Below are 72,089 nucleotides of genomic sequence, written 5' to 3'. Positions count from 1 at the left end.
AGCTTCTTTCTGTTACCCCCTTTGGAGTGGTCAAACATGCACAAAATCTATCTTGGTTTCAAGTAGGTGAAATTTATAGAAATATGTAGAAAGTTTTATAGTATATAAACATATAAATCCACATATATGTTGATATATAAGCAAATAAACCAGACAAGCAAGAAGAGAGCTATTGTGTGATAGCGCAATACTTTTGTCATTGTAACAACAGCAGAAACTCACATGTTATCAGAATATCTCCTAGGTATCTCAAGTATAGATTTCAAGTGTAAAAGGGATCTACTTCATTAAACTCAATAGATAGTGTAGTTCTGTCATTGCCTGAACTCTCATATTCTCTATTCTCTAATACAGAATGGTGCTCTGCAAACAAGACATCTTGTAACAATCACCAGTCAGCAGAGACAGGTATCACATACAAACTAGGCTGAGTAGATTTACAGTAGGCTTAGAGAAAACAAAATTATGCAGAATTTTGTGCCTCTTGGAAATGCCCAGCACAGGCAAGAAAGAGAAGTACCAACTAAGGAGAATGTTTTTTACAGTATATCTTCTGGAGTGTACAAAGGAAACAGCATCTGCAGTGGGGTAAGTGGACACAGCACCATTACAACGGTGACTGGAGCCAAACAGTGCCAGCTGCTCTCTCCAGTCATCCTTTTTGCACCTTCTGAGTGTTAGTAGTCTTCTAGCAGGCATATACCATCAGCAAATACCTATAGCCTCCTAACATGGTTCAGTGACATGAAGATCTAACCAGGTACCCTTACAGCAAAGGATCCACATAGAAAACTAAAGAGGAACTGACCATGCCTTTGCAAGGTCCATCCCTGAAATACTGTCTATCTGGAACTACAAGTGGTGGGTAGATGGAAATACCAATGTGCTGAAAAGGAGTGGAAACAAGTCTAGAGGAAGGAGGAGACAGTATGTCTCCTCCTGTATGGAGTGAATATTGCAGCATGCTATGAGACAGTCTATAACCCTGCAATACAGGTAGTTCTTATTTGGTTTGTGTTTTTGGCTTGTGCAGGTGCAAGAGTATATGCAGCTCAATCTAAGCTGTACAATGCATGAAGATAAAACCAGTCTCTATTTAAATCAAGTCATTAACCAAAATTCACCAACTGTGGTAAGGATTTGGTATTTGAGATGTTTTAGTATTACAACAAAAAAGGCCTTCGGCCAGCAAGCCATGTAAGAAATTCAATTTTTCACAGAGTTACTCAAACAACTTCCCACAAAATCATCAACAGCAAGTTTCTCATCATGGATGGACCAGGGGGACAACTGGAGCTCAGACTGGGCCACCACCCCTCCTCCTGCTTCAGATTGTCATACCTTGAGGAGGTACTTCAGCTGGGAAGCTATTCTCCCTGGTCTCTGTATGTAGCTAGGAGCCAACAATAACACAGTGACATCAGAGTAATCCTGCCTTGCTTTCCTCACTGCTTTTATGAAGAGCCTGCATAAATGAGCTCTCCATGAGAATCCTTCCTTTTCTTCCTTCAAGCCCAAAGAGGCTCTTCATTTGCTCCTGTGGTTCCTCAACATCCATGACTCACAGGGATGCTTCAGTGGGTCTCAACAAATGAGTTGTCTAGCTGCAGAAATAAGGGAGAATGTGCTGTACTTGTTTCAGCTTGAAAATGGGATATGCTGTATGACTAGATTAAAGTGTCTCTAACCAAATGGACTAGTTGGATGGCATCTATAGCACCACTCTAGTCCAGACAGGCTCCTTTAGCCTAATGCTGGCACTACCAAAATCAGTCTGTGTTTTACACCCATCTTCTGCAAGCCCACTCTTTGACCCCATCTGAATAGTGCACACTGGGAGACATTAACATTTTCTAGTTATGTGAACTTTCTATGTAGGCTGTAATTTTCTTCTCAATGCCTAAAGCCTATGACAAAATGCAATTTGCTGGAAACAATTGTAAAAGCCTGAGGAGGTGAGGACTGTAATGCAAATAGCATGTGTTTAGTGAGAGATGTAGCATGGTCTCCAGCAGAAGGATTACAAGAGAAGGGAAGTGTCTTAGAAGGCCATACTTTATGCAGAGTTGCCGTCTAAATGACAAACAGCATAGTGAGATAGAGCAATAAAAGAACAGCAAATTATAACAAAAGTTGTATTCACAGAAATACAAGACAGAAGGGGACCTCAAGAAATTATCTAATCCGTGTACACCAATTAACCTCACCAAGCTCATTCTTCACTGACATTTCTCTAACCTATACTTTAAAACCCTCTTGAAAGACAGCACCACCTCCTTAGTAGGCCTTTCCAGAGTTACAATACCCTTAGGCTTATAATTTATTTTCTTAAAAATCTCCCAATTTCTCTGCTGCAAATTGAACTTCTCCCCCCAACACCCCTTTCCTGTGGTGCATATCATGAATAATTGAGCAAGGTGGTGTAACTAGCATGTCTCACACAGAAATAATGTATTTTGCTAAAAGAAGAATTATAGTCTTCTCTAGGTGACTAGAAAGCCACCATGATATTCTGAAACATGACAACTTTTGAAGAACACAGTTGACCATTTTCTTAATAAAGAAATAAATTTGAGTGGCTTAAAATAAATATTTGTCTAGCCCCCCAAACACCCTGCTCTTCAAAGGTTTTTTACTAAGTTTTGTCACCTCATAAAGTTAGGTTTAGTTAATGTATTTAATAATCCATTGGTCTTCCCGATTGTCTGGAGAGTTGTGACAAAGCCAGATAAGATATCCTTCTATTTTCATATCTATGACTTCTTTAATCTTACAAATCAGATCTATTTTTGTAGTAAATACATTCCTGTCATCTAGACACAGATTTATCATCCTCTCTCTCTGAGGACATCTGTCACGTTCACTTTGATTTGTTCCTTTAAGCTATATTCACCATTGCTAGGGCAATGGTGAGTCTGAGATTCAGCAGCTGACTCCAAAGGGATAAGAAGTGTGTGGAGATGATGTGTAGTCACAGTGGAAAGACCCATCTTCCCCCCTAAAAAAAATATGTATATATATACATATGTGTATATATATATATATACATATATATATATATATAAAATTTATTCAAGAGTAACCACAGCAATGTATATTCAGATTGGATTGGCTAATGAATACTTCAAGCAGGATAAAAGCTAAAACTTGGCACATGAAAAACAGAGTGGTTTGATCTGTCCCCATTCAAGTAACAGCAAATGCTGCTGCTCCTGACAGTGAGCACAAGCCCTGTGAGTGCTGGGTCTCTTCTGCCACAGAAGTAGGACTTCATCTCTGCTGCCACTGGGGGACTTGGAGGGACTGGGGCAGCAATTGCTGCTTCTGGGAGGAACTGAAACTCTCTAACAATGACTGCTTGGCAAAGCAAACACCTGAAACTGAGCTCTGGCAAAGAGCTCTGTAGCTACTGCTGTGATACAGGCTTCCTTCCTCCCCGGCAGTCTGCTTTTCTACAAAACTCTTGTCTTGCCTAAACCTAGAGTTGGCTGTGAGAAGGAGCCAAGTCATGACTTGGGGTTGAGAAAATCATATATCCGACACATAGTTTAACCGAATGGATTCCTTCTACTGTGATTAGAATGAGCAGCTCCATCACAGCTGCATTTTGTTCCTCAGTTCGTTGTAGATCTGGATTTTGCTGAGAGATTTAACTAAGCACTGTGTATGTCTGCTTTAAACAGCCTTCAGGAAATAAATAATATACAATTTGTGCTATTCCACTACTATTTTCCTTACCCATAATTTGTCTTTGAGTCGCTAATGCCTGTAGTCACAGTTCAGAAGTCCCAGTGTGGCAGGCAATGAAGAAATAATCCCTGACAAAGAATATACCATCTAAATATTTTCTCATTGAGATCAGTAGCAAAAGCTGCTGGGAGAAGGGTCTTAATGCTCCATGAAATAAAACAGAGAGAGCATGAGGAAAGCCATTACCTTTAGCAGGACAGCAGGGCAGGCCTGCTGTGTCTTGCTATTTTTATAGCTCACAGACACAATACACAAATGCTTCCTGAATTTCAGCAAGGTATAACCACACTGCATTTCTTCCTTAGGTGACCATGTGCCATTTCCTCCCCCACCTTTCCAAGCCTTCATTCACACTGCCACTGCTCTTTTGGGATTACTTTTTACATTTAATCCTTTATGCAAATTTTCTGTTTCAATTGCTCCTCCATACACAAAGATCCTACCACGTGAGATTCAGGACACGAACTTTTGGTGATAAGATGGGGCAAAAAATTAAATCAGGCTAAAGGCAAGTGGCATAAATAGCAGAGAGAGCTATTTCTTCCAGCACATAGCTGTTCTGGCTACAGCACATGGAGGGGCACCCTAATTGCAGGCAGGGCAATCTCTTTCAAGTCTTGTTCTCTGCCATACATCAACTTCTGCTTTATAGCAGAGGTTGGCAGCTGTGACATGGGTGCCAGACAGTATATCTAAAAAGAGGCTACAAAGGGAGAGGCATCATTAGGAGGCAGCCATCATCATCTTCTGGCTCCTAAAAAAGAGGCTGTTGATGTGCTGTGCAGCATTTAAGTTTCATGAGTTTCCACTAACTCATATGCAATCTAACCTGGAAAACAAAAATAGAAGCCAGACCATTCTCTGTCTGATCTATGTCTTAGAAGTCACTAAATAAGGCTAAAAAATATTGGGAGGGATCCTGAAATACACATTCAAGTAAACTGGAGATGTGCAGCTCCTAGGATCTGGATAAGATGGAGAGACAATCCATGAAATAGAGAAAGCAGAACTGCTCCCATCTGAAATATTTTTAGCATAAGGCTTCTGTAGGGAGTACATACATACACAGAAATGCACACACAGAGAGAAAAGTATGTAAAACAAATTTAGGCGATAAGGTTAACACTGTTTCTCCTTCCCGCACAGTTTGTTCATCTCCAGTGGATGTAACCCTGCTATGAAATGGTGAAATAGCTGCCCTGGTACACATGGACTTCTAAAGCTGCAGAATTGTGTTTTTTGTTCAGCTAGCTTAGGCAAAAAAGTACTCTTCTCTAGTCATTTGCTGGCAAAGTGCAGTATATCTAATTTTGTTAAATTCCAAAATACACTGTGCACCAAAGTACTTGTAGGTGTAAAGTAGAATGTCAAGGATGAGTCAAAGATTAATACCTAAATTACAGAATGTGAAATGGGAATTACAGTCTTAAATATCACGGTAAGAACTAGGAAGTATTTACCTAGTCTAAAGCACTACTTGTACTGTAACAGGCAAAAAATGCTATTTCTTTTAGTCAAAGAGATTCTTTAACAGTCCCAGGCTTGAGCAAGAGGACTGCAGAGGGTGGACTGGCAATTCGATGACAGACTTCTACAAACTTCAGCAGAACTCTTACTCAGTAAAGCACTCAATTATAAAGCTATGCTTCAGTCCTGCCTACTTCCACTGTTCTGCAGAGCAAGGATAAATTTAAGACTGTATTTAGGTACTTAGAATAACAGATGCTTTACCAGTTTCCTTTAAACATAGTGCTACTTCCATTACTGTCAGGCAAGAAGTTTTCCACTTTCAATCACCTCATTGTCCTGTTTTCCACCCATCCTTACAGAGCTTTCTTTTGCTCTTGTGAAAGAGAAAGCAAGCAAGAAGGAAAAATAGCTTGGCTACCTTCACAGTAGTCTTACACCAAAAAACCCTTAAACTTATGTGATGCTGCCAGTGCTGTCTGCTTTCTTATTTTCACCTTTTGCTTCTTGTATTTGTGAACTCTTTATGGCAGGACCACTTTTTCCCCTGTGCACATGCAGTCCTATAAATGTACCTGGAGCTTTTAGATGCTCTGTTAAAAAGAAGAAAGAAAATAAATAGAACATAAAAGATCAGAGTTTTAATCAGCTTGTTAATTTCTTACTGTCACTAAGCACAACACCTGGTAAAGTTCCTAGGATATTTTTTAAATAAGCACAGCTGAAGAGATCATGATGATACATCGCTGGATTCACAGGCTAACACACAGAAGTGATTCCAGCAATGCTCAGAAACAAATTCCAGCTGCTTCTCAGACCTTTGCCAACTAACTTCTGGTTTGGTAATCAGTGCCCAGTGAGTCCACTGCCGCTCAAACCACATGCGTCACTGACTGATATTTTGTACTGCTCATTAGCTGCTGACAAATAGGATACAAAAATAAAACTTTGGAAAGTAGTCTTAAATAGACTTGTGAATTGGTTATAAAGAACTCTGCCAAAAATTGATTTTTATGAAAAAGGAAAGGAGGCTCATCAGTGAAATAGTTCCAGAGAGCAGACTTTTGAAAAACTAACATTTTAATCAGTTAAAAATACTAAATAGCTAGGCACAAACACAATTATTTTTAGTAGAATCTAGTAAGTATCACTTCTTGACAGCAGCCAGCTCAGACTCACTGTACTCCAAAGTATAAAATTTGTATTTTAGCATTTTCAACAAGTCTTAAGATTACTTTTGTTCTATACTTTACCTTTTAGTCCTCAATTTAGTAGAACATGTTTGCTAAAGAAGGTAACCAGAAAGAAACAGAGATGAGCAATCTACAGGTAAGTTATTGTCCTTGTGCTTTCCAAAACCTTGATCAAGTCAGGACTGTGTTTACAGCAGAAGGTCCAAGCTCTCCTTCAAGCAGGTTTTCCTCTGTAGTCTGTCATGTTTTCCTTCTAGCTGTTTCTTTCTTATGGAGACTTGGGCATTTATTTTGTTGTCTCTTAATGCAACTCAGTCTGGTACATGGATGGCTCAGAGAAATAGCTCTCTATTTCTGGGCAGAATTTGACTGCCCAGATCTCTAAAGGCTAGAAAAGTGACTAAAGTGATTTGGCACTCAATACATGCGTACAAAAAGGAGAAAGTAAAGCTAGTTGAATGCCTATAAGGATGCAGGCTGCTGCATTTTGGATATACTACAATACAGAATACTTATGAGAGCCCCAGTAAAGGAAGGTATTGCAATTCTGTACACTTCATGATAAAAAAAGCTTTTATCATTAGCCCAAATATATTTTGCTGAGCACTAGTCCATGATTTTACTAATTGACCTAGCATACATACCCAGCACTGCACTTGGTGATGTGTATAATATTCAGTCCTATAAACTCTGATAGAACAATCATATTGTAGAACAGAACCACTGTGGTTAAGTAATCTAATGGCAGCAGCAGAGATGGTCACTAATTTCATTTTTGTGATTCTGCTTTAAGCAATGCCATAGTCATCCCTGAGCATCTCACAAACAAGACAATCCACAGTATAACATATCTAGAAAATAATGAGGTAGGACCTGTATAATTATGAAAGCTCAAATTTATTTTCAATTGATTTTTTTTGTGTGTGTCATTGTGCCAACTACAAGCATGTAAATGCTGTCAAAGCCTCTCAGCATCTTATTGGCAGAGGGGGTGTGTGTGCAATCCACAGAAAAAAAAACAAAAACAAACAAATCAAGGTACACAAGTTTATTCAGGTGTTGCACCAAATGGTGGTAAAATTGCCTCACTAATATGAAGTATCATTTTGAAAGGAGGATTTTGCAAAATCTTTACAGCTAATTTCAGTTTTATTATTTTCAGATACAGGAAGAAGAAAAAAATCACTGAATAATTAAGAAAAGTATGGGCTAGAATTAATGTTAGTAGTTATATTTCAACAACAGTGTCTAGGGGAGCTTGCATCTCTGAAAGATGTCAAAGTCACCAAGATAATTTCAATCTGTGAGAAACTCTAGTCTAAAAGGTGACAGAAATTAATCCTGCTGAAATTTTCTGAATTGGAAAAGGATGCTGTGAAACAAATGGGCTGATTAAATTTATGTGAAGTGTAGCTTCTAGTAAGATTTGGAGAAAACAAAATGTACCTTTGTCAAAAAAAAGGCTATAATAAAAGACCAGAGAGAAGACATTTAGGCCTATTTTTATATCTATAAGTGGGAAAGGTGAGACATCTCCCAGGCTAGTACAGCTGCAAGGGAATTCACGCTCTCACAAATACCTAATTATCTATGTTAATGTAGGCAGCATTTTACTTCGTGTGAGCTGATTCCCCTCTTTTGGCAGACCCGTAAGAGGACTTTAGTGAAGTAACAACTCAGTTTACGTTTTGGCTTTAGCTATGACATGTAGGGAAATCTGTTGTTCATCTGCAGCAGCCATACTTGTAAATGCCTGTACCATTTCCAGTAACAGAGGAAAAAACCCCAACAAACAAATCCATACTAGGATTTTAAACCTGAGAATTGTGTGACTCTGTATGCCTCCTATCTTCCTACCCCCAAAATACAAAGGTTGGCAAACTTGGACAAAACTTCAAACAAGTATTCAAAGTCATGTGAAACCCCATTTTGGCATTAAGTGTATACCTAACAGCCATGAGCAAAAGCTTGCCTCTGCTGGTAGCTCTCAGTGTACATTTGGAGTAGTTAGTTATCCTTCAGCACGGGACTTCCAGACCCAACTTTTTAAGTACAAATCTTTAAGAAATGAATATCTTACTCTCCACCCTCTTTTTGCCCTTCTGCTTCCTTTTCAGCATGATTTCATTGAGACACCTGCTTTATGCCTGCAATAAAAGGAAAGCTCCAGCTGTGAGTCTGCTTCAGATGATTTGCCATGTTAAGAAGAAGAAGAAGGTTAATAGACTGGTGTGGAAAATTTGATTTTTAGGCACAAATTAAAAGCAAAATCATGATGAAGAATCTTAAAGAGAAACAAGATTTTCAGTATTGCCTACTCTGATGAGACCAAAACAAAATTCAGAGAATCCCAGTTATGTATAATCAGAAAGAAAGGAGCAATGAGAAGATGAAAATAAAAGTGGATAGAGTTGACATTAATTACAATAGAAACCTAAGTGCATCTCAGATTTTGCAATCAGTTACAGAAACTGATGTATTACTGGAGTAGCACTGAAGTTAACTTGCTTCGGAATAACAGAGGGGAAACAGAACTAGGAAGAATTATATGCTCTGAGTTTGGGCTACATAATGCTTAATTTCATTTTGGTCTGAAAAACATATACGTTATGGAAACGTATTGTCATTTATAAAAGCTTTCTTTGCTTCTGTCAAAGTAGACTATTCCTAACCTTTTAGCTAACAAGTAGTTTTGCTGCATAAGGGATGCTGAGACTCAATCCATATCTTGTTTTCTTTTCCACTGTATCATGCTGGTCTGCGACAGCTCTCTACTAAATATGCCTGTTTCATAGGATTCATATTGAGAGCATCAACATCCAAAGGACATATATAGCCAAGTAGATTCCTTCAAACATGTTATTAAAACAACTCATACCAAATGCTTGAAGTTTTAGGCAATTATTTCAATATTTGCTACATTATTGTTATCATAATTACTAAGAACATATTCAATCACTGCACTGTTTGACAAATACCATTTTAAAATGAATATTGTGCTTTTTTGAATGAGATGTCATAAAATGAGCATACAGTGTCTCTGTTACCAATATTAGTGCCGCACAACTCTTCTGGTTCTCCCCTTTTTATTCTAAATGCTTACTTGTTTTTGTGGAGAAGCATCAATACTCATGCAAAGGCTGATTAGCATGCACCAACTGAAATTTCCATCATACTACTAGGTTATGCATCTCTCTGTGCATGCAAGAAGGCAGACTTGTTCACATTACTGATACTTCTGTCAACATCTGTTCACAGAAGTGGCTATTGGCATGCACTTATCTGTGAATCACTATGCAAATATATGCAACTGCAGTGAAAGAAGTCCCTAGAAGATTTGAACAAACCCATTTACTTTCTGCAGCTAAGATTTTGAGGTGACTGACAGGTCCATTGTCACAGCCGTTACAGAAGCTGTTTGCCTGCTTTTTCCACTGATACAGATGAATATTATTTGAGTACAGAAAGCATTAAAATGAACACAGTAATTCCCAGTTTTGTTAACATTTTGCTTGATCCTGTTTCAATGAAGAATGGTAAGGTATCTCCTCAAAGGAATTAGACCTGGACAATGCAGAAAAAACAGATTTTCTCTTGACAGGCACTGTTCAGGACACCACAGAACAGTCCTATAAAGACACCTTTGTTAGAATCAATTCTCCATTTATACTCATGGAGACAAGCAAAAGGCAAATCAGAGTGGTCAAACTGATGTTGTCTTGGCTACTTCTTAGTGTTGCTGGTCAGATGGTCATGATGAATGCCCACTGGGATAATCCTGACCGAGGCAGATACCATGCTGCTCTTTAAATGAAAGGCAATACTCTCTACTGTCAGTCAGATCAGTCTGGGCTAGACTGTTTAGATCTGTTGTTTAGAACAAGAGGCATTACCAACGTTATTCTTTTCAACAGTGACCTTGTCAGGTATGGCCCCCTTCCTGCAGATGTTCCACAAGCCACGCAGGATAGCAGATGGGTTTGAGGCTGGAGTGAAACCTTTGTTTGTTATTCCATTCCCTCACTTGACATAGGAGGACAAAGAACTGGCACGCTATATTCTGCTGCTGCCTACCTCTGAGGTTTTGGTAGCTCATACTGGCACAGAGGCAGGAAGTAAACAGAATTTTTTGATTGTTTTTTTCACTGCTGTTTCACCCCTTCACAGTGAAATTCTACAACTTACTTTTCAAGGAGATGTGCTCAATACAGTAACATATGGAATCCTGTGCCTCAAAACACTGCATGACAATTGGAGACCAAAGAGTGAGCAATTCCTTAATCCCACCTCTGCTTTATCTTTAAAACTTCATTTTTTAATGTAACACTCACTGTATACCTGAATGTTACCTTTTTTCCCCCAGCTCAAAACTAGTAAACAATTCTAACCCCTCTCAATCTTATGAATAAATACTATTCAAAGCAAATGGCTGCTAGCCATATTTTTCCCTACTTGTTTTCCTCTCTATTGTCCATAATTGTTTAAAGACCTTTGCATGCTCAGGATAAACTGTTTGTGCCCACAATCTGAGCTTGAGGAACTCCTGAGGTTTCAAAGCCTTTAGCTCTGAGGGTATGGAAATCATACTATTCTGCAGCAAGTGAAGACATTAACCCTTACATGAAGGAGCTGAGCTCAGAGTCACCAGATGTATTCGGCTCTACTTGCTGTAAATAACAGCTTAAAGTTTCATAATAAAAATAACCTGACCCTTACATATGGAAAGTTTGAATGCATTCCTACAGCATGAGTTGATTTCCTTGCTGTTGATATGTTATGGTAGAAGAATTGCTTTTAGACCACCTAGGGAAACCTGCATGGAGGCAGGAAGGAGGAATTCATGACTCCTCCAGTTGCATCCACTCCTTTTGACTGAGAGATGACATTCTTCTAGGGTGTATCATAACATTCTGATCTCCTGGTCACCCAGACAGGGACCTATTAGGACATGAAGTTCAAAATCCCTCATAGCAGGGTTTCTATGAGAAACAAATGCCTATGCACAGGGCAAGGGAGTGCAGACAGGCAAAGAAGAATATTAAACACATGTCCAGGTAAGTTCCTATTTGGTATGCAACTGGGAGGCATGCTCAGGCTCACAAATCCAGAAGTATCCTGAGTGATATTACAAGGAGGAAGGCAGTGGAGTATATTATATGACAAAGTTCCCGTCCAGTTCAATGGGGTCATGATTTCCCCCAGGAACTCTTGGTATTTCTTCAATTGTTTCTTCTAGCTAGCTTCATCACAAGATGCTCTTGTCTGCATAGTGCTGTTCAGTCTCCCACAGCCAGTGAATGTGTAATCCTTGTGCGTATCAGAAATTCAGCCTTCATTATTTTATCTAGACTTCTGTGTTCATCATGGCATTAGTACATGACAAATAGCTCTGTTTAAGCAGTTTCTTGCTCTGCCATCGCAGACTTATAGCTTACTGTTGACACCAGCACACTACCTGTTATGCTGCCCTGCTCATGTGTGAGTTATCCATTTGCTGGAGATAACCTCACTAAGCCAGTATACACCCTGACCCTTGGAAGATTATGCACAGCAGTAGGTTATAGAGGTAAAGTGTTATTAATGTTTCCTGCAACATCCAGGTCATAGCTGGGCAAAGTTTTTGTCCAAAACATGATGTGAGAAAGATTCTATACAGAATTACAAATAATTGTTTGGTCTTTTAATTTGGGTCAATTTTACAAAGTGCTTGTACTTAGAAATATTGGTCATTGGGCTGGGGGTACCTGACAAACCAGAAAAGGTAAAAATACTGTACTTTGACATTTTTTAGATTGATATATTTTGCCTTTCAAGCACAAAACTTCTTTTCCATTTGAAATTACTTTCAAAATGTATTAAAAAAATATTCAGAAATCTCCATTTAAAAACACCACTGTGTGTCAGGCCAATCAAGACAATTCTTCACCACAAGTGATTCTTTTTAGTTCTTAATTCTGTGATTTTTTTTGTTTAAACATTCATCAACTCAAATCAAAATTACTTCTTCTAATTCCTATGGCTGCCAGCAATCATGAAACCCTTCTTCACATTCAGCTGTAATCCCGGACCCAATAATTTAAAAGAATATTTAAAGATGTTCTTAATTCTGAGAGTAAGTATCTGTTCAGGTACTGCACTGAATAACTATGACTGCCAGGTATGCTGAACTGCTAAGCTTAGCAAAGCCTATTCAGCCCTCCTTTTCCTCTACACACTTCAGTCTCCCACAGCCAGCGAATGTGTAATCCTTGTGCGTATCAGAAATTCAGCCTTCATTACTTTATCTAGACTTCTGTGTTCATCATGGCATTAGTACATGACAAATAGCTCTGTTTAAGCAGTTTCTTGCTCTGCTCTAGAGAGCTCTTGCTCTAGGATTTTTCTTCATAGCTCAGTGGAAAAATTACAGTATTTTAGAAAATGAGAAATTGCATATATTCCAAAGATCCTGTCTTGACCTTTTGATCATCAGAGAGAAAATAGAGCAAGACCTATAGAACTTCTGCACTGGAAAATAATCGAATTCTCTTGGGCAGCTGAAAGTTTTTCCCCCTCCCATCTTCCTATGATTTATTGATCTAAGGACACAAAAAACAAGGACTAAGTAACTGAATGAGCATTAAGAGAAGGGATATCTTTCTTACAGAAAAGACTGGACCAATTAATTTACTATTACTTTCCCCTCCATCCTTTCTCTATGCAGATAGAATAAGCAATCAAATTCACACTGAAGTCCAGTTCTTAACTTTTCTGTAGTTCAAACACATTTTGGAACAGACTAGGCTCCATTTGTATACACATATATTAAAACCAGAACACATTTTAATTAGAAAAAAACTCAAACACATTTCAAGCTGCTTATATTTTATACATACCCATACGTTTCACACATCAGGGGAACAAGCACACAGAACCGAGTACAAGCAGTTAACAAACTTTTAGCACCCTTCCTTTGTTCAGCTCCCACAAATTTCTGCTGCTGGTGGGTGTAAATCTTTTGAACTTCTTGAAAGCAACAAAGAGAAAACTAAAGCAGTATGCTTAACCACGTGCTTTCCTGGGCTGCAGGCAGAACAACTTTTAACTTAAGAAGGAGCAATATGCACACGTCCAAGGCCATGCTGGTGAACAACTCACAGCATTCCCTGGGGCTTGTCTGTTTATGTTTTTCAATGAGACACCTGTATCCACAGCATCTGAGTGCCTCAGACATCATTTGGTTGACTTTCCTCACAAGCAGGAAGTACCTTGAGCTTTGCTCTCTGGGTTGAAAGCAAAGATAAACTAATGTGACCAAAGGGATACTGGAGGGCTTGCCCACCCCTCCACATGCCTGTCTGTAAGACACCAATTAGTATTCCTCATACCCATCCTAGCTTTTAAACACCATTAAATATACCTCTCTTGTTAACTTGTTGTAAGGCTATACCTTCTACAGCTACTAAAAAGTTGGTTTAATGCTTTGTGACAATGCTAACAATCAGTCATAGAGCACAGTTTGGTTCAGAAGAGACCTTAAAGATCATTTAGTTCCAATCCCCTGCCATGGGCAGGGACACTTTATACTAGACCAGGTTGCTCCAAGCCCTCCAACCTGACCTTGAACACTTCCAGGGATGGGGCAGACACAGCTTGTTTGGGCAACCTGTGCCGGTGTCTCACTACCCTCACAGTGAAGAATTTCTTCCTAATATCTAATCTAAATCTACCCTTAGTCATAATGAGATATTTCCAAGCAATGACATGACCAGAAAAAAAAACTACTGTCACTGCAACTGCAGTATAGAAGTTTACCAATATTGTAGATAGCTGAAAAAAGAAGAAAATTTGAGGTTGGTGATAGGAAACTTTAAGGACATTAGAGCCAAGAATCTGAAAATAGGAAATGTTTCTTTAGAGGAGAAGACAATACAAAATTAGACTACTACCCAGAAAGATAAAAGAAAGCTTTAACTCACATTTACTGCTATTTGTAGACTTACTCACAGATACAGCAATAAATATAAATACTTACCTACCTCATTAAACTAGCTTCATGATGCACCCAAAACATTCTGCTTCTGCTTGGTCAGAAAAGAACACATGAAATCTCTGTCACATGTTTGCCTAACTCAAGATCAAGTTGCTAAATTGATTAAGCAAACCCTACCTGCCCTGTTTTTGTAACAAGCTAGCTAAGGGGAGCTCACACTGTGCAGCTAAAGACCATTGCCCCTTCCCATGGGGAATCGTCAGGGCTCTGACCTCACCTGAGTTACTTCATTCAGGCTGGGCTTATCATGCTCATTGCAGGTGAAAGTCTCTCAAAGGTTAAGGATTGCTTAGAGGTCAACTAAGAGAATAAGAAAACAAACATGTGTATGTTGCACTCGCAATAAGCATCTTCCCATATATCCCAAGGTTGCATATTTGGCTTTCTCAAGTCAGAAAGAAAAAGGAGGATTGGCCGTGCACCACTCCCTGTGGAAAAGCTGCTCTGGCAGCCTGTCTCTGACTCACTGTTGTGACATTCAGTATTAAAGCTTAGGTAGTTTGAAGATCAGTGGAATAAAGGCATTTAAAAACCCTGTTATTTCACTTGTACATTTGATTTTTAAATAACTGTGGTAATTCAAAAAGGTTCATCATTATTTACCACATCAGCCCCCTGAATATACTAAGCATTGTTCCAAGTTATTGTAACCCTCTTTTTTTTAAGTGGATTTGAGCCATTGCAGTCTATCACATAAATCCTTCTTAGTTTGTGGATTATTGACCTTATAGGCCCAAACGGCTCCATCTGTCCATTTAAATGGGCACAAATGCTGTGAGTGTTTATTGCTTTCAATCCTATTATTTGTAAACTGCTTTCTTCCTCTGTCTCTGTGTATGTATGTTTGGTACTCAGGGACAATTTATTGCTGAGTTCTTGTCTAAATTCTTTTAATTATAGGGCTTTCCAGGGCCAACTGCCCACACAGAGTAGTATAAGTAAGTGTACAGCCACCTGACTTGGGAAATGAAGCTGTTGACTTAGAGCCAGCCCTCTTAAGAGTGATGTAAAAGTGGACAGACTGAAGGAACATTTGAAAGTGAAAAGGGACTCAATTTTTAAATGTTGATATGAATCCAGTCTTAGTTAATGAAGCTTTTGTAGCCATAAAATAGCTTTCAGATACCTACTCCAAGTGGTCCTTCTGAATGAGCTAAGCTGATGCTCTAACGGAGATTTTGTTGAAGTGAAAATGGGAGTAAAATAGTTTATTACCTGTTGATATGTAATCAGAGGTTAGGGTGAGAGTATGCAGCAAAACCCAGACATTTTTCATTAGTCAGTATTTGTCGGTCAAGTCATTTACAAAAACAGAGTTAATCATCTTGACATGTTGAGTCAATTTTTGATGGAAGCATTATAAAAAGATTCCCTGTGCAAGGAAGACTGTTCTCCTGTACCACAGCTGTTCTACACACAGAGTTATTACTGTTGGGTGATAACTGAAAAGCTAAAGAACAAAGACAGAAGTCTGCAAGATTTGGCTGCCACCTCAGCCTGATGGGTTTCATTGCTGTAATTTTGTCCTCTTCCTATGAGTGAGCCACTCCACCTGCCAAAAGTGGCTGTGCAGAAGGTGTGGTTATAACTTGCCAGTATGCAAAAGGCTTTGCATTAGTGGAAAAGAGAAATTTTAGCACGTCAGTCCTGAATAATAGAATCATAGAATAGTTAGGGTTGGAAAGGACCTTAAGATCATCTAGTTCCAACCCCCCTGCCATGGGCAGGGACACCTCACACTAAACCATATCACCCAAGGCTCTGTCCAGCCTGGCCTTGAACGCTGCTGGGGATGGAGCATTCACAACTTCCTTGGCCAACCCATTCCAGTGCCTCGCTACCCTCAGAGTAAAGAATTTCTTCCTTATATCCAATCTAAACTTCCTCCCCTGTTTAAGTTTTAACCCTTTACCCCTTGTCCTATCACTACAGTCCCTAATGAATAGTCCCTCACCAGCATCCTTATAAGCCCCCTTCAGATACTGGAAGGTTGCTATGAGGTCTCCATGCAGCCTTCTCTTCTCCAGGCTTTCTCAGCCTGCCTTCATACAGGAGGTGCTCCAGCCCCTGATCATCCTCATGGCCCTCCTCTAGACTTGTTCCAACAGTTCCATGTCCTTTTTATGTTGAGGACACCAGAACTGCACACAATACTCCAAGTGAGGTCTCACAAGAGCAGAGTAGAGGGGCAGGATCACCTCCTTTGACCTGCTGGTCACACTCCTTTTGATGCAGCCCAGGATACAGTTGGCTTTCTGGGCTGTGAGTGCACACTGAAGCCGGCTCATGTTCATTTTCTCATCGACCAACACCCCCAAGTCCTTCTCCGCAGGGCTGCTCTGAATCTCTTCTCTGCCCAACCTGTAGCTGTGCCTGGGATTGCTCTGACCCAGGTGTAGGACCTTGCACTTGGCTTGGTTAAATTTCATGAGGTTGGCATCAGCCAACCTCACAAGTGTGTCAAGGTCCCTCTGGATGGCATTCCTTCCCTCCAGCGTATCAACAGAACCGCAGAGCTTGGTGTCATCAGCAAACTTGCTGAGGGCGCACTCAATCCCACTGTCCATGCCAGTGACAAAGATGTTGAACAAGGCTGATTTCAGCACTGATCCCTGAGGGACACCACTTGTTACTGATCTCCAGCAGGACATTGAGCCATTGACCACAACTCTTCGTGTGCAGCCATCCAGCCAGTTCATTATCCACCGAGTGGTTCACCTATCAAATTGATGTCTCTCAAATTTAGAGACAAGGATGTCATGTGGGACAGTGTCGAACACTTTGCACAAGTCCAGGTAGATGACATCAACTGCTCTACCCCTGTCCATCAGTTCTGTAGCCCCATCATAGAAGGCCACCAAATTGCTCAGGCAGGATTTCCCCTTAGTGAAGCCATGCTGGTTGTCACCAAACACCTTCTTGTTTTTCATGTGCCCTAGCATGCCTTCCAAGAGAATCTGCTCCAAGATTTTGCCAGGCACAGAGGTGAGACTGACTGGTCTGTAGTTCCCTGGGTTATCCATTTCCCCCTTCTTGAAAATGGGGGTTATATTTCCTTTTTTCCAGTCTTCTGGAACTTCACCTGACTGCCGTGATTTTTCAAATATGATGGACAGTGGCTTTGCAACTTCATTTGCCAGCTCAGGATATGAAGTTTATGAAGGTTATGAAGTTGATGGTTATAGTCTCAAAGTCTGTCATTAACTGGTAACAATACACAGTAAAGTCTCATTTTCACCTGGAATCCTTTTCAGCTATACAGTAGTTATGTCATTTACAGGAGAAAGAATGATGAATGCTCAATTAACTGTAAAATCGAAAACACAGGGAAGAAATATCTATTTTAACATGCTGATATAAATTATCTTTGTGTCAGCAGAATTCATTTTAACATAAAATACCCAGTTGGGCAATAAACCAGTTCTCAAGGATGGGCCAATTCTACTATGACTTTGTTAAAATTTCCATCATGAGCCCTGAGCTAGGAGAGAAGACTGAGGCAAATCAAGTCCATTGAAACTCATGGGATTTGGTCACAGTGTTTGAATCTTAAATCAAAGTAGAAGTGGCTCCAGTGAACCCTAACCTGGTGTGCTATGATGGTATATTGATGGGCTGCTGGCTGGGCAGGTTTGGCAGCCAGGAATACACACACTTTCCCAGTTAAAAGCTCTATTTCCTATTTTCTGTTGAATTTAGATGGCAGCACAGAGTAAGGCAACTCCTGGGGTGACTGAATCCTCTCAGTCCCACCTCTCAGTTCTTGATGCACCTCTGGAAAGATGCAAAAACTCTCTGGGGTTCCAGATGACCTGAAATTGCAGAGCCAAAGCCATTCTCTGGCCAGACCTCTGCTCATAGCCTGTAGACAGAATGCAATGGAGAATAAAACATGCAGAGCAGTTTTAGCAGGAGGACTTCATCTGGAACTTGTACCTTCTTTGTGCCAGGCAGCTACTGTGAGTGGTTCTAGGAATAGTGATGAGTCAATGGGAGCCAAAACAGGCTCTTTTTCTCCAGATAACTCTGGAGAAACCTCAATTATTTCTTCTTCTTCCTTTTTTTTTTTTTAATCAATAAAGGCTGTACAACTAAACCCAGCATGACAAGACAGAGCCTGGTTTTTAGGTAGCAAAGGCCAGCACACTGTTCTGAAATCACAGTGAATATCGAATACCTGACAAATTGGCTGTGTCTCCAGATGCTGAGAGCAATTGCAGAGGAGCATAGAACATTTGATAAATATCTAGACCAATCCCAAATGGTCCTAAAGGAGAAATGTGGTCTGGCTTATGAGGACTTTATTCTGTTTCCCTCTATTCTCTCAAGAGATGTCACTGCCTATGAACTGTGTAAATAGAAAGCACTGTCTGCAGAAAGGATCTTTCTCCTTTTAGCTCTGCAGCAGCTGTAAATGCTGAGAGTGATCAAGCTCTTGTTCACCTCTTAAAAAACAGAAAATCTTTGTGGCAGAGTTGCCAGAAAGCTTTATGTTCATATAGCACCTATAGGACAGCTTGTCAGAAGAGGCCTCTGTGTGATTCCCTAATAAAAATAACAACTGAATAATCATTGGCAATATACATGTAAATTGGCTTTCCAAAGCATGGAGCCACAAGACAAAGTTTATCAATCAAGGGCACTGAAGCAATTGTGAGCAGTCCCTAGGGACCGAGTCCTTCAAAAATGCATGAAATCAATCTGGCAGCCTGTGAAATATATAGCCCAGTTGCCTATGTACAAATATTCACCCTCTCACCATGGAGGCATTAAGGAATACAGATTAAAAAGGCTCTTTCAGGACTGAAATAGTCACTGTGCAGTGAGAAGCCAAGTAGAAGCTGATCATTATGTTATCTGTGCTGAACAATGTGTGTAAGCAAATTGCACATAATTATGACAAAATACCATCAACAACACCACAGTCTCCTGTTGTGTGCTGGGACATTTGGCACACAGCACTGCCGAGTCGGGTGTTTGTTCCCTTTCTGATGCTTGGTGTTTGTGTTTTGCCTATTGGTTGACTCCCACTCTTGCTTCAATAAAGACTTCTTGTACTGTCAATGTGTATAGTGTTCACAGATTTATGCCAGAGGATTGAACTCCAGTAGCCAGAGTCTCATCTTCCTTCCTTACTCAGGGGCTGTTCCCTGCAAAAGCTTTTTCCATTCCATGGGGAGAGAAATGAACCCAACCAGCAAAATCCCCAGAGGAGAAGGATATGCACACTATTTCTATGGATGGCAGGTGAAGATCCCTCCTCAGGGAAAGCCAGTTTGCTCTGAGAACTTGCTAACAACGTCATGCTATCAAACTTAACTTTTGATACTCATGGCCTGGACTTGCTGGGGAGTCTTACCTTGCTGCTAAATCGTGCATGCCTTTTGGGGGACAGATGGTCTACCATCATTTCAACCTTGCCAACAAGACCCTTCCTATTGACTTTGACAGAAGATGGCAAAACCTTCAAGAGTAAAGGCTGATCTCTCCATGTAAGGAGGTGCTGTACAGCAAATGAAATGATCTCATCCTTTTTGACTAGTCTGAATCAAATGCAGATGAGTTCCAGAGTCTTATAAAGCTTAGAAAATCAAGTGAGAATTACTAGTCAGGATAAATGGCTTCAGCTTTTAATTTCCTTGCTTTGCAAATCAATCCTAGCTGGTTATTCTGAATTAGGAGAAAGTTAAAAAAATGGCCAACACAATTGCAGATGAAATCCAATACTGAAAAATATGGTGTAGTTCACAGGGAATGTCAAAAGAATGACTATACAGCAGTAACAGTGTTGAAGCTGCATACTCAGAATTTGCATTGCAGGTGTAACCGTTGCTGCCCATAACAAGGGCTTTAAAAGTATGCTGTACATACTTAGCAACTGGTCCTAGAGAAGCAGGCCAGTCTTAAATATCTTTCAGGGTTTTGAAAGTGTTTAGAGATACAGCTCTGTCTACCTGAGGAACCCCTGAGGACGCACAGGATTAATAAGAGCAACTTCTGTCTGGCTTTCCCCTTCTGATCAGAAATGTTGTTCAGATGCAGAACCTGACTGTGGCACAGGTCTTGGATTTCTACACTCTTGGCAGCCCATCTCCAGGAGCAGGACAGATAACCATGGCACTCATAGCAGAAGTGGTGATAGGACCAGATGTGGCAAAGTTTAAGTGCAATGGAGGGCATCATTTAAGGACTTACTTAAACTTTCAGAGGGTTAAAAGATGCAAAGAGGCTGCTGAGTCACAGATGGGCAGGTAACAAATCCCCACTGCTTCCCATCAGACTCCACAGTCAGGACACACAGACCACTCGCACCCTGCATATTTGTGTTGGAGGTCAATCCGCTGGAGATTTGAGTGGAAATAAAGGGAAGATTGAAAAGCAAAGCGATGCATGAAGTGTTTTTCACGAAGCAATGCTGTGAGACAAGAACAAAAGCTGCTGCCTCGCAGACAAGGCAATGAGCCCTCTAGAGGTACCTGCAGCCACAGCATTCGCTGTCATCATGGATAGCCATGGAGAGAAAGACTAGCTTGATGCCGCAGTCCTCTGCACGCATCCTGAGCATCCGCTTGCTCTCCCACAGCCCTTCCCTGCATCCCCGTCCTCTGCATCTCCCGGTTCCTGGAAGCTACTCCCGCATTAGCCATTAGTCTGGAGATATTCTGGGGGAGAAAGAGGGTGCATCTGCAGACAGCAGCACTTTTTTTCCAGCCACTTATTTGCAAACCATCTGCTGATAGATTATGGATAGAACATTGAGCAGTCTTCATCCTACCTGGCATTTCTTTAAGGATATGGCAAGACTTGAGGAAAACATCTTATGTCAGCTACCCTGTAATCCTTTCACAGTCAGAATATAATCACAGTTAGCCTCAGTCCCAGTAAGAGTCATTAAGTGCAGCAAGCATAACCTCCCCTACCTACAGGAATGACCAGGGCATTACCTCCCCTTTGGCATTTCCCCCAAGGCAGAGAGAAGGAAGATAAGTTTGATGTAAAACTGCTGTGGAGCAGTGCAGGATGACAAGCAGGTTGAAACATAAAAGGTGATTAATTTCTTACTGTTAATGGGTTCATTAAAAACAGGTTCTTACTTTTTCTATGCTGGGAAAATGGTGACTGTTATGGGTATGCTATGTTTCTACTGGGCTGGTTTTCCAAGGGCTGTCAGAGCAGTGAGGCTGACTTGACTTTGATCCTGCTGTGTCTTGGACTAAGTGTCTGGCATGTGGCCTCTCCATGATGGGTGCCATGACCACACACTGGCTGTATTTTACCACCCTTGTTGCATTTTTCAAGGACTTGGAACTTACCAAAACCAGCATTTTACTATGTAAGAGAAGTTATTCAGGCTTTGAAAAAACCCTCCAGGCACTTCTGTACACCTGTCTTGACAAGACAATATAAAACCTTTCTGTTGTCCTCCTCAGGAATACGTTATGTGGGTTCAAATACTGTCATGTGGGTTCAGCTATGTCCGGAGAAGTGCCCTACATCTTTTCTCTGCTTTCTCTTCAAAGCTCTTGGTGATTCCCACTATCAAAAAAAACCCCAAAACCACAGTTTCTCCACAAGGAGGACCTTTCCCTTTACTCCTTGTTTCTCAAAGAAACCACCCCATAAACTCAGCATCAAATTGCTTGACACCATAAGGCACACATGACAATGTTTGTGGTATGAATTTCTGAATGATCTTAATCCAGTGGTCTGCAAAGTACAACAGCAAAATGGTTCCAGCAATTTCTCTGCTGAAATAACCAAGTCTAGCACCAGGATTTCCTATATCCTTACTTTTCTTGACCAGATATTAATTAAAAACCTATTAAAATTGCATACTTTGATTAAGAAGCAGTGACAATTTGAAACATGTATCTAAGTTTTCCACAGAGCTGCCAGGTTCACCTCTCCATCTCAGACAAAGAAAAAAGAACAAAAAGAAAAAATAAAAGCTGCAATGTTAAACAGAATAATTAAAACCCCACTTTCTAGAAGTCTGTCACAGTATATTTGTGGGATGATATGGAAAATGACATGCATAATCTCTTCACTTTAATTTATTGTGCACAGTATTTTTAACGTGTGATGGCTGATTTGACCCAATTAAGAATATATGTTAACTAGTCCTCACCTGTCGTCTGTTGGAGAGTAATCAGGGGAGGGCTTCTTGATCTTTTTTCTCCTCTCCAAATGGAGGCAAGTATTAGATTCATATGTTATCGGAAAGAATGCAAATTTATCCTTTCATTTAATCTCTTTGTAACATTTGTTTTGGTAAACTGGTAAGACCTTTTGGAATCAGCATTTTTAAGTGAGATAAGACTACAGCTTGATGCTTGGGTTGATATGTTAGCGAGGCAGGGGAGGGACTATTTATTCCTGCAAGTCTGTGACAGAATTGCTGTAAAGCCTAAAAAAGGCATGTGTCTTTTATAAAGATGTTGATGCTGTGTAAGCAACAGTCCACACATTTCATCTGCTTGTTATGTTGTTGGTCTCTCGTGAGCTACAAACCCCCACTGCTGTAAGCAGTAGTAACAGCCATCCCTAGCTTACTAGTACCAGATTTCTAAGTACTTGTAATGCAGCTTAGTCCTAAACTGGTAAACACATAACTGACAGATTTTTTAAGTTTGATTCTAAACTTCCAGGCAACAAAAAAAAACTCAAATTTCTGCATGTATTTTTTGGGGTAAAAGGTTCCAATTTGTTTAATACCATCTTAAAGGAACCAAAAATTTACTTTTTATTCTTGATTTTGTCTTTTGGACTATGGAACTCTAAAGATCAGGATTCATTTTTGTTAGAATGAAGAGTAGAGAAAAATTTCTTGGGTTTTGTCAAGTGATTCTCTTGCCTCCTTTAAGAATTCAGCCTTTGGTGGCTGCAGTAGGGTCAGACACACAGCTGTATCTGTAACCTTTTGGGCCAGCCCATTGGAAGGGGAGGAACATGGGTTGGAAGGGGCCACTATCTTCCTCTGAAAACATCCTGGTATTTTAACCTGTCTTTGGGTGCCATTTTGCAGTAGGATGAAGAGTTCTTGTTCTTCGTCTTTGCAATTAGTGAGAGATTAAGCTTGCTGTCTTTCTTTTGGCCAATATACTGGTAGCTCTTTGAGTCTCATGGGAGGAATTTTGACCGTATTGTGCCTAGTCAGTGCTAAGGTTTCATTGTGTTTTTCTGTATCCAGATACCTAGTAAATAAAATCTATAATTAGTGTTATTAAAGCTGTCTGTTACCTAGCAGAAAGGACAGATTTCCCAGTGCACAGGCTTTTAAAGGTGAAGAGTTGTACAGTCACAAAATGTTTTTTTTACTTTAAGTCAAAATTTCCCATTTTTCAGCTTGTGTCCGTAGCCTCTAGCACTTCCATCACTCAGTTCCAAGCAGAGTCTTGTTCAGTATTTACAGACAGCAGGTCCCCCCTTCAGCTTGTCTCCTTTTGCCTGAACATATCCAGCTCTCTCAGCTTCTCCTCACACATTCATCATGGTATCACACAACCTCTTGGTTGCCCTCTGCTAGACTGGGTCCAGAGTGTCAAACATCTTTCTTGTACTACAGAGGCAGAAAGTGGATATAGCATCACTCTGTTGTCTCACAACTGCAGGGCAGAGCGACATAATCACTTCTTCAGTCTTGTTAACACATCCTGGGATGATATTGGCCTTCCTTGCCACCAGGGTGCACTGCTGGCTCCTGGTCAGTGTGGTGTCCACTGGGACCTTCAGATCTCACCTGCAAAGCTGCTTTCTGGCCAGTCAGACCTCAGCTTCTCCTGTGCATGGGGTTACCTCTCACCATGGCACTTCATTGAACTTTGTGAGGTTCATCTTCACCCATTTCTCCAGCCTCCTCTCCAGCATAGACTGCTTTCTGGTTTTGACATACTTTGTAAATTTGCAGAGAGCATACTTACTCTTCTCACCCAGTCCCTTAGTAAAGACACTAAATAGTATTGGTCCTAGTATGGATTTCTGAAGGACTCTTTAGGTAAGTGGTTGCCGTTTGGACTTTGTACTCATGGTCACCACCCCTTGAAACCTGACAATTCAGATGACTTTCTACCCAGCTTCTTGTCCCCTCATTCAATGCACCTCTCACCAATTTCTTTATAACTCCCATTTCCAGAAGAAGTTATTCTATAACTTCGGACTTAACCATTTTGTTATGAATAAAACATTCTTATCAGCTTGAGCAGTAAGTAAATACATAAATTGTGGTGCCAGCTTATGCCAAAGACTTGTTTTGTGGATTGTGAAATTACTGCTGGTTTGCTCAGAGGTCTGACAAATATCCAGTGGAAAATCAAGACTACTGGCAGATGGAAAGCACCTTGAACAGGCTGGCTGTTAGAAAGAAAATTACATGATATTGATGTCAGTCTAAGGCTTGATCTAATAATTTTAAAAACATTAAGCTCATTCAAAAGATAATGAGTCCATGAGCTAATCCCTGGATGTCAAGCTATTGCTATTATTTGAGATATACCTGCCAAATATGTGTAAACAGTGTTGTTATTTTCTTTAGTAACTGTTTGTAGATAATTCCTTACAGCGTATGTGCATTATTTCTTAATTCTTGGAAACATAAGATCTTTTTCCTTTGATTTGATTTGTAGAAATTAGTTTCATTGTTCCTTTTCTAAGAGTAGGTGTTGCAATTATCTCTCTGTGATAAGCTGGGAGAACGGATGACCACAGAAATCAAGTGATATTAAGAAAGGATATAAAGGCAAGAAAAGTTCCTCATAAATAATTTCTTCCAGAATATTTCAGTATTATTTTTAACTTCCTTGGGTGTTACTCTTGCCAATGTCTCTGTATTATATATAGAACCAACACATTCAGAAAAGGGACTCGTGATTTTAGATGGGACTATTTTGGGTGCTCAAACAGAGACACTTTTCTGGAGGCTGGTCATCAGAAGGTGATACTTATCACTCTCTAGCAACTATTTGTGCTCCCAGATTCAAAGATCATTTTGAAAATAGTGGTTACATATTCCTTCTGGTTTGTGGGGTCCCAGCTACTGAGGTCATAAGTGGGGCTGTTACCTCATCTCCATATATTAAGCACCTTCGGTGGCGCTGCGGACATTCAGTAAACCCATCTGACTTTTCTCTTTGGTTGAAGTGTTGCCAGACACTGAAAAGGCCAGGCTCTGGGCTTCAGAGATGTTTAGGATGGTTTAAAGGGGAATCAGGAGCCTGTCTTTGAGTGCTTGGCCTCAGTGCAATATTAGTAAGATGAACAGCTTGAGGTCCTCTAGGGCTTACTGTGCCCACAGGGGTCCTGTGGTGGAGGTCCCCAAACTGCCCAGCTTGTAAAGACCAGTGTAGCACACTGCATCTCCACTTGCCCCAGTGCAAGGTACATGGGGAGTGTTGTCCAGCCACCTACTGACCCAGCAGCTGGGATGTGCCTGGGGACTCAGCTGGAATTTAGGATTCAAGGGAACACCATGGACAGCATCTGCTGCCCAGTGCAGGCACAGCTGAACAAAACTAATTGGTAAGTCTGGAGAAGGCTGAGAAACTCATGAGAATTTGAAATGCACTAAATATCAAACACAAAAAGGGAAGGAGCATGAGGTCAGCCAGGCAGACCTTTCCAAATTTCAAAGGTACATCCACGTCTCACTGGCAGTGGATGGGTGGATTCTTCACCCCCAAACTGGATGCACAGATACATGTTAATTTTCTGCAGTGAAAAAGATAGCAGACCCAGAACCTATATATAGCTGCTTCTACACTTAGTTACTATGTAGTGCAGCTTGATGATGGTTGCCAGAGAAACACATTTATGCTGTTGAATAAGGTTGTGCTGTCCCTGCTTTATCCTCTCCCACATAATGAACTTTTTAAAAAGTAAAGGTTTAGTACAGAATTGAACTATGGGGAATGCGCTGCATATGGAGGCAGTAAGTGCTGGGATGTCAGCTGTGTACGTGTACTTTTCCATAGTGAGGCATGGTGAGATAGCTCAAGGTATCTCTCTATGGCACTAGAGAACAGCAGCGTTATAAGCTCAGTCTGAGCTCTTCTGTCTCAGATGTGGGGGTGGGTGAGGAGAGGCACTTTGACAACACACTCACCAAAACTTCTGCCTGTCTCCTGAGTTCAGAAGGACAAAAAACTTTTTTAACAGTTACGAGGTGTTGGATTACTTCATGACTGCACAGCTTTTCATAGTCATGGGTTCCTCCCTGCATAGGACTAGAAGCAGACAAGCCAATGAACCACATGAACTGAAAGCAGCACAGCCTTGGACTGCCCCTCCTAGGAGCTGCAATCTAGAAATAGGTCTGATAGTAGATCGAGACAGCAACATCTGTATTAAACAGTGGGACCAGTGCTTTAAGATTCAGTAAGGCTGCCAAGGGCACAAGGAAAATAGGCTAGAGCTGGTCCACAGATGGGCAAGGGCTATGAAACCTGGAAGGTAGATGACTTTGGCAGCACTTTAACCAAGCCAAGTGCAGGGTCCTACACCTGGGTCAGAGCAATCCCAGGCACAGCTACAGATTGGGCAGAGATTCAGGGCAGATTCAGAGCAGCCCTGCAGAGAAGGACTTGGGGGTGTTGGTCGATGAGAAAATGTACATGAGCCAGCTTCAGTGTGTGCTCACAGCCCAGAAAGCCAACCGTATCCTGGGCTGCATCAAAAGGAACGTGACCAGCAGGTTGAAGGAGGTGATCCTGCCCCTCTACTCTGCTCCTGTGAGACCTCACTTGGAGTATTGTGTGCAGTTCTGGTGTCCTCAACATATAAAGGACATGGAACTGTTGGAACAAGTCCAGAGGAGGGCCATGAGGATGAACATGGGACTGGAGCACCTCCCATATGAAGACAGGCTGAGAAATGGGGCTGTTCAGTGTGGAGAAGAGAAGGCTGCATGGAGATCTCATAGCAACCTTCCAGTGTCTGAAGGGGGCTTATAAGGATGCTGGGGATGGACTCTTCATTATGGACTGTAGTGATAGGACAAGGGGTAATGGGTTAAAACTTAAACAGGGGGAGTTTAGATTGGATATAAGGAAGAAATTCTTTACTGTGAGGCTGGTGAGGCAATGGAATGGGTTTGTCCAAGGAAGTTGTGAATGCTTCATCCCTGGTGGTGTTCAAGACCAGGTTGGACAGAGCCTTGGGTGACATGGTTTAGTGTGAGGTGTCCCTGCCCATGGCAGGGGGTTGGAACTAGATGATCTTAAGGCCCTTTCCAACCCTAACTATTCTATGATTCTATCAAACCCCAGGGCTACAAAGTCCTGAGCTTTGCAGAGCAGTCACACAAGGGTTGAATAGTCTCCTCTGGCATGAGAAGTAGGGTCCATGAAAAATTCTGATTTCCAGGTTGCAGCTGGGTCTCCTCCCTTTCTACCATGTTTTGTCCAAAGGAGCGTAGCACCACTCAACTGAATCTTCACCTTTTCCTGGGCTTGATGTCTGCAAAGGTTGTTCTACAACTACAGTTATCTGGTCACTGGAACTGACCTCCTCTACCTCACAGTCTTGTCTGCAAGGAATGGATTTTCATGTTGGGCTGTGAGCTGAGTAACCTCTGTTATTCTAGATCAAGATGAAGAGCAAAAATGCAGTCTTCTGATACTTGCTGTCTGTAAAACCCTTTAATTACCCCTGTTATCTTTTATGACGCTGGGAACCTTTCAGACTTTTAGAAAGTATCACAGAGCATATTTCCCTTGGGATTTCCCCTTCAGCTCTGGAATTAGGTCAGTCTGATTACTTATTGATTAATCAGGGTATTAGTCTTGTGACAAAGGTTTCAGCAAGGCACTGAACAGGGAAAGAACGATAGCGAAAAGCAACAAGGCTGAAAATATGACCACAGAAAATAAAAGATATTGATCTCCAGAAATATTGTCCCTGGTTGGGGAACAGCAGAGGCATGGAATAAAAATGGCATCGCTTCAGCTCACAGCAGAAGCTTCCCTTTGATTAAGATGAGAAGGATAAGTCAGAGAGGGGAGTGATGGTGAACCAGTCAGAGCACAGGGGCAGGGGGAAATAAAGAAAATATGTACACCTGAAGCCAGGCTGCTAAACAGAGGGTGCAAAGTCCCTTAAGTGATTTGCGTGCTTCACTTAGAAACCACTCACTGGTGGTGATCTTCAGCTGGGCAGGAGATCAATATAAAGTGACAATTAGATATTACAGAGAAGGAGGATGGTGTGGAGACACCATGGCCAGATTGCTAGAAATATGTGAACATGAGGAATGGAGGTGGAAATAATATTTTGAGAGCTTGATACTGGAATTTTCTCTCTCCTTCAGTAAAACTGGCCTTATTTCTTCTGAAAGTGTCTTCAAGGGTTTTTAAAATAGATATTTCCCTTGCTGCTGGTCTAATGTTTCCTCTAATTTCCTTCCCTTTGCTTAGGATCTCCCCATGACTGCCTTTATTAGTTAAATTTATGGAAGATGACCTTTGGTTTTCACATATTTTCATTCTCACAGGGCTCATATTTTAAAGCCTGCTGACACAGTGCCAGTATGGGTGCTTGTTTCATGCTCTTTTCTGCCTGAAATGTCTAAGATAGTAAGTCACTTCTTTTTCATTCCTCCTTCACACAATGACTTCTGCAATAAGACATGGCTACTTCATTAGAATTGCTAGGCATTGCTGTAGCACTGGTAATTGTAATAGAGCACAATGCATGATCCAGAACATGTTTCAAAGTCCTTCTCACCTCAGCAAACACATGCAGACATGCAGAAATACATGGAGAGGTTTATCCCTGCCCAGTGCAGATTCCGAGTTCAGAAAATCCTACTTTCAGCCTCTTTGTATTATTTCCTTGATTACTGTGACTTTCATCATAGAATTTCTTTCTTCAAGGTTTCGTAAGTCAGTGGTTAATAGTACTTTTCTCATTACTTTCTGGCTCTCATCTTTGTGAGCAGGCAGCAGCTCTCTTTCCATTTACAAAAGAACAAAAGGTTTCCATAGGCTTGCTGTTCTACCTACACACTAGAGAAACATAGCAGGGAGCAAGATGCCACTGAAACACAAGATCCATTAGCAATCGTTTCCCTTGCAAGGGCAGGAGAAAATGTGTTTCTCTACACAATGTTGATCACAAATAAATTCCCAGGGCTTCCTTTGGCAGAGGGGAGAGGTACTCTTTCATTCTCAGCTTTGCAGCCATACTTTCTCTTGCTCTCTCTGCAACTAGATTGAGCCACTGATAAGTTTTAAACAAATCTTTCAGCTACTACCAGCAAAAAGGGTTGATCGTAACAAGGGCTCTAATTCTGTTTTCACAATGCTGAAAAAACCCAGGAGCACATCTCAGCCTGGGAAGCCTCTAAGAGTAATACCTGTGGCTTTGCTCTAAATTCCAAGGAAGAATTTCTGAGGTTTTGGGTCAGCCAGAATTTTACTGTGGCATGACAAAGGGGTCATGGCCCTTGGTTATTCAAGAAATAAATGGGGGACCCATCCTATACTGGTCAAATAACAAGCATGGCTTGCTTCCCCTCTGTGCAAGCTGAACCCCATTGACTGGCTTTTATGGACAAGGTAATGTTTGAATACATCGGTATGATCACTGGGAAGAGGCACATCCCCAGTCCAAGGGGGAGCTGGCAGTGGCCTTGCAGGAGATGTTGCAAAGGCTCAGCATCATAGTCATGTAGCCACATGGCACAAATGGTGAGCCACATACCCCCACTGCAAGAGTGGCTCACCTTCCTCTGTCTTAACCTGGAGGTGGAGCTGGTGCATGACCCTTTGTGCTGGATGCGATAGATTCAGCTGCAGGTTTTATATCCACAAGGTGTAGGCATAAGATTGTGATAGGGTAAAGGGCTGGGAAATACAACCATTCTGCACACTTAGCCCCAGGAACAGCCATGTTCCTGCAGTTCTTAGGATGCAAACAATAGAGGAGACAGAAGAAAGTGTAATGCCAATCAATGTTTTCAGTGTCTTCCCACGTAGCAACAGCTTCTATTGAGCCTTTCTATTGTGAAATCCCTTCTTTCACTGCAAACAGAGTTGGAGCTTTTGGTGAGAATTGGCTCCCAGTGGAGGAAAACGCCGTGCTTTGGTCAACAGCAGTGAAAATTTGTGTCTGCCTTTGCTGTGCTGGAGTGCTGCATGAGTTAGGGGTTTGGCTTGGCTTAGTGGGGCTTGACTTGGTGGGGCAAAGAGAGAGAGTTGGGGGTGGCTCCCTAATTTGCAAGCTGACTCCTTGCCATAAGAGAGGTTCCATTCTTCCTCTGAACTTAACAAGCAGGTCCTTAGTAGCCCTTCAGCCCTACTGCCTGCAGAGCTCCAGCTCTCAGGGTGGAGAAGGTGGATGATAAAAAGTGGTCATAGACCATGAGTGCCATACCCTCTTTCCCACCATGTTAGTGCTGGTGAAATCCCAACTGGCTGAATGCAACTGTCTCCCAGGTAGCATCTGGTCAACATAACACCTCTGCCACCAAAGCTAGTGGAAGAGCCTCCACCACTCCAAACTGGATCACACTTGGACTTCAACAAAATTTGTACCTGGGTCTGAATTTTGCTGTTTGAACTCACTTCTAATTTTTAACTGAATTTCTGATGGCTTCCAAGTAGAACAAAAGGGAATTAACGTTCTCTAGGAAACATGATCACAATAACAGTAGAGAAACGTAAATTTAACTTGAAAAATATGATGACAGGGTATGAGCAACTAGGAAGGGAATCCCTGTAGAAACCCAGGTTGTTAATACAGATTGTTTTTAAAAAAAGCATTCTTAAAAAGCAGAGCTAAGCAGGCCCAAATAATAGGTATTGCAGATCATTAAGGGAATTTGCCAATTTTATACACACTTCTGGAAGATCTTCACTGCAGGAAAAAAGAGAGAAGCAAAAGATATGCTAATGCTCAAGAAAAAAAAAGCTTGCTGGCCAGTTGCTATTCATATTTGCATCTCAAGTATAAAATACTGGAACAAATAGTAGTAGAAGTAGCAAAGCCATTGGAGTAGCAGAGACTAAAGAAATGTTTGAAGGTTACTTAACTTCAACTTATTTCAACTAAATGCTTGACAAATTATTTTAAAAGACTTACACACATGTATGGATTAACAGTGATGACAGCTGTGCTGTAGTATCACTACCCTGTTGTTTCTGTCTGAGAATTCTTGTTATAAAGCAAAATTACAAGGAACTAGTGCTATTGCAAATTGGTTTGCTGCAGCAGTTCTCATTATTGGTCAGGAAGCTGGTAGTTGGAGGATCATTACGAAGTGAAAACATGTCTTAAAATAACTTGTTCAGTAGAATCCTCTTCATTGGATTTCATTATCTGAAGACCAGTTCCAATATTTCTCAGAGCTGCAATGTTCTGTGTGTGTGTCCAAGTCCTTCCTGCTCTCTGTTACAGTTTACTGAGTGAGCAAAACAGCTTCTTAATTGACTGAATTTAATGAACTTACATGGAAAGACCTAATCATAGGACTGAAACAGAGCTGGCCAAAGCAACCCTGTACACCTGCTGAAGGGATGACAGCTTGGTAAAGACACTGTAGAACACAGGATTCCCAGGGTTTCAGAGGAACAAACCTTGCAAATAGCCAGCTTAACAATTTTAAGGGCATATTTTAAGAGCTACCTTTCAAACTTAGCAATAGACCCAAACAAAATCCTCTGAAAGAGAGAAGCTGGAAATGTGCACCTGTCTGTGTTTAAAACACAGCTTCCCAGCTTCTCTCTGGTGCCTTGACAAGAAGCTTGCCTTGAACATGAAATAAATTCTAGTGTTGAGACTTCACTGTAGCTTCTTTTGTTTTCACCCTGCCCTTCAACAGCTTCAGAGCTGCTCACCTCCTCACCCCATTTGCCTCTCCCATATGAGAGTCAGTGGGGCAAATCCGTGGGCAGGCCAGCTCAGGGCCCCATGGCGTTGCAGGGACTGCAGAGGGCACACAGAACACATTAAGCCAGCAACTCGCTGCTCCTCTCTTAGATGCTGCAGCCTCCTTCAACATTAGCATACCCAGAGACCTTTGACATGTGGTGTAATTACTCTGACTGCTAATGGTCTTTGAATAACCAGCATGTGTTGCGTGGCCATTATGTTACTTCCGTAACAGCATTTCACAAACCCCTCATGCTGTATGGTGGATACCTCTGGGTGCAAGACAGCACACAAAGAAGGAAGTCTGCTCTGAAGACCTTCATGTTGGCAATGTGAGCTCAAATCTTTCCTATCCTCAGTACAGGTAATTATGCCCTCCCACTGCTTTAAGCAAAAATACATTCTTCTCTTTCAAACAGTCAGATTTTGATAACTTTTTTTCTGCCCACCTTAGCTCATATCAATCAGGCTTTACGTAACAGTGATATTTTGAGCAATGACACCTACTCTGCAGAACTATTATCAAAGGGCAACTTATAAGGAAAAAGTGAGTGTGAAACATTATGTTCTGACTAGAGACAATATTTTTTACAAACAACAACCAGAAGGAAAAGCTGACCTGAAGGGATAATTTTACGTAGAGGGATCCTTAGTACTAAATAGGATTTTGTTTCTTAGAACAGCTCCTGGCCTTAATTCTGTTTTAATTTTCAATGTACTACAGAAGAGGGCAGTATAAACTCATAAACTCAGTGTTTTGCATGTTGTAATAAGAATGTTTCTGTGGTCACATCAACAGCATTGAGCCTTAAATTAATGTTCCTGTTAATACACTAGGGAATAATACATTCAAGACCAGAGACAGCCTGTTAAATCTCCAGTGGTTCACATTCTGGAGGATTTTCTAACCTGAGACTTTAGAAACACAGAACTGGGAGCCTTCTTTCACTCTGCCTGTTCTATACATAAGATCTGTAAATCCAGCATATACTCTGCATATGAAGTACATACATGATAAATGCCAAACAAGCAAAAAACAGGGTCAGAATTTAGTAACAAATAAAGTAGGTAATTGAAGCAAAGTGTTTTTACTTAGTCCCATGGAGACATGGAAGCTGTATCACAGGAGCAGCTCAGCTCTCCAAGAGTCCTGCTTTTGCTGATTTTTATGAAATGAAACAGCCAGCTGTACGAGTGGATAGGTCACCTGTAGGATCCCTGATGAAAGAGCCTTAGACACTGCTTCCAGATTGTAAAAGTATCTCTGTAAGTTACTATGGTCACATAAACTTCACAAAACCGTATGGATATGGAGAAATAGAGGTAGGCACCTTGGTGTTTAAAAATAGGGGTGTACAAGCTTGTCTGCTTAGGCTGACCTCACTGCCACAGACCTGTAACACCTTCTGACCATAATATTATTGATGGCAGCAGTGGCAGCATCTCTGTGTCTTGCCAGCCTGGAGAAACAAGTGCAGGAAGGTTTGCAGGTTTGCAACCTAACTGATACTATTACAAAAACAGACAAGCTCTCAAGGATATAATAATCTGTCAGACTTTTGGGGAGTTAAGTTTTCACAACACTTTGCTCTTCTTCCTTTCCATAACACTCTTTCCCTTACATAATATTTCGGCTTCCTTTACATAATAGTGACTTTCCAAAAATCGCCTTTTATTGCTGTTTTTTTTTTTAATGGTCTGCATCTCTCAAAAGCCAAATTCCTCTGTGAACTATGATGGAAAACATCAGACAGCTTGTGGAGGTTGTGTGTGCAAAAAGGAAGAAAAAGTTTCCTCCAAAAGCTGGAAGGAAAGGGATGAAATTACTATAAATACTATCACAAGCCTAAAGTTATAATTTGACATTTAAAATGTGCTCAGTGAGAAACTTGCATGAAATCAACTTTGAAAATGTAACAGGATACCACAGGGCCTGTAGGTGGTTACAGTCTAATAGAGAATTTCATAGAAGTGTTTAGTAGGGATACTGCTCTAATAAAAAGAGTCTATAAAAAGAAGTTTCTGTGGAAATCTTTAGGATTTAACACCAGAAGGGGGAAGAAAGAGGGAGAGTAGGGGAACAGGGAGAGAGAAGATGTGACTGAAGTAACGTCTGCTATAAACTGCATGTTTTACAATCTTGTGTAGGTGGACTCTAAACATTTTAATGATGCAAACGTCAGACTCAGATTTCAAGTGCCCCAAAGCGTGAAACATTCAGATGAAGGGCTGGAGTTTCTGCCCATCTGTAGCAGAATTGTATTGCTATTTATAGTCTTGCTTTTCTCAGATATCTAAAATGCTTTCTTTCCTTCTCATAAACAGGCGTGCCTATAACTGAATGTAACTGACTCATCTGAATAAACTGCAGTTTTCCTCAAATTAACAGGAACCCGAAGTCCTAGCTTTTCACAGGAAAAGAACATAGGTAGGTAGATAGATAGCTTTCAAGCATCGTCTTTTGAAAAACATCACAACTCCTGTATTGAAGATGATTTTGTAGTTTTTGAACTTAGAGATTTTGCACTGATCCCAGTGTTGGGTTTGGAATTTTCCCAGCCTCTGCCAAATTTCTCCTCCTCCACTTGCAGACTTTGCTTGCTTTCTCCTGTGTTTTGACAAGGAGGATCATGACTGGATTTGCTCGGGAGAGACATATTCAGAGAAGGCAGGTTTGAACCTACCCACACAGTTAACCTGAATGCATCCTAGAAAACATGCTACTTAAGTGCATTGTGTACATTTACTCTGTCAATTGTTTTTCATGGGTGTCACTTGAGCAGTCACTGAATAAGCACTCTCTGGTTGATTTAGGTTTGCTGTAGTTTGAAATCCCTGTCAAACCTAAACAGTCCCTGTGAGTAAGGAAATGTGACCATCAGCCAAGCTTAGTATTGAATACTATAGAAAAAACCTCCACCTGCCATTGCAGTAATTACAGTACAGAGAGACTATAATTGTCTGGAATAGCTGGAATTGTGTATTAGCTCCATTTTCTTGACAAACAGGTCACACATTTACTGAGAATGAAGACTTTTATTATGTTTCTCTTGTCATCCCAGGAATCTTTTCGGGGTGTTTAAGAACAAGTTATGTTATTGGCATTAAATTGAGACTAAAGCGTTTAGGCACTAGGAAGTGCTTATTAAAAATGAATGAAACACAGGCACGAATCTCTGCCTCTTTGTGCCACTTTCTGCATGTGATACAGCCTGTCACTAGGAGAGAGTTGTGCCATGGACTATGTGGCCCTTCTAATTTCCGCATCGGTTTTTTTTCACGTGAGCTACACCACTGACTTCACCATTCTCAAAGTGACCTAGAAACATAACTTGTCCAGATGATACAGAAAATGGCCTTATCTAGTAGCTTCTCTGCTAATTTGACAGCTTCTGTTCCCTGTGCAAGTCTCATTCACATGGGCCAGCAGTCCTCTGGGGAACTTGACTGTGCCATGTATGGCCTCCACAGCACCACTCTTTAACCAAGGCTGCAGCAAACTGCTTCTCTAACCTATTGCCATTAGTATTTCCCTGCTCCTGTTTGACAAAGCAGTAAAGCCCTTGGGCATATTTTAGGCTTTCCCCTGCATGACACAGCAGGAGGGCTGAATTCCTCAGAGTCCTGCCAGACCCTGGCCTCAATAACCTCAACTAGAGAAAAAACAGTCACCATTTTCCTAGCTAAATACACACTGTGTATGTCATTAATTTGAATTAATGCAATTATAAACACATTAATTTCTCCAGGAAGTATTTCCAGAGATCAGCCCAGCCCTTCAGGAAAATAGAGCAGAATTCCAGTTCTTAGCAGCTAGATTTCTCTTGGAGGCTTGAAGTTGTGATGTACTGGTCATAAAGGTGTCACCCTTCTAACAAGTAAATGGAAAAACATAAGACTGTGACTTAGTTGACCATTCATCACTAGCCAGCATATCCAGTTATAAATACCAAATATCACAGTGCTCCTTCCTTCATGGTGGGTAGCATCAAAGGTCAAATCATGGCTTTATAGGCATATATTGAAAAAACATGTCCAGACCTCAAAGTCTTAAAAGTCTTAGTGGACAAGATGAGAGAACTGGCTGGGAAGGGAAGATGCTGCTGAAGCGCGGACATGATACCTAGGTTAGCACACACAGGAAGGGGAGGCAGGGAAAGAATATCTGGGGGACAACAGGTGAGTGCACGACACAAAGTGACACTACAAATCCAAAACAACAGTACAAATAAAAGTAATGTATGCATGACAAAAGAGCAACTTGCTTCTAAGTAAAGGGAGTTTAGAAAATGCTCCTAGGTTTCCTAAGCAAAACCCTGTGATTTGTTAGCTCTGCTTCACTAACAGGGGTCCGTCGGGTTGCAGAGGTGCAAGCTTCTGTTTCTTACTATTTCAAACTCGATAAAAATGTGAAACCCGAGTGGAAGCTCGAGAAGGTGATCACAAGTGCTGCATCACGCACTTTCTTCTTGACATTAGAAGTTGCTCACTAGAGGGCACCAACACTTCAATTTAGTGCCAAACTGCTGCGACCAGAGAAGTAGGAGCTCATGGAAATAAAATGCCCCTGGTCACAGGCATTAGTATAAAGGAAAATAAACGTTGTAAATAATAACGACAAACAAAGTTGCCCTGGTGGAAAGAACAAGGTTCAGGTCAAAGATTAGGTTTCCAACTTTGTGCTCGACAAGAAAACTGGAAACTTAAAACTGCAAAGGCTGACAAAATGAAGTGTATGAAACAAATTCAAATAAATTTTTTAAAAAGGTAAAATTATCTAATTATGATTAATTTTTTTTATGCATCAAAAAAAAAAAGTGGAGCCAATACTGAAGTTTTTAACAAAGTACTGTTTTTCTTCAAGGCATTTTAAAAGTGAATGGAAGCAGTTCAGAACCCCAGCCTGAACCTGAAAGGATACTGCAGTTGAGTGTTTCTCTAACTTATGAAATTTCCTTCCCTTAATGTCTAGACAAAAGCCACTTTCAGGTTTTACAGGAGTGGCAGGCAAGTCCACCCCATGCTCTCATTGCTACGGCTGTGGTGCTGCACACCACGATATGACAGACAGCTGCTGTTTGGCTCATGCAGGTAGCCTAGTACCTGCTGGTTTGATATTGAGCAATGTAAGATGTGGATGATGGCTACCACCAGGATGCCTCCTTCTCGGCATGCTGCAGCAAGCTCTGCCATGCCCCAAGCCAGCCTGACCCAGTCAATTTGGGACTCACTGTTGGTCCAGCCTCCTGTCACTCTTCTTAAATTTGATCCCTAAAAAATCAGTTCTACCCTAAAACACTGTTCAAAATTTAATGCCTAAGAACAGACTCTCCTGAATCCAGCAAGATACCAAGGCTGTTTAATCATTGAAAACTATGTGGCTTCAGCTTTGCTCCCTGAAGGATGTAAACATCTCTTTAACCAGACTTGGCAGCAGCAACCTGTCTTCTGGATTTCAGCTTTCTTAAATATTCATAGAGAAGCCAATCCTTGCATGACCTGACTGAAGAAGCTGTTGCTTGTGAGGGAACAAACAATATTCTTGGTTAAAGCAGGTGGCTGGCACATAGGGAAACCAACATCATGAAGGTGCAGAATCTGAACCTGTGTTGTGGCAGCATATTTAAGTACCCTTTACACTGCTGTATGCTCTCTTTTGTCTAAAAGGGACTTTTGGGAGAGAGGAATCTGTCAATGCCCACATGTCTTGACAATAAAAGGGTTGGAAAATAGGAGGAAAAATATGAAAAATGTAGAAAAAGTACACTGAGGAGACACGTGAAAACAGCCCCTTGACAAGTAAAATGAGACAGGGAAGTGCTTGTTCTGCAAATCTTGGCAAGGCTGAGGTGCGAGATCTGCTTGGAGGAGACCTGTATCATCAAACCCAAGCGGATGTGAGCAAAAACCAGACTTCATTAAGCATAAAACTCCCCAAAACACCTAGATGCTTATTAGGTCAGTTGTCATTTTATGGTACTAGTGGTTGGCCATATGCCTCTAGATGAGCATCCTGATGCCTAAGTCTCTACATGCTTAATAAGCCTGGAGGACTTGTCTCCAAAGCATCAGTACTAAGGGGGAAGGGTCACTAACAGTCTCACTGGGGATCCCTTGGATTTAGCTTCTCACAACAGTCACATTAATTTGAAATCTAACCCCCACCAAGTGCTGAAGAGGCCTCAGCTTGGACACATGGTTGGGTACTGGAGTCTGCACTTAAGGTGAGGTGGACTGCCCCCGGAGCTGAGCAAGAGGAACGACTAAAGCCTGAGAAATATGGCCTGCAAGGAGCAACCGAGATGCTGTGTGGTTAGGCTTAAATAACAAACACTGAGGAGTACTGAAAACAGACCCAGAGACTCACTGTGAAATGTGTGGAAGAATACCTCATTTCAGAGGGACACTAGAAGATCTCCAGAAACTTCTTTCCAGGGTAACTGTATAATTTTGTGAAATCTCAGATTTAGAAAGCTGGCTAGGATAATAGTAGCAGTGAGCAACAAAAGCCTAATAGTTTGATCTGTTTTTTACAGTCAAGGAAATCAGAAACAACGACCTAATCCCTTGATTCTGAGGTATTGCCTTTTTCAGATGGAAAATTCGTACAAAAAAAAGGAAAGAAAACAAAGCATGCTGTGTTTTAGCCTATCAGTAACTACATTTGAGTTGCCACTCTTGGGATTCTCAGCATACCAGATACAATTTCCCCTTCTGCCTTCCGATACCATCCCTGTTTCATCCAACTATAGCCCCTGATCTGTTTCCACAGTGCAAACCCAGGCTCTAACAGCAGGGCTCTTCAAGTGATCTCAACAAATATGCCAAGGCAAGACCAAAGGCCCAGGTAAGAATAATCATCAGCCTGATCTTTAGCTTGCCTTTTCACCCTTAAAAGGCATTTGCAAAACTAGCCTGGGCATCAACACACACGGGATGGCCCACAGGTTATCAGGATCTTCTCTGTTTGCAATAGTTGTATCACAGTGATAGCTAAGTCACGCTGGGATGTTAAAAAGAAAGAATTTAGTGAGTAAACTTTAGGAAGGGGGGAATACAATCTGGCTAAAAGTAAAGAAGAAAAGTCAAGACTCCATACTCCAATGAAAGAAGCAAGCCCGGACGACTAAGGGGACAGCTGCTCTATTTCTGCCTCAGTGGTTAGGAGAAAACTTGAGTAGTAGATGCCGAAAAGGAAGGAAAACAGCAGCAAAGCCAAGAAAATGGGCATGCTGTGGGTACACAATGCAAAGGCACCAAGTCCCTCCCTTTCTCTGTATGCCTGTTTGTTTCTATTGTGCAGATAATTCTCCAAGCTGACCTTCTAAGGGCAGACACGTTAGGGAATTTCAGATGGTGCTGTAATGTCTTGGCCATTGAAAACTCTTTCTTATTTTGTCTGAAATGTTCTCTGGGTCCTTTCTTTAGCAGCTTTACTGGCTCTATTACAGATTGCTATTTAATTTATATCCAGTGAATGAGCTGGTTGGCAGGAACATCAGGTAACTTTAGGGGAGAGGAGATTTTTTTTCTTATAGTCACTAATTTGCTAACAGTCACAGATTTGTCAGTGAGCTGTTATATTCCTAGTGATCCCCATTCTCTTATTTTTTTAATCCCAGTGTTCATACCATCATGGTAAGCCCTATCTAACTGGAGAGGGAGAACCCATGCTGGAAAAATAGGAAAGGGGAGACTTTTCTCATTCTTCAACCCATGGTCAGCTACTGAAAAAAAGGAAAAGTTGCAGACAAATAACCTCCCATGGATGTCGTAGAGTCCTCCAAAGGTTCCGTGTGGTGCTGCTGAAGTTGAGGGGCTGCATGTGGACCCAGCTCCAAAGGTGAACAGCTACAAGAGTAAGGAGCGCTCCTGGGCCTGCCCTCCTACATTGCTCTTAGAGGTTTTGTAGTACTTGTTGCCTTCTGTAGTTTTCTTGCCCTAACTCAAAACTGCCGTGACTAGCCTAGGCACTTGACACTGGGCATTAAGTCCGTACTTGAGCGTGAAGCAGTAACCTGCAATGCTCATCTCTCAGCCTTGTGCTTGTGTGAAAATCAAAATGTTGATTTTTAGTGAAGGCAAAGGAGACCAAGGAACATCTTAAGGATGCTCTAATCCAGGGGGAGCAACATGGATTAGCCATGACTTCCACCTCTTCAGATCTTTCCAGTCAAATGAGCATGCTGCTCTGGTTTAGCCATGTACAGAGGAAATTTTGTGGTTTGTGTCAAGAGGGAGCCTGTTAGCCCTCCAAATACTTCAGTTCTCTGCCATAGTTTGCAGCCCTTCATCCAAGGGGCTTTGACATCCAGCTAACTCTGAGCCCTGCTGCCTGTCCTCTGAGCCTTTGGTTTATACACTTCATACATTACTTAATGCAACTTCATCACCTCTATTTTTTGGAACTGTTCAGAACTACTCTACTACATGCACCATATTTTGGTATTAAAACCAGCTGTTTAAGATGAGGCCATCCTCCTTGAAAAACAGCCAGAGTCCATACTGATCTTGCCTGCCAGCATTCCCAAAATCTGCTGCTTATTCCACCCAGATCTCTTTTTTCATTTCTCTTCCGTGTTAAACTTTATGAAACTTAAAAATAGCTCCCTGCAAGTTCAGAGAAAAAACCCAAAACAAAACAAAAAACTGGAGCAACAAATCAGATAAGATGAAAAAAGAAAGGGAAAAGGGGGAGGGCATGCCACAAATTATATCACTGTCAACATGGAAATGCTTAAAGAATGCATATTGAGAAACAACAGGAATTAAGAGGCCACAGATGTGTGATGAGAAGTGATAAGAAACTGCCATCCTTTAATAAGGCATCCTAGGAGACATGCTTCATATGCCCCTTTTCCCCAGGCCTCCCTAATCTCCAAACAAACAGTACCTGCAAAAGAGAGTCATCATCATAAAAAAGAAACCCAGGATTCATTTGCTCTTGTTGCTCTGGATTAAACCAGAGTTGAGCTGAATCAATGAGCAAATAAAGTACACATGGGCAAAGCTTCTGAGACCATCAAGGGGAAAGGGAGGAATGAAAAGAAAAGAAAGGGAGGAGGGTGGTGGTAAATTACAGTATAAACTCTGCAATTGTTACTAGCCTGTCAACAAACATACTTTAGGGATTTTCTTGTTAAGCCAGGGGATATATAGTGATGGTAGAGGATTTCAACCTTTCATGTTTACTTAAAGCTGTCCACACACTTTAACTGCAAATGCATACAAGAAACTCTCCATGGACTTCTTTCATGTTGTGGGAGTTTTAGGTAAATGTCTGCTTTAGCAGCCATTTGTTTGCTTGACTTTTTTTTCTTGAGGACTCTTTTTTTCCTGGCTGCTGTGCAAACTTTTCACATAAAAGACAGAGAAAAGCACTTTCACTCCTGCTGGGTCTGAAACACACTGTTCTTTGGGTTATTTATTTATTTATTTTAAGCATTGTGCTGAGGACCCCAGCACTATGCAGAGCAGTCTAAATGCAAATATATCTCAACTCTACAGCCTGTTCTTTCAATTATACCTTGGTCTCTTGATCTCTTCTGAATCGTCTGTAGCACTGCCAGCTTTAACTGTGAGTTGGGAAATGATTTGTGGCCTAATTAAAAGCCCAGCTTCTGAGCTCTTGGGACTGTGTGCTGTTCAGTTTCCCTTTAGAGAAAGGATGCTTGCGCAGCTATAGGGAAAAGCTTGAAAGAGTCACCTGAGCGCATCCAAGAATGCCTCTGGAAAACCAGAATGTAAGTAAAAATAATCTCGAATTCTTTGTAATATTTAAAATAAGGGCAACACCACTGAAAATTTATGAAATGCCAGGGTTGTAAGAACAAGTTTGCATAATGCCCTAGAGGTTTAATGTGTTCACTGAACTCAATTAACAATAAGAAATTATAAGAAAAATTAAAATCAATAGAAAAGAAATATTTGGCAAAGGACTGAAATTGTAAACATATTAACACTCTCTAAATGTTGCATTTTAAATTGCGTGAATTATTCTGAATACTATAACAAAAAGAAAACCAAAGCTTTGAAAATATTATAATCTAGACTGAGGCTCTTGCATTAGATAAGTGACTTATAAGCACAGCCTGATTTTCAGAGGCAACAGATGCTGCCTGTAACAGCAATAAAGTACATTACACTGGAAAACTCAGCCACATGGCTAAGTGTCTCAATACAGACTTTGGTACCAGTTTTAGCCAATTATTGCAAACAATCAAACAAATAAAAAAACAAACACAAGTCTTTTGGTGGAAGTTAACTTCCTGCCCCAGTTCCACAAGCTCTGCTGAGGCTATGAAGGCAAATATTTATCATTTGATAAAGGGTTATGATCTGATGACCTTGGAATTAGTCTTTACGGCCAGTAAAGCAGAATTCTTACAAGCTGTTGTTACAAGCATGGAGCCAAACTGGTTGAAGATTTCCTGTGTAGTTCCTATCAGACTGCTTTGGTTGGTTTGGGGTTTTTTTTCCTACTTTATGCTCTCCACAGAGCCCTGCTCTGGTGGTTGGTAGGAACTACAGATTGTCTTGCAAAATTTACTAATCTATAGCCTCAGACATCCCTGTGCTAAGTGCCTGGGATGGTCCTGGGAAAGGGTAGCGAAGGGGATGCCCTGCAATTTTCTCACCTTGTGGATAGGCCAAAGGGAGAAAGAAAGAAGAAGATCAGATCTGTGTATGACACAGCTAGATAGCCAGGTAGGCAATCTGCTACTTGTTTGCTTCTAATCTGTGTGCATTACTATGCCCTTAAATCTAAGACTTGAGATTTGTTACAAAAATAATAGCTGCGTCTTGTGTAGACACAGAGTTTAAAAGCATCTGTATGGGACTGAGTAATTTTTTTAATCCTGGTTTCAGAATGCTGGGACAGAGGTTTATCCTGAACTTCACAAAATGGTTTTCCTTTAATCTTGAGAAAAAAGAAATATTCACCAGCTCCAGTCCTTTTCTGCTCCTTTTCCAAGCAGGCTTGAGAAAGTCTTGCAGGAGCTCCCCCGACAATCTGCTCTCTACTTCTACATGCTCGTACAGGCTCTGTCCTGTTGCTCCTTTTCTCCCTTCCTTGCCAGCTTTATCACCTCTGTCTTCTAATGGCTGAAAATATTTCTCCCTACAAAGAGGTTTAATTTGTCCCCTCTAATTAATTAATTAATTTAATTAAACCTCTAATAATCAATTAATTAAATAATTAATTAGAGGTTTAATTTAGGGAGTCACAATTTTTCCAGGTACTCGTCAAATGATTTTTTTCCTTAGTCTTTAATTTTTTTTTCTTTCTTATTTACTAATTTCTGGTCTTTAAATGTCTTCTGCTGCATCTCCCCCTTAAGATGCAATTTCCAATTTATTGGATTGCACATCTGTGTTTTTACACTGACTCTTGTAATCTGACAGTACATTCTTTTCCCTAATGGACTCCAGTCATTTTAGAAACCACCCCTGTATGAGTAGTTTAGATTATCCCTTTAGTTGACCATGGGTTTGAGTCTTTATCCTCAGTATTTCACACTCAAAGTCTGAGCCAGACAACCAGCTTCTCATTTAGTAAAAATCCCCCAAATCCCAAACAAACAGGGGTGGATGTGTGTGGAACTTTGCCCTTAGGGTGGAAGTATGCTTTATTTTAGCATGTGTGTCCCCTATGTGCTTGTGTGTCCTAGAAGACACACAAAAGCAATTAAATGAAAAAAGAGAGAAGGTCCAAGAACTGTTTCAGATAAAGACATCTGCTCTGCTGCTTTCTAGAGGTCATTCTCCTCATTGCTCACATGTACAGCATGCACAGAAACATTTCTCAACCTCAGAAGTTTCATGTATACACCCCAGGAATGCGGTCATCATCTTCCTGGGTACATGCTTCCAGTTTTCCAGGAAGAAAACCAATAGGAAACAGAGCAAGTGATCATATCTGATAAACTGTGAATAATCACCAGAGAGCCACTGTAATGAACAATGCTGGAGGCATCAAAACTCTTCAACGCCTGCTGAAAAATGACCAGTGAATTAGTAGTGTTTATTAGGGTACGGTGTGCTGTGTCTGAGCAGCATCTAGTGCTTTAACCACAATTAGCTGCTAAACAATAAAAGCAAGCTCAGATCCTTATGCTTGCTCACATTAGATATGCATGTGCCAAGATTTTTTCAAAGTTATGAATACTTTACAGAACCTCTGGTTCCTGCTTTTTGCCAACCTGAGCCACCTTTCACCAGTGGTGTCTGTCCTAGCTCCCTTAGAATCTCCTACCTCCCAGCTCTTGAGCGTTATCATAGCCCACTGATGTCCAGCTCTGTTTGCCCTTTCTTCTCTATATGTAAGAGCTGCTGATGAGGCTCCTTAAGAGTTTCAGTGCCATGAGGTACCAGAATTGGATAAAGACAGAGGGGAATGAATCAGAGCAATCTTTCTGGACATCAAGACCAATACAGAAGAAGCTGGTGTGGGTGGATGGGAGAAGATGTGCAAAGGATACATCAGAGGCCAAGGGATTTCTCTGCTGAGGAAATACTGCCCACATCAATGGAGTTCACAAAACCAGTGTCTGAGCTGGTGGTGTTTGGGATGGGTACCTTCCCCTGCCTATATCTTCCTTGGCAGCAGGGGCTATTAGTGGTGTTGCAATGACAATGGGGAGGTCCAGCTGCAGCCCAGCAAACACACCCCTGTACAAGCACTCTGTCCAAGCCACATTTGTGCTCTGGACTCAACATTTTAATTCATGTCATGAGTCAACAGGTGGATAAAATGAACAAATAAGAGCGCACAAATGAGAAAGAGGAGGGGATGTGAAAGATGTCTATCAAAAGCAAACATTTAATCCCTTAGCAACTGCTAATGATGTGTTCACTTAACTCCTCTTCTTGAGTTCTATTTATTAGAAAACAATGCCATGCTTCAGGCTGCCTGGTTGGCTCTCCATGGCTTGGTCCTGGTCAGGGAGAAGATTTTGCCTACCCAAGCAAAGTATTTCCCTTGATCTTCCCCTGTGAGGCAGAAACAGCAAGATGAACAGGACCAAAAGGAGACTGCTTAGTTTAGCACATGTTTCAGGCAATTCACCTACTCCAGAGTCGAGCCATATCTTAGAAAGAAGTCACGTTCTTTCCCTTGACCATGATCACAGGGAAGGAGTAGGTGAACTACAGTGAGAGCACACTGAGGCTTTTCCTCAGCTGCTGCAGTGTTTGGTTCCATGGCCCTTCACCCAGGAGCTGCTCCTGGAGCCTGTACATCCACAGCCTAAGCTTCTGCCAGCAGAAAGCTGTCACCAAGTGACACCTTGGATGATTTCAGCTGTGTTCATCATCTTCCTCTCCCAACACTTGGTGAATGCTCCCTCCCTCTCATAAGCACGTCAGATCTTGTTTGCAAAATCCTCCAAGAAGGACCTCTCCACATTGATCAAGTTCAACCTGAACTTAAGGGGCAGCATGCTGTCAGTTGTTATAGATCCCAACAAATCTTCTGGGTTGCTGTCTTGCCATCTGATGTGATTTCTAAATGAATGCTTATATCTAAGGTAAGACATTTTACAGCTTCTGGACTCCACTGTGGCCTCTGCAAGTCTCTAACCACTCACAAGATTTCCAACATGTTCACATTGTGGCCACTGGTGGCCACACCAAAAAGTCTCCAGGCCTGTTATGCTCCTTGCAGCAGGAATTCAAGTGATCACACAGGCAGGTCTTCTTAGCTTTCAAGGCATAAGCACCACTAATCCATTTTAAACACAGCTTTTTTTGGATGATTGGCAAGTTGCACAAGCAACCTACTTTGAAAAAGCTACATTCTTAGCCCAAAGAGGGCTAGCAGCTAGGTTTTATTGTCTGTAGCATTCAATGCAATATAAAGCAAGAGATCTGCTGCAAAACTCCCTACTCTATTTTGGGGCAAGTCTCAGCCATGTAGGTTTGATTGCTGGAGCTTTGTCTGCTCTGGTTATTAGCTCTGGTGGTGTTAAACCCAAGGCAGGCACTAGAAACAACACCTGAGCTCTTCTAAACCAGTCATGCTTTACAGAAACACATTGTTCGCAGCCCTGTTGCACAGACCTGCATTGGCACCAGCCAGTGCTCATGCAATCTGAAGGATCAGACAATTAGAGAAGGGATGCTGGTGTATGGCTGCTTCCCAGAACCTTCCCTGTTAGCTGGCAGGGGCTGTGGTTCCCTGCATCACCACTCTGACCCTCTCTCTGGGTTTAGCATACCCATTGTGGGGCTAGCACCTCTCCCCACTCCAAGAGTGCAGCTTGGCTGCTGTGGGAAGTGCCCAGAGGAACACCCTGGGACCCTGAGAGGCTCTCCTGATTTCCCTCCAGCTCTTTTGTTGTCTTCACATAGTGTTGGGCAGCCGTGCTTGCTGCGTGACATTCTACATGCCAGGGGATACTTCAGATGACATGATGGACATTCCCCCTTTGAACCCAGCCCAAGCCCATGCCAGAAAGGCCCATGATAAATTCCCCATGCCATCCTGCAAAACAGGCTGAAATATAGCACCTTTTAACCAAAGCCCAGGGTAAACAATACAGCCTGTACTGTGGTTCATAAACAGTCCTCATTATTACAAAGGGCATTTCAAACGCGGTGTGCTACTGCTTGACCTTAAAAGCTATAGACAATCTAGCAGAGCACAGACGGTTTCATAAAGTACAATCACTTCCTGCAATTCTTGAGGCAGTGCAGCCGGAGCCGTGCAAATCCTGTTTTCCCTGCATTGTTTCCTGCATGTGAATATCATCAGTCTAGTGGTGCTTGTAACCATGGCAGTTGTTAAACAGGAGTGGGAAGACTTCAGATAAAGCCATCCAGGACTCCAAGTATTTGCATGGGGCCAGCAACCTTGGCTGGGCAAAGCGGAGGTGCCAGCCATCACTTCAAAAGATCAAACAAGCAACACATGCATAAAATAAGTGCTTGAAGAATTGCTGCTGTGCAAAAGTGCTATCAGACCCAAGTTTAAGGTGGTAAAGACAGGAAAACAGCTAGCCTTCTACCTCTCATTTTGAGCTCTGTTTGTCTTTCGGGAAAGCCTTTGCTCCTGTCTGAGGGTCCACATGTTTGCAGGGGAATATATTGGCCAAAGAGAAAGTCTTATGAGGAACTGCTGAGGGAATCGGGGATGCTTAGTCTGGAGAAAAGGAGGCCTGAGGGGAACTTATCACTCTCTACAACTACCTGAATGGAGATTGTAGCGAGGTGGGGTTCTGTCTCTTTTCCCAGGTAACAAGAGATAGGACAAGAGGTAATGGCATCAAGCTGTGCCAGGAGAGGTTTAGACTGGATATTAGAAAAAATTTCTTCATAAGGAAGGTGGTCAGGCATTGGAACCGGCTGCCCTGTGAAGTGGTGGAACCGCTATCCCTGGAAGTGTTCAAAAATCATGTAGATAAGGCCCTCAGTGACATGGGTTAGTGATTGTCTTGGCAGTCCTGGGGAAATAGTTTAAATTGATGATCTTACAGGCGTTTTCCAACCTAGTTGATTCTATTCAATTCTAAGAGCCCAGAGGTGCTGGGCTCACTGCAACATCTGGGCAATGTGAGAGCAGATCTGTGGAAGGTGCAGAGGTTAGGCAGAATCACACCTCTCTCCCCACCGCTCTCTGCCTTGGTCACCTCTCCATTTCCTTGCAAGTAGGAAGAGAGAAAGCATTGGATAGAGGTACTATTGTAGACTGACAAAGTAACTGAAGGTATTTACAGTATGACCAATTCATGTTTGGAATGAGATTATTCAAGATTGTTTGATTTATTTAACAATGTCTCCCTCAGAAGCCCTGGGGCTATCAGGTTTCTAGACAACACAAAGACAGTATCTCCCTGGTGTATTCAGGACTGCAAATCTTCTGAGCATTATTTTTCTTTTATAAACAAGTCCATATAAGTAGATACATTCAATCACACATTTAATGAACAAACTATATAATGGGCTGACCTTTGGGCATCTGGGCATCATCAGACACCTGAATGCTTTGCAGTCTTCACTGGATTTGAAAACTAAAGCATCAGTAATACCCTGTTTAACGGTGGAAGGTACCTGGTTCAAGATGACATTGAAGGTGTAATTGCTCCATGAAAGGTTCAATTTACAGGCTCCTGTATTCCACAATGAAACCAATAGCACCAAGCCTGACACAGAGAATGAACCAGGCAGAGGTTACTACAAATCTCATGGCAAGTAAAGGCTTGATGATGGGGAAATTTCATGAGTAATTAACCAAATAGGGTAAGACATAGTTCATTATATTCTTAGAATACTGTAGAAAAGAAAAATTGCATTTCCAAGAAAGAAGGGTGTTTGAGCTAGAAGTACACACTTTAGTCCTGGTGCCACTGAGTAGACAGGAACTTAATGAAAGCTTTAAAATATAAGGCAAGTGGAATGATCTTGGTCACAAAGTGGTCATGTTCGTTAAAAGAGTAAAAACCACAAAACAAACACCAACTTCTGGAAAGCAAACTTCAACAACATCGCAGAAATTGTAAGTCAGGTCCTGGAGATATAAATTCTGGTGGAAAGCAGTGCAGAATAGTGACTGTGCAAGCTTATATTTGGGCAGCTACAAAGTTGTCTGAGTCGCAGAGGAGAAAAGGAAGCATAGCTAAAGAGCATTAGAACAGCACAGGCAGCTTGTGGAAAATTGCCTTGTCAATGAACTTTATGCAGAAGTGGAAGTATTGAAGAATTGAGTACTTGTATTGATGAATGAGGAATAGCATAATAGAGGAATAGCAAAATCATGTAAATGCAAAATTAATAACAACTAGCAAGGGGTATAAAAGGCTTCCCAAATGTCTAGAAGCAACTGGACAACACAGGAAAACCTGTTACTTATTGAATAAAGAGGAGAAATAACAGCAGAAACAGAGAAGACTGTTCAAGTCTTTGTAAAAATGTTAACTATGAAATTGATTTAGCAGGTGATAAGTGTAAAGGCCAAGACAGAAAAAGAATTGCCCAAATAGTTTTTAGATAACATAAATGCTTTCAAGCTCATGAGGCCTAATGAAACTCACAGTAGTGTAATTAAGAAACCAATCAAAGCACACTGAGTTATTAGGAATTATCTGCAAGAATTCAAGGTTTAAAGAGGATGTCCCAGTGGGCTGGAAAATAGCAGAGAGAAGACGTATCTCTATAGAGAGGAAAAAGGAGGAGCCAGGGAATTCAAAACTAATCTGCCTAACTTTGATAAATGGAAAGATAATATGAATGATTAAATAACTAAGTTATAATCCCAAGAGAGCAATATGTTGACAAGCATCAGCCAGTGCAGATTTTATAGTTGTTTTTTTTCTTAAGAACAAGGCATGTCAGACCAATTTACTGAGTAGTATCCCAGTAATTAAGAAAAAGGCAGGATGCCATTTTCCTACATACTCTGAGGAATAAAATAGGAAAATACAGTCTTGGTGAAATCACATGCACTTGTATGTGCTCCGAGTGAAAAACTGCAGTTGGAGATCAGTTATCAATCACTCACTGTCACGGCAGGAGGACATTTAAGGAAGTTCTTCATGCATTTGTCCTAGTCACTTCTCTATTCACCTTATCCATTAGCAGCATGGAGCCTGAGAATGAGCTCATGCTTACAGCACAAGCTATAAAACTAGTGAATGACCCGAAGGTGGAGGGGTTTCAAATCTGCAGCATGAAATTCAGCAAAGATGAGGCATTTTTGAATGCACAGATAAAATAGATGAAATAACCAGAGAAGTAACAGCACATCAAGAAGTGATCCTGGGGTCACAGAGGACCAGAAACCCAATGTGCATATGGAAAAGAGGATGAATCTGTTTTGTCAAAGTGTATCAAAAGGAGGGATGGATGTGAAACACAAAGCAATCAGCTTGCTCTGTATGACATTGGTGGAGCATCAGCTTGGCTCCCCACTTGTGGCAAGATCAATGCACTAGTGAGTTCAGAAGAGGGAAATGGGGATGATAAGTGATGTGAAAACCATGTTATTCAAGCAATGCTTGGAAAAACTGTTGTTCTTTGGTATATAAACAGGAACAGGGGGAGAACAAGAGAGAAAGAGGGATGCTATCTGTCTTGCAGCATGCATGAAGGCTGTTACATGAAGAACAGAGCTTAGTTGTTCTCTGTGTTAAGGGGAATTTTGTTTGTTTTGCACAAAGAAGATTTGAACTTGCTGCTTGGAGAAAAAAACAAAACAAACAATACACCACCACAAAAACCAAACCAAACCCTCCACACTTTCTTACACTCAAATGACAGCTGGAACAAACTACCAGAGGAGGTTGTACAAACCATACCATTGGAGCACTGTGTGAAACAGCTGTCAGTGTTGCTCCAGTTCATCTCTTGAGGTCTTTCCCAGCCCTGCTTTTGTATGATCTTGCAGAGTAATTAAGCCTCTGTTTAACATTATGCACATAAGTGACTCACAAAATAGACACTGTTCTCAGTTGAGCACATGCTTAATTGCTTTTCTGGTCTGAGGCCCAAGGTATTTCTGGTAGGTGTTAATTTATTCCAAAATTCTTGTTAGGAACTATTCCCCTGTGCACATTGACACCTGCTAAAAAAGAAAAGCAGTATTCTTTGGTTTCCAAGCTCCTGCATTCCTTTCAAACCATCCTACTTTCCTCTGATAATATTAAGGAAATAAAAGATTCTCTGTTTGGAACTTTCTTTACTGAACCAAATTATTTCCTCATGTGCTGTAGCTGGAAGAGAAACATGAGCTCACTGAACCAACAAAATGAATCATATCAATAAAGTGTTATGGATACAAAGTATAAATATGGACATATTTATAATTAATTTTAAAATCATTTAATACATACAAATACTACACACAAATATATCCTTGCAGTGTTCAAGGCCAGGCTGGACAGAGAACCCCCCCATGGCAGGGGGTTGGAACTAGATGATCTTAAGGTCCTTTCCAACCCTGACTATTCTACAATTTCCCTAAGCCTCGAATGACTGGAAAACCTCTTGCCTTTACAGCAGCAGGGCTATTATACTTAGTTCCTAGTATATCTCTAGGTTTAAGCTCATCACACCTCATGTCAGCAAAACAGTTCGTAAAGGAGGACTAAAACATTTTTGAGGAGCTGAGACATACACAGGTTTGATTGACTTTTCAAAAGCTAGATAACTTTTTCCCACACATATGGGATCAAACCCCATCAGCACGCAGCTGGTTACTGCATAGGGAGGTTGGGAATGCTGAGTACAGTTCAAGTACCAACAAATCCTCATCTTTCTGTTGCTGTTTGGTTTTGTGTGTGTGTGTGCAGAATATAATTCATGATTCAGGTCTTCCCACTCTATCCTAGGTATGCAGACATACAACAAAGGAAGGACGTCTGCTTAAAGCTCTCCAAACTGAGTGCAAGATGAAATACCACAGACGGATGAAAGGAAGGAGGGGAGGAACAAAAGGAAACCATGAGTCAGGTTGCGCTATTATCTGAAAATTGCTGCTGCTTACAGAGGTGAATTCTAGCCCTTACTTAAGAGGCTGCTTCTGGAATGGGATGGGAAATGGTCATCTTTGTCTTCAGATTTGGAGAGGGGAGAAAAATTGCTAAGAGAAATTTTTATACCCAGGAAGTCAATCATTAGCATGCTTATGTTGCCAGTAAGAAACCTTTCTTCAACCCCTTGCTTGCAAAAGCTGGCAATGATGGAGACTGAACCTGGAGCTACAAAAGAGCATGAGATTGAGCTGGGTCTGGCTGGGTTTGGACATCTCAGAAAATCCCAGTGAACAGGGTGGAGATGGCGAACTGGGGACAAGGAGATGTCCGGTTCAGCCACACTCACCACTGCTAAAGCTTCTTCCAGACTCAGATCTATCAGAGGCTTCTGCCTTTCATTATTTTGGCTGGATATGTCAGTGGATGCCCCTAGCCCCAGTCTGGGCCAGGCCCTCTCCTGGGTTCTCCCTTTTTCACTGGGAAACCATTGAAAAGGAGGGGAAAGATTAATGGTAAAAATTAATGCCTTTCCAATTGCAAGCTGGCTGCTCTGCAAGATTTGATGGCCATGAGTGGAGACCATCTTTCCCTGATGCTTTCTTTCCTCGATGCGACAAACATTAAGAGTTTTCTTGAAAACATTTTACAAACAACACTAAAATACTGGTTTTGAGTTTGGTATAAAACTTCAAACTGCATTTAAAATATACTTGGGTTTTCCTGGCTTCCTACAGATATTCTGAAATACAAGACTATTTTTAGCAGTTACCCTTTCACTATGAACTTTCAGATATATGCCACATCACTAACAGGATTTCTCTTTGTGAAGCTTTGTGAAGCTCCAATGCTTTAATTCTGATAAAGTCCCATCATATGAATGGGCAGAGCATATAAATTAGTATTTTTATTAAATTGCACATTTCTGTCAAGCTGGTAATTTTTTATTTCAGAGATACTTAAGTTTTCCTGCTTTCCTACAGATACATAAATTGCTATTTTCTCAGCAGTTCCCTACTGAATGCAATTTCTTATGCACTGTTCAGTCAGGCAATTTCAGTTTGTAAGGTCCTTTAGCTGTTTCACTGATGAAAATTCCAATAACAAGTGATTAAATCTCTGGTTAACATATTCGTTATTATTTCCTTATCAGTAACATTTACTATTTATTAAGTAAATACACTGCTGGAACACCCAGACTGCAATATGTGAGCTCATTGAAGGTTGTCTTATAGACCATTTGCTAACTTCTTTTCCCAGAAAGCCACACAAAAATCTTGGGAAAAAACCCCTCATAATTATCACTCTGATTAACCATCCTTGTCTGTACTACATGGGGCCAGAAAATCCCCAAGATGTCAAGTCTCCTGGATGATTTCATTTGTGCCAGTCAATACCATTTGCTAGTCCCATCAGTGGAGAGGCATGGGCTACATGCCATGAATCTGTAGATAGTTCTCAGGACTCAACTTGCCCTGCCTGACCTATGCAGCCTGGAGCACAGACACAAGTGGACCAAAGCTGGACCCAAATAAAAGGCAACATGAGTCCACTTCTTTTTGCATAATCATCAAGAGGGAAAAGTGATGAGGGATCAAGAGCCAGTCTGGTACCATTAATCAAAGCTCTTGGGCAAGGCATTGAAGAGAAGTGCTGGCGACTCCTGGGGCTTTCTTCCAAAGGGAGAGCCATTCTGCCTGTGCCCATGGAGCAGGGCAGGAATTTACAGGGTAGCAGGAAGCTACTCTCCCACTTCCAGGCATCACTTCCCTTCTAACTGGTCAGTCCAGCTGAGCATGATGCCATTTCTCTCATGCACACACATGCTGCCTTCTCAGTAAATCACCTTTCTGCCCCCTCTTTCCTCGTTTTGCCCAAGAGCATGAGTTTTCCAGAAAGGTAAGGACATTTGCTTGGAGCTCATTATTAATCCACTACAGGATTAGCAGAAATACAACATTCAAAGGCACAACACTGTTCTCAGGGAAGCTGGATGCCAAAATATTCTTAGTACACTTTTGAAATTCTGATTAATTCCCCACACACTGGAAAAAGATAGGCAATTCCAAGGGCACCAGATCTACTGTAATCCCTTCTGCAGTGGAGAACATGCCAAAAGAATGCTATAATTGGAGATGGCAGGGAAGATTAAGAAAAAGGAGGGGGTGTTTCCTTGGAAAAGGCCATAGTTTAAACATGAAGCTTTCCTTAGATACCTGTTTGCTTTTTTCTTGCTTTTTCATGAGGAATACAGAAAACCCTATTTTTTTTCTTGGGTGCAGAAAAGGACCTCTAGCCTGGGGAGGTACACCCTAGGATGTCAAGTGGGCTGGTGGCTGGAGTGCTCTTCTTCCAGATTACAGATCACTTCTCAGGTGAATAGCTACAAGTCTGAGCTGTTGGCTATTGTGCAGTGTGTAGGGTTTTTTTTATCCTTTCGTCTCCCATATTGGTTTTTTGGTTTGTTGGGTTTTTTTTTTTTAAATGTATTTGCAAAATGGAATTCTTGCTGCCTGCCAAGCCCTGTAATCAAGAACTTGAGGCTTCCTCAGGCATCTATCTTACCAGCAAGTCTGGAAATCATTAGGCTAAACGATGAAACACACACACCTGCAAAAGAAAGCTGGCATATACCACCTTAAAACCCAGCTTTGTGGGGAAGAAACACTTAATGTGAGGAAGCCATGAATGCCCAGTGAACCCGGGGTCATAGAAGCCTCATCCTGGTCAGCTCCTTGTGAATTCAGTCCAGTAACTGTTCAAGTAAACAGCAACACTTTACCACAGAGCATTAAGGGAGAGGTCACTGGGTACCTGTGACAAGTGAGAGGCAGTGAGGATGGGGCAATCCCACCTTCAGAGTTAGAATATCATAGAATCATTTAGGTTGGAAAACACCTTCAAGATCACAGAGTTCAACCATTAACCAAGCACTGCAAAGTTCACCACTAAACCATGTGCTAAGTGCCACATCTACACATCTTTTAAATAGCTTCAGGGATGGTGACTCAACTGCTTCCCTGGGCAGCCTGTTCCAGTGGTTGACAATCCTCTCTGTAAAGAAATTTTTCTGAATATCCAATCTAAACCTCCCCTGGTGCAACTTGAGGCCATTACCTCTTGTCTTGTTGCTTGGGAGAAGAGGCTGACTCCCATCTCACTGCAACCTCCTCTGAGGCAGTTGTAGAGAGTGATAAAGGTCCCTCCTGATCCTTCTCTTCTCCAGACTAAACAACAGCAGTTCCTCAGCCATTCCTCATCACACTTGTGCTCCAGACCCTTTATCAGCTTTGTTGCCCTTCTCTGCTCCAGCACCTCAATGTCTCTCTTGTATTGAGGGGCCCAGAAGTGTGCACGGGATTCAAGACGCAGCCTCACTAGTGCCCAGTACAGGGGGAAGATGACTGCCCTTCCCTGCTGGTCACACTATTGCTGATACAGGCCAGGATGCTATTGGCCTTCTTGGCTGCCTGGGCACGAGCTGCTCATGGTTCATGTTCTGTTCTGTCAATCAGCATCCCCAGGTCCTTTTCTGCCAAGCAGCTTTCCAGCCACTCTTCCCCAAACCTGTAACATTACATGGAGCTGCCTTGCCTTGAGGAAGCTTTTAGTGAAGGGGCATGGTTGTCTGCATTCACAGCTCTTCATCAAAAGCTGCATCTGTTCAATTTACTGGGTTCTAGACACCTGAATGGGAGCCCTCTCCCCTGCCATGGCTGTGATGACAGGCTTTCATTCCTGGTATTGGGATGCAGTCCCCATCCGGCAAGGCTGATGGATGCCCAGGGACACATGCACTCTCCTCCCAAGGACTCCTTTTATCGTAGCTCTCCCTTTTTTCTTTTGTTTTGCTATTCTTGCCACATAAATGAGAAGTCCTTCAGACAGAGACTGCCGGAAAAGCCAAGACACATTCAAATGCTCTCTTTTCATTGTTCCCAGAAGATTAATGACATGTAGGCCAATGGGCCTGTAGCCCTGTTCCCGTAACCTGCATGCCAAGGGGGAACAAATGAAAGCATGTAACTGGAATTTCCACTCTGCTTGTCTCAACACACAAAAAGCTAGGACAAATCAAGTTATAGCTACAGAATACAAAGAAGTTCCCTCTCTCCTTTTGAAACAAATAAACAAGCAAACAAATAGGAGAATGAACAGATTTAACTGGTGAAGTCAGGCACCAGTAGCTGTAGGACAACATCTGGGCTCTACTCACTTGTCTGGAGGCTATCTTTTCATGCCTATGCTAAACTCCAGCCACCACCAACAATCTGGTGAACTTCAGGTGTTTTTCAAACTAGCCAGCCTGCTGCTGGCTCACTGTGACCCACTTCTGCAGCTGCTTGCAGCTCCCATAAACCAGCTATGAAACATCCCCACCACCCCATTCCTAATGAAAGCTGGTATCCATGTGCTAGTCCTAAATTCCAGCATGGCATCTGATGCTGGCTGGCAGATTAATTGTTGTGCGAGAGCCTGTCACTCAGAGCCATGGGTGTCTCCCTCCAGGCAAACTGGCTTTTTCATTTCAGGCTGCCAGTATGGGAGGAAGGCAGCCACTCACTTTGAAGGGTGTCAGTAGGTTGCATGCCTCAAAATGCAAGTGTTGAGTAAATATGCAGGTCCGGGGGCAATGTTTTGTTGTCTCACTCTCCAAAACCCTCACTGTGGTTACAGACTCCCTGGTTTGGGGAGCTTGGAGAAAGAAAACATGTTTGAGGGAGCCTTGGGTAATGGCAAAGACATTGGGTATAGCCAGCAGACTAAGTCAAAACAGCAAACTCCAAAGAGCCTGGGAAATGAAGGAAGGCAGGGTGCAGTCCCTGAAGCGAGCGACTGAGCCAAACTGCCTCTGGCAGTACTGCCATGCTCATGTCAAAGCAGGGAAAGCTGAGAGATCCCACTAACCCCTGCTCCCTCCATTGCCACAGCTGAGCTGGAACTAGAAATAAAAACTCTAATTCCTAACTGGAGCTGTCAGAAATTTATCACTATTCTCCTAAAAGGGTAAAACTTCGGATGTTTTTTCCCTGCAGAGATGGCCATGAGTACACAATCCAGCCTCCAGCTGAAGTGAATACAAAAAGCCCAAAACCAAACCCAACACAGCTGAGCTATGCTTCTGCCACAGAGATTCTGGTAGCCCCTGGTATGAAAAGCAGTCACTGGCACCTAAGGTACACCCAGGAATACTTCCTACATACTATTTCTAAAGTGTAATGACCCAATGCAGTAAGAGTGATGTTTTCTGTTCATTTCTACATTAAGTAAAACTAACTAGATATAACAAATCAAACACACCAGTCTTGGGCATAGCTAATAATTCTTCCCCTCTAAAACTAGCTGGCCAGCCAGAGCTTCAGCATGCAGGATGTGCCCATCCCTCAGGTCCATAAACTAACCCTCCCTACCCTGTATTTACAGCAATACAAATATAAGGAAATCTAATAACAAGTAATAAGCTTCATCTGTATTCCAATCTATTTTTTAATTATTTTCTTTCTTTAAACATAATTTTCCAGACTTGTTATCTAGAACAAGCTTCTGCATTTTGTTGTATTTATTTAAATAAAGTGTTCGCTAACAAGAAGCCTAAAAATCATACCTGTGATGCATCATGTTTGGGTCACATAAAGAATTAATAGTTAGGATGATCTACATTTGAAAATGGCTTTATTTACACTGCATTTGCTGAGGTCTGAAGTACAGACCCAGAGCTAAAGGAAATCACAGTTTGCTTACTTCCACTGCTTTTACTTCTGGGGAAACTGGAGCAAAAAAAGAAAAGCAATGTCTGTCTGTAGTGGCTGAGAGATATTTGTCAAAAGTCAAATATTTTCAGACATGGGTGCCCACAGGCAAATGTTATCTCCCAGATAACAACAGCTAAATGACTCCCCTGATTTTTCCAAGGTTGCAGCATTACCAAAAAATGACAAGCCAGGCAATCCCTTCTCAAAATACTGATTAGCATCATTGCTTGACCCCTACCTTAACAGATCCTTTTTGGTTAGCTATGTTTTCTTCCTTTAATAAGGTCCCACAGATCAAATCAGGTGGTGTTTCTCTTACCATAACTGTAGCTGGCATGCCTGCCTTTCAAGGCTGATTGTCTGGGCCTGTCAGCTGTGCGCAAGTTCATGCACTGCAGATACCAAGGGGTGGGTTAATGCAATCGTCCCTCTGCAAGAGCTGCATGACACTGACTTTTTTTTTTGTTGTTGTTGTTAATGAGGAAAGCCTGTGTTTAAAGGAAACATCCAGTCTGGATTTAAAAATTGCCAGTGAAGAGAAGATGTTATGCAAGAAGATATCGCAGGAGCTGTTTGTTCTAAAACACAGCATGGGAAATATGCATGCACGCCACACATAACACAAAAACAAGCCACAACACTTAATCACAGAATAGTTTGGGCTGGAAGGGACTTTAAGATCATCTAGTTCCACCCCCCCCCTGCCAATGGGACATACTGCATTAGATGAGGTTACTCAAAGCCTCATCCCACCTGGCCTTGACACTTGGAGAAAGAAGTTATCAGGCATTCCAGGAATCTCATGGATTGCTTGGGCTTTGCTGTGTTGTTCCTCCAACAGATATCCGGGTGGTTGAAGTCCCCTATAAGGACCACAGCTTGTGAACATGAGGCTGCTTACATCTGCCTACAGCACCCCCCACCTGCTCAGTGCTCCTGGTTGGGTGGCCTGTAGCAGACTCACATTGTAATGTCACATGTACCTGCCGTCCCTCTGATCCTGACTCATAAGCTCTCGGTTGGCTCCTCATTCGTCCATGCACTCCAGCTGGTCACTGACATGAAAGGTGCCACCTCCTCTTTGTCTCCCCTGTTTTCACACTTTGGTATGAATGAAGCCTAAGAGAGTGGGCTAGCAAAACAGAGACAGGTAGCAGTAAATACATAACTAGCTATTTTCAGATGCTATCATGCTTCAGACACTGCCAATCTCTCAGTCTCTCCACCATGTGCTTCCTAAAGAGCAACATTTCCAGCCCTCCATTTTTCCAGAGCTCAGGGATGCCTCACTGAGTGACAGGCCAGAGGGGTTTCTCACAGCTCATGCAAGGATGCATCACCCTCAGGAAGCACCTCAGACACCACGCTCTGTGTGCTGCAAGCAATATTCGCTGCCCACTGCAGTGAGCATCCAGAGTAGGTGAGCAGAGATCAAACACCACATGTTATTTATCTCTGGAAATAGCACTGAGTGGCACATCTGCATGTTAAAGTCCAAGCAGGGACTTTATGTGCCTCCACCCCCCCCCCCCCTTTTCTTTGCTTTTTTTCCTCCCGAGTATCTGTGAGCATGTTCTGCTGGTTATTGTTCTCAGGGCTGCACAAGGGTAGTGCCCCAGAGGGGCCGGGCTGGAGCCTGGCTGGATCCACACCCACATTCCTTGCCGGTGGGAGACGGATGTCTCCTTGCAGCTTCTGTTTGCACAACTTACCATATATTTCCATAGAAGGACAATGAGCACTTACCTAAGTGTAAGAAGAGCTTGGGAGGGATGGTGAACACTGTTACATATGCACCCAAAATGAGGGATTTGCAAAATACAGAAATTCCCTGCGTGCTTCTCCTCTGAGGTTTTGTGGGGAATATTTTTGTCTTGCTTTAAGCGACAGAGTCATTGTATGAGTAATATTGTCCCATGTATTTTGTTATCATTCATTTCTGCTTCCTATGATTTTCTCACCAGAGAAACTTCCAGTGTTCTTGAAAAGGATTTGCATACAAAGTGCCGCTTTTACAGATGCATAGCCTCTCAAGATACTAAGCGAAAAGGCTGCAAAAGCTGTCATTTTCAGATAAAAATGAGATTCACCATGAGATGCTTAAGCATGTTCTAATTTTAAAAGATGCGAGCAGTTGTGCTGGCTTAAGGAACCAGTAGACAGGCGTCTGTGTTTAAAGCACAAGTTTATCTCATTACAGGTTCAGTTCATGTTCTTCACCAAATATGAGCTGAAGGCAAGGTAATGGTGGCTTTGTAGCTACCTTGATGGCGTGAGGGTAGAAAGCAGGCAAAGTTTATAGACAGAGTCAATATCTTTCATTAGGCTAACAGATACAGTGGGAGATAAAGCAAGCAAGCTTTAGGGCACACCAGGATTAATACACTTCTGCGTTCTTACGTATCTGATGCTACTTGCTTCTCTAAAGAGGGAAATAGACAAGGTAGGGGTAAAGTCTGAGAGCTGAAAATAAGAGGAATATAGCTCTAGGACCTTGCTGAGCTCAGCTGGGTACCTCTGAAGGCAACTTCCTCTTCTCTAGTACATGTACAATTCACTTCATGTTGATAAATAGGTTTGTGCTTTTTGTTGTTGCTGGTATGATCATAGTAGTCAGGAAAGGGAGATTTATCTCGCTTCACATAAGCCATCTCAGTGTTAGGCATCTGGCATGACCTGGTGTGCCTGGTCTCCCGCTGCAACCAGTGGAAAAGGATAAGCACTTCTGAGAATTATTCAACCCATTTTATGACAGATACCAGAGACCAGAGGGATGAATCATTTTATAGACAGGCTTCGCTCTCTCTGCTGAGGATATAGGGACTCTGGGTGACTAGACTGAGTCTTAAGAAGCTAAAATTAGATGAGGTGAATCATGCCCAAAGGTGCTTTAATTTTTTTTTTTCCATGCCAGAAGCATTGACATTACCCACCTAACAAAATTACAGAGAGAGCAACATCTGTCAGTGTAAACCTGGCCCATGTCTTTGCAGTCCAGGAATTTGAAGTGTCATCTGCCAAACATCCAACTCCTCCTACAGAGTCCCCTTGCTTTCTGGGACCTATCAGACCCACAGTTGCCCTGCACAGGTTCAACACACCAGAAACTTGTTTTCTGTTCCCCAGCTCCTTTGTCTCAGCAACATGGGCCCAAGCCCCTATGAAGAGAATAATCCTAATTTCCTATACAATTCCAGTGGGAGCTAGGGTGACTCAGAACATCAAGGGAATAGACCCTCAGATTTAATATCTTCAGGGCATCAAAGATGAGGCTTTATATTCAATGGAATATATATGGAGGCTTAACATTTAAGCCTCCCCCATCAACTCAGGATGAGATCCCACTAAGCCAGTACAGTTGCTCTTACAATGACCAGCATCGAAATTTGTTGGACAGGCATATAGAGAGCCACTAGAGATTGCCTCTGCAATATAAAATGTAACACAATTACACTTCATGCCATTATAACACGAAAGCTCAGTAAAGGTCTCATCCTAAACAGCCCTTGCAAACCTACTTTTGTAGCACTATGTAATAGAATTACAAATACGCTCATCCTCAGCACACATTCCCAGCCATTTCTGAATCTTGATAAATTCCTGACCTCAGTGACAGCCTGCAGGAATGAGTTTCGTAGCTGAATTATGTCACGCAGGGGAAAACAGTTTCTTTCCTCATCTTTGAACTTGCTACCTTTCAGTTTCTTTCAGTGTCCTTGGATAGCAGCTAGGGCATGTTAGGAATTTTCCAGTGAAACAGACTGGAAAAAGGCAATTCAGAGTGAAAATGTTTTTGGGAAATGGGTCTGTTTGACAATCTCCTGATAAGGCACAAACAGGACTGGGTCCTGGAGGTGTTTCCTGCTGGGCTGCTTGACATAGCACTGGAAGGCTCAGGGCTGCACAGATCCCTGCTCCAGGGCAGGTCATTGCTGGGCTGGCCACAGCTGAGACACCAGAGGCCCCAGGATGCCTGGCTCCCTCTGTATGTCCTGGAGCTTGGATTACACTCCTCTAAAGGAGGTTTAAAATTTTCCTGAACAACAGGTTTCAGTTCTGAAATTTTTGTGGAATTACCGTTTTTCTTTAAATTTGGGAAACATGTTTGAGCCAGCAATGTGCCCTCATAGCCAAGAAGGCCAGTGGTACCCTGGGCTCTATTAGCAATACCGTGTCCAGTAGGTTGAGGGAGGTTATCCTCTCCCTCTACTCTGCCCTGGTGAGCTCACATCTGGGAGTACTGTATCCAGTTCTGTGCTCTGAAGAGCTGCACTGAAGTACAAGAAAGACAAGGAACTACTGAAGAGGGTCCAGTGGAGGGCCAAAAAGACAATGACATGGTCCATTCCGCTATCTTTTGATGAAAGTCTGACAGAGCTGGGCCTGTTTAGTCTGGAGAAGAGACAACTGAGGGGACCTTATCAATGCATACAAATATCTTGAGGGTCGGTGTCAACAGGTTAGGGTCAGACTCCTTCAAGTGGTGCCCAGTGACAGGATAAGGGGCAATGGGCACAAACTGAAACACAGGAAGTTCGATCTGAATATGAGGAAGAACTCTCTTACTTTGAGGGTGAGGGAAAAGGCTGCCCAGAGAGATTGTGAAGTCTCCTTCTCTGGAGATATTCAAAACCTTCCTGGACACAGTCCTAGGCAACCTGTTATAGCTGAATCTCCTTTAGCAGGGGGAGCTGGACTAGATGATCTCCAGAGGCCTCTCCAACCATTCACTGATTCTGTGAAGCATTTCCCACCTTTTCAACCTCTTCCTTCCTCAGGGTTTGCAAGCAGCCCTCAGTTTTCTTTGCTCTCCTGAGAAATTCCTGAAAATCTGCAGTGCCTATGCTGAGCAGCAATCAGCAGCAAAACTCTCACTGCCTTTACTGGGGGTCAGGATCAGTATTTCCCATCTGAAGAGACACATAAGTGTAAGATGATTGACACTTGAATATTTGCACACCAACGCCCAACGGGTGTGCAGGGAGCACCTTAGTGTGTAACAGTGCACAGTATTTGGCAGCACTTTAAAAGCTTGCTTCTTCCCTTTCAGTATGCCTCTGGAACATAATTGCAGTTCTCTGAGGAGCTTACTGATTGCCAAGTATGGGAAAAACAACTTGCTAGGTTATAAATGCAGACCCCTTCTTTTTATAAGAAAGAGAATTTCAAGATCTCTTTTCTGTTCCTGTATGAGCTGACAGAATGGACTTGAAGGCACATTTAGGGTTATTTCCTTTAAAGGTTCATTTTAGCCTAGTATAGGCCCATCACTACAAAATTAAATAAAAAACATCCCACACAGAGCAAACAGAAAGGGCCAAAAGGTCTCCTAATAGATGTTTTCCTTTGGTGTCCTTCTTCTGAAACAGACTGAGGTTGCATTAATAAATATTTCAGGAATAAAGGAAAATTCCCAAATCCTGACATCATCAGCAAACTAAAAAAGCAGTATGGCAAATTCATGCTTCTCATAACCTTCATTTTTTTCACATTATTCATTCTCATTCCACTGTAGAGAATATAAAACTAAACAAAAAAATGTACAGATGGGATTTTTTAGTGTGTGAAACTGATACTACTGAGCCTGCAGCCACCCCATTAATATCATCTGCTGGTGCACAGTCCACATCACCACACTAGAGATAGAATGAGGCCAGAACATTTGTTTTAAGGCAGCAGACATACAAATAGTGAAGTTGGTGCAAAGATGATGAACCTGTGAACAACAGCCTTGGCCAGTTCAAGGCAACTGAAGCATCCACAACAACTATTCCAGCTGCAGTACGAAACTCTCCAAGCCTGGAAGATTTGAGAACCACATCAGTGGCTGGTGGCTCATCTCTTTCCCATTTCATTGTACTTTTTGCAGCCTGACCTCTGGCAAGTCTTGAGCTGGCAGTCCTCCCTCACTGCCACATCTCTGTAAAATTGAGTAGAAACAAAGGAAACTTATCACAGTGTGCCATCATAGCCAGCCACCACTGACAAGTGTATGAGATTAACTTACTTTCTTAAGCTATATATAGAATGCCAAGCCTGGAAAAACATACGTTGGGTCATCCACTCCAGTTGCCCACACCACAGAGATTATTTCCTTACTGTATCGTTGCTATTGTCTTATCCTATCTAGTCTCACCCACCTATGTCATTGCTTCTGCTAAGTTCGACAGCCTATTCCAGACATGCTCAAGATTATGATTTTTTTCACCTATGTCTAGCCTCATTCTTTTTCCATTTTTTATTTTAGGCCAAACTCTGTTCAGCCACTTTCTAGATAATCCAGATAACTCTCTTCCTTTCTTTCATGCAATTTCCTTTCACTTATTATATTGCTATCATCATGTCATCATACCCCGAGCCTAACTTTTTCCAAGAGCTCCTGGCCAATGCACTCACTGTTCCAGCATACTCATGTGTTCATCTCAGCTGCTCTTCCAAGGCTTTCCAATTCACTTTCCTACTATCATGATAGTTTCAGCTCTCATGCAGCATTTAAGAAGAAAAGTTTTCTGCTCCCATCCAACATGTCAATACTAGAGGACAGTAAATTTACACACTCTGTTAGCATTATGTTTGTCTTTTAGGCCTTTAAAGCAATTCTTGGCCCTCAACATCTTGTCATCTTCATTGTATGATCACAAAATGTACAGGTCAAGGTTATACTCAATATCTGTATGAATTTACAAGTTTGAAGAGGAGACAGGGCCTTGCTGAATGTAAGGGTTCATCTATAGGCTGTGGTCACTAGAGGGTTGAAGACCCTGATTCAGCCTGAGCAGTAAGAGAAATACCAGGTGCTGGGAATAGTAGTAGAATATAGCCAAAAAATCCAATATTAAAAAAAAAAAAAGAAAATAGAAAGAAAAACCAAAAGTAATCAGCCAGAAGATTTTCAGGTAATAAAACACAGGATAAAATAGGAATGGAACAGAACATTTGGAAGAGAATTTTTTTTTTCCAGTGGCATAAGAGAAAATTCAGAAATTAATTTTCCATGGTTTCAGCAGGATTTAAACAATTTCACATGTAGCCAAAACCACCTGCTTACATGGGAACAGTTAAAAAGTCATTGCTGCAAACACCACTGTCGTCACAACACCATCGGTGCAAACACACCAGTAGATCCTACTGTAGTTTTTCTTTGTCTTGTTAACAAATGATCTACTACTAGTTTCCCCCATTTGTACCTTAGCCAGTAGAAATAATGTTTTTCCTTAAAAAAAAACCAAAAACAAAAAAAAAACCACTGTGTAGGTGATTATTGCCTAAAGGTCTGTGTTTTAAGTTGTTACTTCCATATTATTTCTTTTTTCTAATCTTCAAATATGTAAAACACATCTTAGCAATTATCTCCCTTCCATGTCCCTGCTATTTGAATGCTTCTCATTGGTGACTGAAAGTTGAGCCTTGTTATTAACACACTGCTTGCTGTAGTTATTCAAACACTGAGCTTTCTGCCACCACTGAGGCCCCATGACACAGGTTTTAAAAGTCATAAATGCTAGTTAGACCATGACTTTTATTGAATATCACAGGAAGGCAAGCTACATAAATGCCATTTTATTTTTGAAGCCCTACCTTCTCTCCTGTCTTTGTATTATAGAACCTCATGAGGAGTTTGTAGGTTTCTTCAAGCTTTTCAAATTCCAATATGACAAGTGGGAATAAAAACCTTTTCTGTCGAGGAGGATGTTCTAATGACATAGCTGAAGGTAGTGCTTTGTTCCTGAAAACGCTAATTTAACCCATGTAGAAAACAAAGGGCAATGGTGGGAGTTTCCAGACATCAACATTTCTGATTCAGCTCCACATGGGATCTCTGAGACAGATGTTTTAGATGATCCTGACTATAATCTAGTGGTTTCACCCACTCAGACCAGGGGCAGCCTTCTCATCCTGAGCTATGTCAATCCACTTCATTTGACACTACATTTAAGGAGCAGACTGAAAACTACACCACTTCTGGTAATTTCAGGTTGGCTTCACAGCCACTAGACCTAGCAGAAAGGATGGAGTACGCACACAAGTGCAGAGAGGCACTGATGGGGGGGAGTGAGGAGGAGCATGATGGTCTCAGGCTGGCGCACAAGAACTGTGAAACTGCACCACAGGTTACTGGCCTTAGGACAGGACTATCCATGGCCCATTTTGTCAACCACAGGTTGCACTGGGTGGCTTCTCTGACCTTCAAAGTACACCAAGCTTGTTAACTGTAAATAGCTCATCTGCATAGTTCTCCAACTGGCAATGACCATAGCTGCTGCAATTATAACACACATATTCACCACTGCATTTGTCACACAATGAGGGTCCCTACTCCTGAGCAAGCTGGTCTTTCCACAGCTCCATGTCCCTAAAGCTAGTTTCTCTCTACAGTGGGGAGACTCACAAATACTTATTACTCCCTAGGTAACATTTTAAGGCAGTTCAACTCAGCGTCTCTTCAATGAGAAACTTGCCATGAGTTTGCATTCTGACTTAGCGCTTGGGGTGGAGGGAGTGGGGGAGCAGGAAATGAAGTTCTTAATTGCCTACCAACCGCTTGTTCCCAGTTTTTGTTATTTTCCTCCCTAATACTATATAGAAGCATTTGGGAAGACCCTAGATGAATTTACAGAATCAAAAGCAAGATTACCCTAGTTGTCAAAATAGAATTGAAGGAGTCAGATTCAGACCTAATTTCTCTACTACATTCAGCTACCTAATGTAATCTATCAGTTTATACAATGCTAAAGTGAGGTTAGTAATTACCTTATTAAAAACAGTGTCTATTGTGGCACCAAATTAGAACAGCAAAATTAAAGAGACCAGGCTGCTGAGAACATAATTAATGAATGTTTACAAATCTCCATGATTATTAGATAGATGATGGGCTTTGGGGCACTAATTACTACAGTCAAACCCCTTTTGGTGATGTTTTGTACAGGGAATTAGTGTGATGGCTCTGAAAACAAAAGACATGTTATAATGTCAACCCTATGGTCCCTAAATGTTCAGCAAAATTAAATATTTCTTCCAGAATAACATTTTAGTTCAAGCAGCCATGATGAGTGATGAAGTTAGTAAAATGGTAAGATTAAGACATGATTTCCAAACTGTTAGGAAGGAAATTTACTGTCTCGTTACAGTCAGAAGTGTCTTAGAATCTTCAGCCCAGGGATGCAGACATCAATATAAGAAATACTTGATTTTTCCATAGAAGTATTATTGCAGGAAGGTGGGTCAGAGAGTCAAGAAACCGATTAATGAATGGGGAATACTATGCAAGGCAAAAAACAATATCAGCATTTTTTCCCCCTTGAAGCTGTTGATAACTGGAAGCTGTTTCAATAATGATATCCCAAACTGATGACAATGTTTCCTCCCACCATCTGACACTATCCTGTTGCTTTGTGTTTTAAAGGGCTGTCAGTCACATAGAAAACAAGAAAGAAAGGTCAGCAAGAGAGGACAGGATATAAAGGAATGTCGCGCAACCAAGGCTTCTGACTGTACAGAAACTCTAAACAGTCCCTTGTTGCTTGGTCCTACAAGACTTCTCTGACATCAGCCACCAGTGTTTGTGCAAGTATCCAAAGGAAGTCAGCAGGCCCACATGCATCACTAGTGCTTCTGGAGTCAGGAGGCAAGCAGTGCCCATACACTATTCCAGTGCAGTTCATAGAATCATAGAATAGAATAACTAGGGTTGGAAAGAACTTTAAGATCATCTAGTTCCAACCCGCCTGCCATGGGCAGGGACACCTCACACTAAACCATGTCACCCAAAGCTCTGTCCAACCTGGCCTTGAACACCGCCAGGGATGGAGAATTCACAATCTCCCTGGGCAACCCATTCCAGTGCCTCACCACCCTCACAGTAAAGAATTTCTTCCTTATATCCAGTTTAAACCTCTGCTGTTTAAGTTTCAACCCGTCACCCCTTGTCCTATCACTACAGTCCCTAATGAATAGTCCCTCACCAGCATCCCTGTAGGACCCCTTCAGATACTGGAAGGCTGCTATGAGGTCTCCATGCAGCCTTCTCTTCTCCAGGCTGAATAGTCCCAACTTTCTCAGCCTGTCTTCATACAGGAGGTGCTCCAGTCCCCTCATCATCCTCGTGGCCCTCCTCTGGACTTGTTCCAACAGTACCATGTCCTTTTTATGTTGAAGACACCAGAACTGCACACAATACTGCAAGTGAGGTCTCAGGAGAGCAGAGTAGAGGGGCAGGATCAACTCCTTTGACCTGCTGGTCACGCTCCTTTTGTTGCAGCCCAGAATACGGTTGGCTTTCTGGGCTGAGTGCACATTGAAGCTGGCTAATGTTCATTTTCTCATCTACCAAGATCCCCAAGTCCTTCTCTGCAGGGCTGCTCTGAATCTTTTCTCTGCCCAGCCTGTAGCTGTGCCTGGGATTGCTCCCACCCAGGTGTAGGACCTTGCACTTGTCATGGTTAAACTTCATGAGGTTGGCATCAGCCCACCTCACAAGCATGTCAAGGTCCCTCTGGATTACCAATTACATCTTCGTCTACACTTCTTGAGTCTAGAAACAGCAAGGAAGGTGAAGCAACAACAGGGTGATCCTTGCACTCTCCCCGACTTTTTTCTAAGCTTTTGTAAGCTGACATCTTAGATACTTCTTCCAGAGACTGATGAGTGAATATCCCTGTGTTTAAGCCAAGCCTGGTGGCTGTTACGTTCTGTAGCAGAGATGGGAAAGAGCAACAAACCCTCCAGGGAAGCCCAAAGGAAGTTCCATGTATATGTCCCCAGTGAGAAAAATATTTTCTGTGGGGCTCACCTCTTGCACACAGCAGACATGCTGGATTTTGTATGCCAGAGAAGCTCATGTGTACCTTGGAGCAATAGGAAAGAATCAGATTCACAATCCTTAAACATCAGTATAGTGCATGCTCTTTGAATCAGCCCTGGTTCATAACCATATCTACAGTTCTCTGTTCTTACTGCACATTGATCCAAAGAAATCAAGGACAGTAAGAAATAGGAAACAGTACCCATGTGAAACCATAACAGAATATTGCTATCCCAGGGTGAAGGGAAAGAAAGAAGTCTGCCAAGAGCACCAGCTCAACAGTCCTGTCTTGCTGAACATGACAGTTTTCCCTAAATAATGAACTTCCTTTGGGTCCAGTCTTGACATGTGCAGATTACAAAAAGACGGTCCCTGAAACCATGAGATGCAGTTTCATCCTGTCACTTGCATGTCACCTTTCCTCAATTGAATGTAAAGATACAAACACTGTACTCCTGAGTCAGAGTGTTCCTTGGCCAGCATATTTTGTCTGGGTTGTGCATCCAAGGATTCTGAACATTTTGTCTCTTAGGTAGAAGTCTGCTATTTAACACACTATTTGAGAGTGTGTGCCAGGAGGAGAGCAAAGTATCAAGGAGTAATGAAAACCCACAGATAAGTCTATGTAATTTACGTTAATTTTACTGTTGTCGGCATCTAGATAAAAGCATGGAAGTGACCAGCTGACAAAGGTGGGTTTCTAAAATTCAGCGAAAGCCACAATCAAAAGGCCACATTCTACAGCAGCTCTGGCTCCTTTGAAGACAGAAGATTAAGACTGAGCCTCTTAAAGTTCATAGCTACTAAACTGTTAAGGGTCAGTGAAGAGAGTAGCTGTGTAAGTAATGCGGACTATTTAACAGACTAAAGCTGTGCAGCTTGCTCTTCTTTTTTTTTGGCTAAAGAAGTCAGAAAAAAAGGACAACCTCAGAAAGCGAAGAGACCACACACACCTGGTAGATCACAGCAACTGCCAAGAAGCAGCAAATACTTTCTTAACAACTACTAGAAGTATTGCATAGATTTCCAGAAGTGTTAAAACTAAAGACAATGCAAAGCACAAATGTGGCCTGGTAACACATTTTATCTTCTACTTTGTCTTATGTTCGTACATATGGCCCAGGTACACTGCTCTTACAGCTTTGGACAAAAGGTCAGACTATTTTGAGCAAGAAAAGAATTTACTTTTTTTTTTAAATGGCTCTCATAGCCTTCAGTGGTAACAAGGTCCAAACCTTAACAATAGAAGTAATAAATCACATAAAACATGAGATTGTTAATACATTTTCATCCCATTGTAACCAGGGAGAAGCTCTTGATGTTAACTTTAGATCAAACAAAACAAAAAAAAATTGCAAGGTTCTGGCATATTTAAATTCAAGAACTAGCTTCCTTCAGCTGCAACAATATTTCATTATTGGAAGAATTATTTTGTCTAGACAACAAATTGGAAAATTTCTCCTGCTTGGAAACTGAATACCAAATGCTGACTTCAGGGTGGGATCTGACCACACTGATACTGCTTTCTGTTGACTGAGAGCCTTTTAAAGCTGACAATACTTTCATCTAATAAAAATATACAAACAACAATCAGAACTAGACATATTTTTTTTGTTACACTGAAATAACACTTAAGTTTTCCTCCCTCTGTGCCTCCAATGCATTTTATCCCAGGCCTTGGTTCCTTTCCAGAGACTAGGCAAGCACTGAGGAACTACATTGTAAGGTACCACCTGTCCCACACAGCCAAAGAGCATCCTGAGAGTGCAGCAAAATGCAGAAGTCCCTTTGGTTGCTAAAAATGGACTTAAGAATGGCACAAGAGAGCAAAGTTACAGCCCTAGGGAAAAAGTCCAAGGTGAAGTTTTAGGTCCAGAAGTCAGTATTTTCTCTTAGCAAACTCAAGCACTATTAGATCTTTAGCTCCCCAAAACCTACGAGATCACCCTGATCCCTTCCAAAAGTTCCTCATGTAAGTATTTCTTACCCTTAAATAGTGTAGCAATTAACTTTCTTCATTACTAACTTAAGTATAGTTATGCCACCGCACTTACACATTCTTTTGTATACCCATGAAATCCAGTGGCATTAACATACACAAAAGTAATTTAGAAGAAAATTTAAGCAAAAGGTTCCTTATTACTCATAAACATGAGGTCTTTGATAAGAGTCCGTACCATCTATAACGGTGCTGCTGCATGTCAGCAGTTTAACACCTTTCTACTTCCCTTATCCATGAAAAATAATAAATCAAATTTTGAATTGTTTCATAATTACATAACACCAGAAGAAGCTGTTTTGGCTGCAAGATGACAAAGAAACTGTGCTGTGCAGCTGATACTGCCGACCAAACAGCAAGGGGAAGCAAAGGAATAAGAGGAAGGGAAGCAAACCATTTGGTAATAAATGGCACTGGCTGCTCCCAGTGAATCCAATACTGAAGAGCTATCAGGTGTGTGAAGTGGAGCTTTTTAAATCAGCCTAAAAGATTTAGATAAAATATTGTCAGCAGTTGTGTCTGTTTACCCTCTACAGCTCTGAAAGCCACGACTTACTTGTCTCTACTAGAAACATACAGATTCAGACCAACAGTCCATATAGCCCAATACTGCATCTCAGACAAAGGGAATAAACACAGCATGTGTTCTCCTTCAAGACCCACAGTGGATATATAGGGATGATAGGGGACATTTTCATTTGGTCTTTAACTGTGGACTTGCTGTTGCTGAGTTTGTCTGATCTCTCTCTGGACCTGCAGACATCATCTGCCTGAAACTTTCTGGGGCAACAAATCCCAGAACTTTATTGACACCCATGTAAGAGAATTACACTCTTTTATCTGCGTTCAACTGATTTTTTGCTACTTTCAGCAAGCATCCCCCAGTTCCAGCATTAAGGAATTTGGAAAATTGCTTTTCTACCTTTGATTTAATCCACCACTTTTGTGATTCTGTAGGTTTTTACCATCTCCTCCTTCACATCCCCACCTTTCTTCTCTCCAAATTGAAGAAATCCCATTTTTTTTAGTCTCTCTCCATAAGATATCATCCAAAGTGCAGTCTGACCTGTTTTCCTTGCCCTTCTGTAGATCATGTCTAGCTCAGCTATACCCTCCTTGAGATGCAAAACTGCACAACAGGTATTGTTACTACAGCAGTTTTCTGTAGCAGGAAAATGGCACTCTTTCTGTCATTATCCACACCTTTCCTTACAACGGCCAGTGCTTTGCTGGCTCTTCTGGCTGCCACAGCACTTCAAACAGATGATCTCCAAGAGCTGGCACTGATGATACCAAGGTCTCTTTCCTGCGCTGGAGCTACCCCAGTTCAGCATCATGAAGTCATGATTTAGATTATTTTTCAAGAGATGCATTACCTTTCATTTACCTAACTGGACCCCATCTGCCACCTTTTTGTACACTCACGTGGTTCTTCTGAAACTGGCATGGCATTTGCCTATGGAGAAGTGCTTAGTATTATCTGCAAACTTGCAGTTTACCATTCAACCCTTTCTCTCCTCTTCATTATCAATAAAGATGCAGCACCCGTCCCTGGGGACTTTCTGATGTGGACTATAATCCCCTGGTCTGTTTCTTCACTAACTTTTAGTATGGCACCTTGTAAAAGGCTTCTGAAAATTCAGGTGTTTTGAAAATAATACACTTGTGCTAACAACACCCTCCTGCTACTGACTTTCCTAGAGACCCAGAAACAGGTTCCTTCCCTTTCCTAAGAGATGTGCAGGGATACCTATCACCTTCCCAGG

The sequence above is a fragment of the Melopsittacus undulatus genome, chromosome 1 (genome assembly GCF_012275295.1).
Source record: "Melopsittacus undulatus isolate bMelUnd1 chromosome 1, bMelUnd1.mat.Z, whole genome shotgun sequence".
NCBI lineage: Eukaryota > Metazoa > Chordata > Aves > Psittaciformes > Psittaculidae > Melopsittacus > Melopsittacus undulatus.
Note: the sequence above shows the minus strand (reverse complement) of the source record.